We start from the raw sequence: 70,396 nt of genomic DNA, 5'->3' as shown, positions 1-70,396 counted from the left end.
GGTGCTGCTGTTTGTTGTCATCTCTGGCCTGGTCAAAGGAAACCTAAAAAACTGGAACTTGAACCCCCAAGAAATCCTCAATGGCACCAGCAACTCCAGCCTCAAGTAGGAGAAGAGCTTATTCCCAAAATGTTTAATGTGCCTAATGACATGCTCGAGTTGTGTTTGAAATAAGCATTTGTTTTCTGCCTTTTGCTTCCAGTATGTCTGAGTCCTTGCCATCAAGAGAAAGCCTCGGTGAAGGCGGCTTCATGCCTTTTGGTTGGACTGGAGTCCTCTCTGGTGCCGCCACCTGTTTTTATGCTTTTGTAGGGTTTGACTGCATTGCCACTACAGGTGAGAGGAATTAAATGCATTAAATTGATGATCTAATGACTATATGACCCCTTCCTCTCTGACATCTCCGGTTGTGTTTCCCCTCCAGGAGAAGAAGTGAAAAATCCTCAGAGGGCCATCCCTATCGGAATTGTAGCCTCGCTCCTCATCTGTTTTGTGGCATACTTCGGTGTGTCTGCGGCCCTCACTGTGATGATGCCGTACTACATGCTGGACCAGAACAGCCCACTGCCAGTGGCCTTTAAGTATGTGGGCTGGGAAGGAGCTAATTATGCAGTGGCCATTGGCTCATTATGTGCCTTGTCGACCAGGTAAGTGGCTCTGCGACTGCTTCTCAGCATGAAAACTCGTGCATGCTTTTTTAGGAATGACAATTTTTATGTCCAGTAGTTAAGGTGATTAGAAATTATTTGCCAGATGACAAAGCACATTTATTGAGTGAATTTTCTAATTATTTCTTTAAAAGTGGTTGTTATAAAATGCATGCGCAAGACTTAAAGGTGCCCAGTGGAGTTTCTTGTCAACAAAGTTTCTGTTTACATTCAGTGTTACTCACTGCAATGCATTGTGTATATCCTTGAGGGCTAACAAAAGTTTGAATACATTTCCTTCCTCATTAAACATTTGCAAAGCAGATTTTTCTTGAAAGCATCGTTTACACTCATGTTTACACGCTTGCAGTCTTCCCTGCAGCTGTGCTGCATTTTTCAGTGAGTTGCCGCCACCTGTAGATCAGTGGGATAGTGTGAAACTATTGGCAGGAATGCAAATTACATCACCTGCGTGCATTGACTACCTCTCAAAAGCTTCACAGAGTATCTTTAATTTGGCTTCATGTAGTTTGTGGGACAGGTGGAAGGTCTTTTGGCCAAAAGTATGTGGACACCCTTGTCTGGGTTTTACATACTTTTTGGTCTGGGATTGTTTTCATGATTTGCACCTCTTAGTACCAGTTAAAGGAAATCTTAATACTATGGCAAACAACATTCTAGACAAAAGTGTGTTCTAAGCTTTGTGGCACCACTTCCCTTGTTATAATTTCTAATCGTGTTCATTCACTTGCACGGCATGTTGTTTTCTCTCTCTCCCATACTAGTTTACTAGGCTCCATGTTCCCAATGCCCAGAGTGATCTGGGCCATGGCAGAAGATGGCCTGCTCTTCAAATGTTTGGCCAAAATCAGCCCACGAACCAAAACCCCTCTAACAGCTACGGTAACATCAGGTGTTGTGGCAGGTGAGGTGACAATCTTAACCCACTAACTGGTTTGGGTTCCTATCAGAGCGCCCTTGGTGCACATGGCCTCAACACAAGCACTCAACCAAAACCAATATGATCAAACAGCATAAAGATAGTAATATTTTCTTCTCTCAATCACTGCTGTGCACAAAGCAACACAGCTACATCCTGAGGATGTCTGGTAAGAATGGCTACAGTTGAGGCCTTGTGTGAAACCAGAGTTCATGAGGTTTTCTTTAAGGTAAAAATGTCTGCCTCCTCCTCCTTCTTCCTTCATCCTCGGCTTAGTCTCCTTGGCTCCATGTTTCCACTTCCACGCATTATCTTTGCTATGGCTCGCGATGGTCTGCTCTTCTCGTTTCTGGCACGTGTCAGCGAGAGGAAGACGCCCATCATCTCCACCTCGGTGGCAGGGCTTATGTCTGGTAGGTAACTGGGATGAGGCCAAAGGCAACAATGCCCTCTTGTGGAAGGAGGATGGCGGAAAAATCACCTGAAGTTTTACATAAATGGAGCTGTGCAGTAATAGTTTGGAAATGATTGATTTTAGAAATACAATATGTGCATTATATTGTGGTGAATGTGCTGGTTTGAAGAAATCGATCATCTTGGTGATGTTGTTTATTTTTCTCCCATGTGTCCTGCAGCTGTGATGGCTTTCCTGTTTGACTTGAAGGACCTGGTTGACCTCATGTCCATTGGCACTTTGCTGGCCTATACTCTGGTGGCTGCCTGTGTGCTGGTCCTCAGGTAGTCTTCTTGGTTGGTTGACAGGACACTAGAGGATTACCAGGCTGAATAACACCATATTTATACATCCTCTCACTGAGAAGCTAGAGGCTAGTCAACTGTGAGTGTTTGAGACACTCAGTTTCAGTTATGATTTGATACTAGATGACTGATCTGAGTTGCCTCAATAATATCAAACATGCATACTAACATCAAAGGATCGCAGACTGTTTGAGGATGAGAGTTGTCACTCACAGTTAAGTTAAAAATAACAATCAGAGATATAATATTTGAAGGTTCCTGGTTCACTAAACCTACTGACCTACAGCCAAAATATAGTCCCTTTTTTGTATTTAATGTATGTTAGATTACAGTCATGAATCAGCCTATTCATCTGCAGCACATTCACTAGAGAGGAACATCTGTTAAAGGCTTCATAATGGATGTGATGCAGTGTGTCCTCAGTCTTGGTGAACAGCAGGTTTGGGAGTCCCTGAGTTTGCTTGGTTTTAACTGTCTGTCTTGCGGTGTGAAGGTACCAGCCTGAGCAGCTCAGCATGGCCTACGAGATGGCCAACACTCAGGATGAACCTGAAATTGAGTCTTACAATGAGGGGAACATTGACATGTTACCACAACCAGATGATCGCTTCACCATCAAGAATCTACTTTACCCTTCCAACGCAGAGCCGTCCCCTCTGTCTGGGTTCGCCGTCAACATTTGCACCAGTGTAATTGGTGAGACGCGTGCTAAGCCCAGACAAAACTGGTTCATGCCTGAATGATTCACGTGGTTACTGATCCATCATCTGATGGCCTCTCTTCACTGTCTTATGTTTCCCTTCCAGGTGTTTTGGTGTGTGTCTTCAGTGTCATAGCTGTTCATGGAGGGCTGGCAGTCTGGTCGTTGTCTATCCTTGCTATTATCATGGTGATCTGTCTGATTCTCACCGTCATTGTGTGGAGACAGCCGCAGAGCAAGGCCAAGCTTGCCTTCAAGGTAGACAAGAGTTTTCCCACATTATTATGTAGTCACACGGGCAAACATAATGTGAACGTGAATGAACAGAATGTGATAAGTGTAATGTGCAAATCTCAACAACCCAATCTATACACTTGAAGGTTTCATGTATAGGCCTTTTAAAAGACAGCAGTTTTATTACAGTGTCACTGCTGTAATGTTGGTGCTGTAAAATACAGTGTACAGAGCAAACACCAACAAGCAAACAGCGAGTGGGGGCGTTCATTATTGCTCCTAACCTGCGGAACAACGACACATCTTTTAGCCCAACAGCTACAAATTGTGTGTACTTACATTACCATCACCAACTGTTTACAAAGCACACAATACATTTTGTGTTTCTAGCATTCGATTTGATTGTGGTCAGTATTAAAATCAACTTTCCAAGATATGAAATTCCTTAAATTTGATATACCATTCATTTTTAAAGACTCCCGACAACTGCATTAAAACAGTTTGTGCTTTAATTAAATGAATGAAAGGAATGCATACAAAATAAGTTACACCTTAACTACAGAATAGGTATGTGAGAAAACTGTAGAGAAATGCTTCTTTCCCTTCTTTTACTTAAATTGCATTGCCGTTTAAGCTTGACGAACCAAACTTCATAAAACAATGTTAAATATGCAGTGTTTCTTCACACACTCTCCTCTCAGGTTCCCCTGCTGCCCTGTCTCCCAGTCATTAGTTTGTTCATCAACGTCTATCTGATGATGCAGCTCGACAAAGGAACCTGGATGCGCTTTGCCATCTGGATGGTTTTAGGTACTTTATATTTTGGCCAACTATATCAAATATTTCTCTCTTTTGTGCTTATAGTTTGAAAAAGAATTAATGTCTTTGCCACAATGTTTCTACACCATTTGTAGGTTTCATTATCTACTTCAGCTACGGTATTCGCAACAGCGCAGAGGCAGTGCTGACCAGGTCTGACACGCCAGCCTGCACAATAAAGGGAGAGCCCATGGCCACAGAGAAGGAAGCCTTCCTGCACAACACACAAAACGCCACCAGAGATGATGATGACGATTCCTGAGGAAATAGGAGGTTCACTAATCTGTTCTGCATATCAAACATTGACGTGTTGAATTCCTTGAAATAGCTGCAAAGCCAGGAGGCATATGGAGACTTTTACGGACCTCTCCAGTCTGAGCGTTGAGTTGTCTCCTAATTCCAGTCAAAAATGTTGTCTAAATTGGCTGATTGATAAAGTTAAAAAGACTAATTGGATGTAAAGGTGACGTAAAAACTCTGTGCTTCTGAAAACCAGGACTTTATATCAGAAAAATGTTTTTATTTTTTAGCTAAAAAGTAATTTTTGTAAGTTTTGCACATTGATATGATCAGTTCCACTAAACACAACTAACTAAAACTGAGTAGTTTTAAAAAAGTTTTTATCATGAATCATTTGTACATATATACCCTCTGTCAGACTGTTTTTTGGCTCCTTAATCCACAGGTTTTTTAATAGTTTTTGAGAGATCAGCTTTTTTGTCACTACTCTTCAAGCTTGAATTTTTTACTTTTTGGCAGTTGGCATGTGTTTGGCAGATGTCCTGGTAAATGTTTGTCAATCTTGAGTCTCAATGCCGGCTATTGTGCCCAAATCCTGTGGGCAATTATTATCAAATGCTCGCCCCTTTACTTCTTAATTAATTACATTAACCAGGAATTAGCAAATGATTCTCAAACCCAGCTGAGAATTTCACTGTATCTTCGGTGCCTTTTGTGCTCTAAGTTTACCTCAAAGGTACACCTTTGTATGTATTTAGCTTCCGAGACAAGGTACTGTATGGGAAGGTCACCTCCGTGCCTGTTTTTTACATCAGCAGTAGACCTCAGAGAAATGCACAATAGATGTGGTACAGTACATTCTGATCAGTATATCTCTGTGTGAAAGGGTTTTAGTCATGTGGATTTGTCTTGTTGCTGATTAATGGATTCCTCACGGTGCACATTTACCAGAGATCAAATACATCAGTGTTGTCTCCATCAGGGAAGTGCACAACTAGCCAAAGAAAAGAAAAGCTGCTAATGTGAACTGATTTATCAGATACTTCACAGGATGTATCTCACGTGCCCATGTCCCAGATGAATGTTACACATTTTAGAGTTATGATATTTCTCTATCACCAGCTAGAATTGTGAAAGATCTATAAACATCTATCTTGTCTGTATATACAGTAATGCACACATTGCATTTTGAAAAGCCTATATTTATAATCTGAGAGAAATTTCACCTTAAGGGGCCATTTTCACTTTTTAGTTTACATACATCTGAATGGGATGAAGTACAATCAGTTGATTTCCATAGTAATACACTGGAAGTCACTTTTTTTCTATCCACTCTCATTTTGAAAAGCCAAAACTCACACTGTATACTATAAAATACTGCGCCGACAATAACGTAGTACCTCAAGCAGTACTATATGTGAAAGTGTCTCAGCCAGTCAGACATTATTTACTGATTGTGGAAATGAACGCTGGTATGAGTGTGTGCAGGGTAGCTAAAATCTGAATACCACCTTTCGCTGAATGTGTGTTAATTAAATACTGAAAATGCAACTAGGTGAAAAACACTGAATCCATTTTTAAATGAAAGTTATGATGGATTTTTCTTTTTATTTATCTTCAGTCGAAATAAACTATTGACATAACCAGTCTGAAGCCAGTCTGTTACATTTAATTGGATTATGTGTCAAAACAATGTTGCTATTTAACAGCAGAGTGGCTGTAGATTTATTTTTTTTTAAAACTCTGTTGTACAAGTTTAGAATCGTAGATAGCTTTGTAAATAAACGTGGTGTTTGTAACTTTATAGCATTTTAAGAGATCCGCACAGCATCGTCAAATTGTGCTGCACAAAGTTACTGTTTTACATCCTAACTTGTTCTGTAAATACCAGCGACCAGCCTCTATTTAAACTGGGAGATGTTTGAATCAGTGGGACATTATCATATACAGTGTAAGTATTGTTCTTTATCACATGTAATCACTTGGATCATTGCCTGTTTTTAGAAATTCAAATTTTTTGTCTTTTTTTTTTTTTTTTTTTTTTGTAAATACAGTTTTAACTTTTGCTTAGAAGTTACTGTTCATATTGCAACTGTCACCCATCTGTAACCGAATCACATCACAGCTTTGATCTATAACATCTGAAAGCATTATGTGAAGTAAACAATATGCAGCTGCTAACTGACAATAGATGTAATATATTTGTTTTATGTGAGGCTTCATCCTTAATAATGAAACCATAAATGGATTGAGTGTTTGTCCTTGTTTTTTTTTTTTTTTTTGACATTTTATGTATTCCGTGTAAACACTTGCATGCTGCACTATTTTAAAGTTTTAGTCTGTCAAAAATTGGTGAAGCTTGAAAAAAAGGTTTAGATTTTGTAGTACTGGTGAGTTACAAACATGTTTACAGTGTATCAGAGTGGTGAAGGTCAGCTGTTCGGCATGTGTTGTCCTGGTTGTGGTTTGTACAGTTTCTGCTGTAAATAAATAATGCTGAAAGCTCACGGCACAGACTTTGTCTTTTGATTTTTGGAGAAATGAGGTGCACATATAACGCCTGAATGTTACATAAAGCTTGTGTGTATTTTCCTTTATTTTTCAATATGTCTTCAGAATTTCTTTTTATTTCTAAATCATGGAAATCTGTTCCTTTATGACAGGATGTTTGGACATGATTAAAAACATGTACAGTAAGCTGTATAAGCACTCTGGACAAGCAGTCATTTATACACTATACACTATTAATAATGGGATTTAATTTGTGTATCGCTTTTACACTAAAAATACAGCAGCCTGCAGATCTTTTAATGATACGAAGAAACCTCATTTCTACATAACAGTAAAAATTTGGAGGCATGGAACTCCTAGATCTACTTTATTTGTGTTTTTAGTTTTAGTGTTCTCACTGCAGTGATGCTCTGTGTTACTGTGCGGAGCTCTAGATGGAGGAAGCAGCTGATTTCACCTGCAGGGGGCGACCTGAGCTCATAGTGACATGGGCGTTGAGCCTCTCCTCTCCTCTCCTCTCCTCTCCTCTCCTCTCCTCTCTCCTCTCCTCCCTGTTTTCCAGTGATGCTGCAGACCCTGTGTCCTCTTCATCACGGCTCAGCCTGAATGTGTCCCTGCTGCTGCTTCTCCTCCTCCTCCTCCTCCTCCTCCTCACTGTCGAGCTCTTCTCCCGCGGATCACCTGAGTCTCCCCGGTAAGGACCACCATTACACACGGCGGCTGTTTTCTGTCTCTCCCTCTCAACCTCAACCTCAGACCAGCGGCAGTGATCATTGGATTTATTGGCACCGCTGCATCTGCTGGACAGACTGCGGTTCACCCTGTTGTTGCTGGGGTTTGTGCTCCCCCCGTTATTTCCAAAGTCATTGGCTATTTGTTTCCAGAGGTGCAAATGCTGATGCATACAGGTTGGCTGAATAAAAGGTAACCTCGCTATAGGTGGGCTCACAATCACCTCAGTGTGTGTGTGTGTGTGTGTAGGGGGCTCAGACCTTGGATTATATGTTGTTTCACCTCTACTGTATTTCTCTATATGTTTAATTTTTCAGTGTCTTTCATTATAGCCACCAAGCCTCCTGGTTTCTTCCTGCTCATGCACTTTATATTTAGAAACTGTGAAATGAGGAACAAGGCAGCATGAGCTGAGTGAGTAAACATCAGTAATAGTGAAGTGACAGATTCGTGCTGGTGTGCGTTGAGTGACCACAGTTATCCAAAAGGCCTGGTTCTGTTACGTAATGTAAGATGTGACTGTGAAGGACCACCAAGGCCTCGCTCATGTACTGGTGAAAGCTTGGTGATTTTAAGGTGCTGAATTTTGCATATTTGTGCATTTAGATGGGAGAAATATACATTCATATGTCACATTTTGTTTCCCGGCATGGATGTAGCTCCTGCACCCAGTGTGCCTTCGTTTGAAGGACTTAGCGACACAGTTTTGCTGCTGTTCCTGTTTGCTTAAGTCACAACAACAGAAGATCTTCTACTAGCTTTGGTTGGTTACACAAAGAAGTCAAAGCCACTGAAGCATTAAAATGGGAGGGAGTCCTACGCCTCCATTTTCATTCATTCTCAATATTTTATGAGGATTCCAGTTTAAGCATCAAGTGAAGCTTGGTGGACAAATGAAGGCCTGTGAGCCATGCTCTGCTTCAGATATTTCACTGGGAAAAACAAGGTGTTTGAGCACACACACGCACAGGCACTCGCGCAGGGATGCACAGATTTCATAAGAGGCCCCAATGAAGGTCCCGCCATCATGCTGCATATCAGGAGGCAGGTGGCGGGGTGAGTTACTGAACAATGGGGGGATGGGAAAACATGCTCAGGGAAGCATGTTGTTGGGGTGAGCATGAATTTTCTCAATCTGCCTCGAGCCTTGATGGTGTCACCACAGGAACATTATCAGCTGTTGCAGCAGCAGGAACGTAAATTAAAACGAAAAAAGAATAAAGGGATGGAAGCGACAGGGGCAATAAACCGAGCACACCGGCAGCTTGCATGTACAGTAAAACAGTACGCGCCCTGTAGGTGGAAATTGCAATTGGGGGGGGGGGATAAAGGAAGTGAAGAATATCACTTCAGTCACTCAGGGTACATGTGCTTCACTTTTTCAGTCAGTTAGACTTGCAGCATTCTGCCCTTTCATGCCCGGACTGTGACGCTCAGCTCTCCAGAGATTTGCGAAGAGAAAAGAGGTTGAAATAGATTAAAATGTCTAATTATCTCAGCGTGAAGCAGAAAATAATCAAATCCTTAGTAAGAACAGTGCGAACTTAACTCACAAAAGTAGAGCAGGTAGAGAAAAAGAGATTTAGGTGTATTTTTTGTAGATTTCTTAAAGCAAACAATGGAGCTTTTTGCAGTTTTCTTACATGCTAGCATTAGTTAAAGTTCAGTGGTATGTGCAATGTCCCGCAGTTGTTTATTGGCTCTTTTGACGGCACAAAAACTCAGTTTTAGACTTCCAAGCTAGTGATCCATATCCATCATGTCACCCTCTTTCTGGTGAGTGCCATATGGTGCACAGTACTGCTGTGTCTGCATTGCACTGATTTGAAGTTGGAAATCAATTTATGGGTCGAGAAGCAATCATTGCTGCAGCAGAAACAATCTTGTTATAAGATTGCGGCCTCTATCTTGAAACAAGACTTCATTTATTCAATTTGTCATCTGTCGTCATACTCGTCTGGCTGGCAACATGCTACATGTAAGAGTCTATACCTGAACTTCATTGGTTGTTTGAGGGAATTTGTAGCTTTATGTGATTGAACAGCGATACAGTAACTGTACAGTACCATGACAGATCTGTTAGGGAGGCAGGGGAAGAGGCAGGTGTAAGGGTATCTGATTCATTGGTCTCTGTTCTGCAGTGCAGGTGCTGAGACAGCACTTAATGTAGTCCGTGTTAGCCTGTACTTCAAACACACACTCAAAGACACCTCTGTCTTTGGACCGTCTTTGCATTTTGAAATCCAGAGATTCCAAAAGGAAGAAAACACAGTGTCATAGCCAATAGTATTTCTCCTCTGTTTTCTAAACATGCAGCAAACTGTATTATCACACAACAGCAGAGTTTTATTTTCATAAGAAGGGAAATGAGATGCTGGTTCCTGCTGTGTAAGTGAATTTATTAGGACATAGCCGGGGAGCAAAGAGATGAGATGGAACAGTAGTCAGTCAGGTCTGACGTTAATCGGCTGATGAGTCTAATAAGGACAAACAGAGAACAGTTTAGCTTTGCTTTTGCTCCAAAAAGTTTTTGTTTTGCTCTGACCTGATGACGCCCCTTTTAGTGACAAGTACCACTGCACTTACCGTCTGTTGCTGGGACTTGTAAATGAGTATGCGGCCACAAAAACTAGTGCCTTTTTTCTAACAGTCGAGATTAACTGTGTGGAAAAAATTATAATGAGATCTAGTGACAATTTGTGGTACCTAGCACAGCTGAATAATGGTAAATATGTGGTGAGGTAGCAACTTAATTTGCAGGTGCTTTTGTGACAGGGGTCCGCGCAGGAAATAGGTCAACAGCAGATGCGCCTGATTCTGTGCATTTGGCTGAAGACATGAAGGGGAACAGCAGTGATGGAGTACCACTGAGTTCTTCCCATTTACAGTACAGGCCTAAACAGAGACCCTAAATATCAGAACAAACCCATACACCCACTGGCTGCTAATAATCACTGGATTGTCATAACAGTTATTAAATACAGCCCTTTAAACAATAAAGAGGGGCTAGACTGTGGAACCATGTGCACACAAACCTTAAATTCACAGTCTGATGCTTGATAAGTTCCACTGTAACGATCTCAGCAGGGCAAGTCAGTCCCACATGGCACTGATATATTTTTTCCATCCTTGGAGTCCGTATAGTTTTGTCTTTAACAAGTTCCTCATGACTTCTGGTGTGCAGAGATCACTTGATTTGGGTGCGTTCTGTTTGCCGAGGTCCTGTCACATATATTCCTACATGTAAACACCAACAGTGTGAACCCATTCATAGCTAATGTAGGAACAAACAGACTTAGCCGCTACCTGTTTTCCTCACAGCGCAACATGCTGTCATTATGCTACAGCCACACTGCTCCTCTGCAAAAATAACAAAAAGATGCTGCTTCTCATTTCAAATAGTGGAGCGCTGTTGTATCATTATTAACTGTTGCCTATATGTTCTGGGATTGGTAATGTGTCATGCATTTACAGTGTTATAATGGAGCACTAAGCAATGATGCAGAGATAATATGTGAGGAATGACAGAAAATGACAGTTGCTGCAGAATGTAAAGGACCTTGTCACAGTAAAGTTGCTTGTGTTGTCAGTTTTAAGGAGACAATACAGACAAAAGACAAAACTAAATCCAAAAACTTAAGGCTTAATGTAACATCTTCAATGTAACATTGGTTCTCTCCATGTTACTGACAGACATGGGTAGAGACAAATTAATATAATGTCCATGTATTTTGCCTGCAAGAGCAAAATTAATTCTGTTGAGACTATTCTAGCACATTTAATTCAAATATTCATGCTCATCCAACTCTACAAATATTTTTCCTAAATAAGCCAGATCAATGTTGCTGCAAGATAATAAGTCATTCCTGGCTTTATGTTAAACTTTGTAACCTCTTGTTAAAGTCAGTTTAAATGTATATGGAATTTCTTTATGACCCTAGAGACTAACAGTCTCTAGTTTGCAGTCTTTTTATCTTGTCCTCATGGTAAATTATGTTGTTTTTACCAAAATAATATTCTGGTAAAATCGGAGAATCACATTCAGATCGGCGAAAATGTCCTATAATATTTCCAGTGATCTGAAATAGTCTATATAGTATATTATTTTACTAGTTAACAATTCTGTTACATTGTGTAAAATGCACCTCAGATTAGTAAGGAACCATTAAAATTTAATGTCCAGATTAAATTTTCTTTTAAAAATCAATTCAGTTCATTTAGGGCTCCCAAGCAACAAATAAACCTGATCATTGCATATTTCATGCCTGACAGAAAAATCACTTCATCAGTTTCTAGTGATGTACTGTACTAGTGTTTACTTCATTCCAGTGACTTTTATAAGAGCTTACACCTGTCAAGTCATCTGTCATTTTGTTGATCTTTTCATTTGTTGTGTTGTGTTTCTATACAGGTTGAGGACCCCCCAGATGTCATGTAGATGCATCTTCCAAATTAGGCGTGATATTCAGCATTGTGATGACTGTCATACAGGAAAGAAATGTGAAAATCAATTCTAGGCTCCTGCTGTGCCACTAAGACTCTTTGATGGGTAGACAGAGTTTTTCATGATTGATACCATGGATGATTGATTTTTGAGGTGCTCTTGAGGGCGCTGTAAACTCAGAGCTGTTTTCAAAATGTGCGAGCGAGGAGAATCCTTTGGTGAGGGGGAGTTAAGGAATAACAACCAGCCGGGTGGTGTGCTGGCTGATGGTGATGCCAACGCTAATGAAATCCGGACAGAGGATGGAGGGAGGACAGGTGACACCAGCACACTGTCGGGGCTGATGACTGAAACAGCTGACCAGGACAAAGTCATCATCTGGGGTACAGACTCCCAGTGTGATGACCCCGAGCTGGCTGAGTTTGAGATGCTGGAGTGCCAGGAGCTGGAGGCCTACCTGGTTGATGAAGGAGAGGACTTTGTCGGGCTTGCAGACCGAAAGGAGCCTCAAGAACATCCCTCACCGTGCAGCAAAGCCACAGTTGAACGGGCAACGGATAATAAGGGCAGGGAAGAGAGAAAATCCATTGTGCTGGGTGCTAGTGACCAGGAATCCAGTGCCTCTCATGTCTCTGAGAGCAGAGAGGCATCCAGAACTGAGCTAAGCTCAGAAACTGATGTTTTTGTGTCCTGTCTGTCCACCATTTCAAGCATGGACACTGCTATGGACACTGCTGGCAGGACCCAGACGACAGACTCCTGGAACATTGCCTCTGGCCCTTACTCAACCATCTCAGAAGACATGACTCTGGTTTCCCAGACATGCAAAACCGCCAATGACAGAAGCAAGGCCACTCAAAGAGCTGAACATCCTCCCCTCTCCTCTGGAAAAAGCACAATACCCCGGAAAGATGTGGACATGAATTTGAATTCAACAGTTCAATCAGAGGTTGTGGTATCACAGGCACAAGTCAGCAGTGGAGTTGTTTCATGTAAGGATGTCATTGATGAGCACAGGAAGAATAATAACCAGAGCAATAAAGCGGGGAATACCATTTCAGAGCAAGATTGTGATCGAGGGAGAAGTACTGAGCACAAGGGTTTACCCACAACAAACAAATCGCATGAAGAGAGCAAGACTAAAATGGATAAAAGCACACAAGCTGATGACGCCCCTGATGTGAACTGCAGCCCTCAAAAAACAGGTACCAAAGGGACTCAGTCATCAATTGAATCCAAAGCCATAAAGAAAGCAGGATCTTTTGATAACACATTGAAAAAACAAAACTCTTTTGACAAGAGTTTTAAAAAGCAGCCATCGTTTGAGAATACTTTAAAGAAGCAGCTCTCCTTTGATAACACCTTAAAAAAGCAGGGCTCTTTTGAGAACACCATCACCTCCGGCTCTTCAAGCCTGGAGAGGAGGAAGCCATGGGGAAGCCCTGGTCGACCAGCAACTCCCACTTCCCCCAAAACTACCTCCTGTTCACCCAAGAGACGACCGCCTGGTTCTCCAGCCAAGGTCCAGGGCATCAGGGCAGTGAGCTTGGAGCGCAGCGACTTCCCTCAGAGAGGTTTAAGTCAAACGGTCAAACCTCCATGTAAGACAAGTTTGAGCAGTGGCATCCCCAAACCTGTCATGCATCAGCAGAAAGATCCAGAACCCAGGAGGTCCTCTCCTCCCCAGAAGCCTAAAAATGTCCGACCAAAAATTATCACTTATGTTCGAAAGAATCCTCAAGCAAAACCACAAGCAACAGATGCTGCACCTGAAGCCTCTGCACTCCCGCTAAGGTCTTCTTACTCCAGCCCACCAGCTCATAAAGATCTAAAGGTTGGTCCTCAACCTAAATCTGCACCGGTGCTATGTTCCTCCAACCTGCTGTTTGACAAATATCGACAGGAGATGCAGAAGGCGGGGTACTATCCTCCAGGCATGGCTGTGGCTGGAATGAAACCTCCAAGCAGCACCATCCCTCAAAGGCTGAGTGGGAAGTCGGACAGTTTTCATGAGGACGTGCCTGAGAAATATCTCCAAGAGGTGAGAAATTGACTTTTGATTTGATAGATGACACAACTGCATGACACAATCACAACTGTGGTTAGTTGGTTGAAGCTAAATATGTGCAGTAACATGCTATTAATTGACAAAATATCTGAGTGATGCGAATGTTTTAACCCCTCAATGCAAGAGGGGAAATGATCACCTATACTGAAATCTCCATGTTTCAACCCTTGAAACATTAACATAGTTAAATTTTGCTCAGTTTCTGACTGCATGTGCCTTTTTGCAAAGTAAAAATACAAGAAAAACAACACTTCAGTCATGGCCAGCCCAAACAGCAGAAGACTGAAACAGTTGTTTTAAGTTATGTGATGCAGCTTTTGTCTGTGACAGAGTGCTCTTTGCTGTTGCAGCCTCGCTTTGTGATTTAGGATCACAAAAAACGAGTATATCAATATATGAAACTGCAATGCCTGATGTAGTTACAAGTGAAAGGATCTAGTTCATCATTGCACTTCATACCAAAGCTATATTATATCTCATTACCCATCAGTTTGAATATTTGTTGTGATGGCACTGATTGACTGTGTGGGTAATGTCCGTCACCAGCACATTTCCCAAGAAGGAGGCAGTGTCTACCGCTCACCCCGAGCTCTGAGGCCACAGCTGGGGTTAGGGGCAGTCACCAGGCAGCCTGTGGCCAAGACTAGAGTTCAGCAGGCAGGTCAAAGGTCAGCCCCGACCCCAGGCCATCCTGCTCAGGCAGCCGGAGCGTCCACTCAAGGCTACCTGGACCCTGCAGGTGAGATTGCGATCTGCTGGCATAATCTGTTCTTAAGAAGAGGAAAATAAGATGCTATTTGCACATCCCATCTCCTTGTTGTTGAGCTGCAGAGAAGTTATCTTCTTCAGCTTTCTGAATGATTTACCAATTTTGTTTTCCTGAGGCTTGGCTTTTGGAACCCAAACTCTTTGAAGTGCAAAGCATTTGACAGCAATGTAATTCATGCATCCTCCAGCTTGCACTGCATATATTTCTACCTAAGTCATGGTCTAGACAGCTTCCACGTATGTTCTCTTATTCATGTGCACTTCTGTTTTCGTCTAAATGTGTCATCTTTATAGCTGCATGAGATTACTGATGGCGACATGAATCCTCTTTTTTCTAACTTTTACATTATTTATTTGTAAGTTTGGCATTAGAATGTAATATTAAAACAGAGAGTTTGGTCTCTATCTCAATAAGTCTTTGAGAGTCACCCACTGCTACTGTAATATTCCATGTTTTGCTAGGAGAGCAAAAGAGGTCAGGAGAAAGAGGCCCAGATATCGCCCCCAAGAGTCTCCTGCTCAAACCAGGCCAGTCTGGTCTCCGTCCTCCAGGCTTCTCCGCCCTGCCTGCTGCCCGTCTGGCAGCCTTTGGCTTCGTCCGGAGCTCCAGTGTCTCCTCTGTGTCCAGCAGCCAGTCTAACGACAGCAGCCACAGTGATCCCTGCCGACCTTCTCAGCGTGAGTCGTGCCCTCTCCGCACATTTCATATGACTTGAAGGATCACACAGTTTTTACTACTTTAGCTTAAAATGTGTGGCTGGAAAGAGTCGCAGACAAAAGTGTTCTCACCCATCAGACACACAGCACTGTGTCTGATTAAAGGAATATTCCACATTTATGTTTTATCTTATCTACATCCCCTCATTAGTTCACTAGTAGTCGTTGCTGCGCCTGCTATCCTCAGTTACTATAGTAACAGCCACTCACTTCCTTTCATTTTTCATTCATTTATCAGAAGTAGGCACTGAAAGCTGCTGCACTACAGGGGCTTTGATGAAGTCACTCTCTACTACTACTGCAATACTAATACTGCAGCATTTTATCTGGATCGGATCGTGGCGCTGCGTCCAAAGGCTCCCTACAGCCTTCATTCAGTGAAATCAAAGATGTTATAATTAAGTGGACAAGCTGATTATCTCCAAAAGAGATAAAAGAAATGAGTCAGACCAAGCTGAGAAGATGGTGGTGGTGATCATAAGGAAAACATTTCCAGAATATAAACAATGCATATATGTTCTGTTCCAGCATGAAGCTACTGCAGATTAATTTATTCACAGTGCTGACTCAAGCTAACCATTGTCTAAAAATGCTTACATATACTGTAAAAGAAAATTACATTTTTCCCTCCTGCATTTTCACATTCATCCCATGATCCTGTTTGAGTCACTGCACTGAATCAATCTTTGGCAGATTTCACCTTAAGGTACAGGTACAATCATTTCAAAATCAATTATTTTAATGTTGTACATTTTGCTTTTTTGTACTTTGAGATTGGTCTGTATGCACAGGCAAAAGTGTTTCTGTGGCATCTGTACTTGCCGTGCTGATTGGCAGATATGATGATGGGTTAATGCTGTACCCGCTAAAGTGTCACCACATTTGCTGCAGACAGCTGACTGCTGCCGTTCCCTGCGCACCACTTTTACTGTCATATTCCGACCTGCTGGATTGAGATTCCTTAAACTGCTGGTGCAGTCAGGGTCCACGGGCTGGACAGAAAAAAGAAAACAGCTGTTGTCTCATGCAGGGTGCCCCCCTCCCCTCCACAGCCTCAACCGCAGTAACTGCTTCACATGTCAGCAGCAGTCTCTTCTTCCCTATTTATAATCTCTGAGATGAAAAAGTGGCGCCGGAGCCTGCAGTGAGTGTCAGAAAAGAGAGAGTCAGGGTGTGGTATGACAAGATAATATGTGAAGCTGTACCCTGTAGACACCGCTGACCATCTTCCTTCTTGCCTGTGGATCTCATCTTCAAACTTTCATTACAGCCATAATGGTCTTTTCTTAGACTCCTAAAAGGCTCCAATGTACACTTTACTGGGTTATTTTGTACCATTTTTAACATTGATTCTTCAGAAAACAACCACAGCTCAAGATGATAACCTGCAGTCATGTAAGTTTGACCTAGTTCCTCTTTGCCATTGTTGTGTCTGTTTGCGTCTGTGGAGCTGTTGTTAATTTGTAAGATAATTGCGGACTGTGTTCCTTTCAGCAATAAAAAAGTGAATAGATGGGTGTCTACCAGATAGTATGTTTGGGAGTAGCTCAGACAGTATATACTTGATTGGCAGCTTGCATGGCAGTGTTTCACTTCAGGCTGTTGGCTCAGACAGCACTGCTCTATTAGTATGCCACCATATGCCTCAATTACAGCCACATTCACCGGGGATGCACTCCAGCAAAATGTTGTGTCTGGGAGTGAGCACATCCTCTTGGAGAGTGGAGGATCCTGTAATGAACATCAGGACGCTGGTGACACATAGAATTCATCTGTCCAGTTAGCTCAGTGGGAGCCTGTGTGTTTGGAGCTGCACTGTGTTTGTCAGTTGCGTCCAGAGCACCTAGATGTTTAAATCCCCGAAGGCATTTTGAAATATTCTGTGCACTAGTATGTATAAGAAGAAAAGAATAATTTAAGTTTATCAGGCAAAAATATGAATTGTTTCCTGATTCTCAAATTTGAGGATTTTCTGCCTTCTATAATAATAAAATAAATATTTTTGGATTTTGATCAAGCAATTTGAAAATCTCCTTGATCCCTATTTTCTGACATTTTAAAGCGACGGTATAGCGACTAGTTACTATATACTTTATAATCCAACTCTGTACCAGTTTCAAGTGAGAGTTCATAACAGTTGAAGCAGCACAAATCTCTGTGGCATGTTATGAATATTAAGCTTCTTTCCCTGTGGATCACTCCCGTCCCTGTCATGTCCTGCAGGAAAAGCACCAGACTCAAATGTCTTCAAAGTCTGTTTGACACTCTGGTAAATAAATCGGCCCTTTGTTTTTTAGTGTGTCTTTGCAAGAGGAGATCTGAAAACCTGCCTCGTGTTTTTCTTCCCAGACCATTTAAACAGAGCGCACATTGGTATTCTACCACAATCTCATCAAGCATCACAGGTTTATTTCTGTTGTTTCCAACTGGATTATATTTTAAAAAATTGTATCAAACTGATCTGACAAAAAGAAATGTATGTATTTTCAATATTTGCATCACACAGGCCAGACGGCTTAACTGAGAGAGGTAAATTAGACCATTCAGAGAATTATTGATACATAGAAGATATGAGAGTACATTCAGTACATATAATGAAGATAAGAAAGATGCTTGTATGTAATATACCTAACCTGTCTGTTCTCACTTCTTGTGAATTAGTCACCAGCAGAGAGTAGAGTCCTTCCTGCTTCTTGCTAGTGTAACACTGATCAGAGGATGCTTACAGCAGGGGATGGATTTGTACTGTACACGCAGGCTAGAAACAAGCATTTAACAGTGTGAGTCAGCCTCCAGCCGTCTCCCTCAGCCAATCCGCTTCTTGGCTTATGCTCCATTTCAGCAAGATGCCTTTGGAAGGAAAAAAAAAAACAAAAAGAAGAAAAAAAGCATCTGCTGACTCCCAGGTGAATTCAGACTGCAGTGAGGAGAGCTACAGTGATCCCACTGGAGGTTTCACACAGACCCTGGGCATTTGGACAACAAAAGTGACTGAATGTTCTCTCTATAGTCAGAATTTGTCGTGCTATTAACAGTAATTTTGTGAGCTTATTGTTTCATCTGTGATTTGCGGCTCCTTGAACCATCTAACTTACTCATTTTCAAATTAGCATAATGCTATTTTTTAATTCAAGGGCACAAACGTGTCCCTCCTCCCTCTTTGAGAGTGCTGACTTTGCCTGTAGGTGCAGCATGTGTCAGCACCGCTATTGATTGAGGGGCTGAATATTTCATGATTAGTAATTGGAGATATCCGGTTTGCAACACTTGTCTTGCACTGACACAGTAAACCTAAATGCTGAATAGCTAATATATAGTACTGGAATCTAGAGACAGAATTACATCAAACAAAACAACAATGACAACGTATCACAACAGTGAGGATCTTCCCATTTGGAGGGAGGGAATGTTTGTTCTTGGTGATGTTTTTCTGTTGGATTACTTCTACAGCCTCAGTTTGTCTTTGAATCAAAGCCTTTCATAGCCACAGAAAGCTCGAGGCGTAATAACAGCTGTTATGAATAATTAAGATGTTTGCAGTATTCTGCTTTTTTTTTGCTAGTCTTGGTGAATTTCTTCAGCTCAGAAAAAATACCCTCCAAGGAAAGATAGTGCTACTGTTGATACTTGAGCCTAAAAATACAAAAGAAACACAACATGGTATTTCCTCACTGAAGGATCCCACCATCTGTTGAAGCATCCAGTGATCCTTTATGGGTCAGCGATAGATGATTTACAGCAGTTTCAGTGAAAATCGAGTAAGGTGGTGTTTTTACAGTGCATGTTTCAGATCTACGTCCACATTCACAGAAATATATTTATGCGCTGATTGAGCTCTAAATCTCACAAGAAATCCAAAAAAATGTTAAAACATTTACTAATGAAAGCTCTCATCTCTCAGGGTTTGGTTTCTTTTTCCTCACAATACCAAACTAAATTGGAGCTAAATCATCATAAACAAGACAATAAACAAGATCCAATATGAAACCCTGTGATCCCATGTTCGAAAAAGCGTGACAAATATCAAAATTTTTATTCGCAACAGGAAAAAGGACACTTGTTCATACATCCCTGTAAAACGTAACCTTTCAAAAAAAAAAATGTTAACAATCACTGACTGCAATTTTCTGTTCTGTGAAAATCTTCCCGCTCTGTAGATCCCGGCAGCAGCAACGATGACACACTGCTCACCAAAGCCACAGCACCCCCCAGTGAAGCCTCCCATCATGCTCAGAGCCGGTCTCAGCCTCCCAACGCCCCCAGCCTCCAGCGCCGCAGTCTGCCCCCACAGCGCTGCTCCCCGCTCGGTACGTCCCCGAAACACTCAACCGGTGGAAGCAAGCACATGTGTGCATGTGAATGTGGTGTCGGAGCTATCTCCAGAGATAACATACGTACTGTATATCCCAGCTCAAGGTTGCTCTGTCTGGTGATCACATGACCGCTGAGATTGGATGTGTGAGCGTGTTCCAGCAAAAGTGTTAGAGGGAGGTGGCAGCTTAGCGTTGGAATGTGCCTGGACATTGCTGTCAGCACTCAAACTCATGTCAAAGTCACTGTCGCCTTCAATTCGCATGCAGGAATTCATTCCTACGTCAGTGGAAACTTACTGAAGCTGTCATTCTCTCATTGGTTAATGGAGCAGAAAGAGTTACCCAGCAGGGTAGTTTATACTTGCTGGTGTACTGTGTGTAAATAGACCTTTATTCTGTATGAGGCTTTCTAAAAATGTCATACATGATCTAAAATTAGACTCCAACACTGATGGCCAGGCAGAAGTAGGGGTTTTTAGTGCCAGACTTGCTTCAGGTAATTCATGCACATATGGGATGTTTGGGGTTGCATGAGTTTAAATACTTGGATGACATCTCACCTTTCTCACCAGGGTGTAAAATGTAAATTGAAAAAGGAAAGAAAGGTCCCTTAAATGGTAATCTGTGTAAACATTTTGAGATTTCGGTCTCAAAGATTCTGTCAGGGCATTTTTCCATGTTTGTTTGTTTGAGAAGCAGAATCAGAGCCATCAGTGTAACACACAGTTGCCTGTTTTAGGCACCTTCCAACGGAATTAATAGCTCGTCTGCTCCCTCTCTGCATTTATATTTAATAAGTTTGTTTTCTTATGTTGTCCTTCAGCACAGGAAATTACCCTACCAACAAAAACAAATAACAGCTCTGAAACTGAGCAACAATGAGCGTGAAGCTGAGCTGGAAACTATTTTATTATTCTTTCATTTTCTTCTTTTTTTCACAGTTATTTTATTGGTGTAAAGACATCTCTGCACAAAATGCCTTTACAGTGATGAAGACTGTATAGCACTATGATTGAATGTGCCCCTTGACAGTTCCTAAATGTCCACTGTTCATCTCATTCTCCCTGCAGGGGATCTAATTTAGGATTTGAAGAAAAAAGGAATACAGACTGAAAATAATTAAACTCAAAACTGAGTCCTCCTGTAATCTATCAACTATTGCCCAGTATTGCATCACAGCAGGGATACAGCACCACATACTGTATACACTCTTCTCTACTGATGTAGATGTCTTTGTTAGTTGCTGCACCTTGTGGCCTGTATTGGCATCTTTGCAGTGACTGTGGAGAATCAGTGTCGCCTAGTGGCCACAGATTGTACTTGTGACAGAACCTGTGTGAACAAGTGAAGCAGCGACTCCAGCTAGTGGCCAGTGTACCACACTGTATCTGATCGGCTCAGTAAAGTTACAAAACCACAGTGTCTCATCTTGTCCTGTGTCGTTTTAACATTGTGAGGGGAAGCCAAAAACAACTGTCCACGACATCAAAAATAAAATGACTAACTCGCTGACTTTAAATACTCCATCATAAGTAAATGTCGCACACTTAAATATAAGCACCGAAGTATAATCAGCACAATGTATCAAAAAGTACTCATTATACAAAAGGAATCATGTTCTTTTATTATTATATTATTGATAAATGTTGTGGCACGTTGAGATGAAAATAATTGTATCTACTTTGCATACATGTACCATAGGTTATAGAAATAGATCCTAATTTATAATCTCATATATGCTGTATGCAAAGTAGCTTGTTACCCTGATTTTCGAATAAAGTGAATGAGTGAGAAATAACAATATTGTCCTCATGGACACAGTGCAGTAGAAATATAAAGTAAGTGATGTACAAGTACTAATAAGTAATGATAATAAAAATGTTAAGTAATGTTAATGTGAGGGTATTTCCCGTGTTTCAAACGTGTGCATTATAAAACATTTTAGCGTTTTTCTTTTCACACAGCCTCCAGGAGAGAGATGCAGAAGGACGTCATGGAGGCTGTGATTCCACCAAAGGCCTCTCCTAAAAGATTTGCAGTGGTTTCGCCCAAGCCCCAGTCCCCTGGTGAGTCTCACATGCCACATTACAGCCTGTGTGTGTGTGTGTGTGCATACGTGTAAACAGATCCGTTTTACCTCTGATATTGTGTGTTTGGTATGTTCTGGAGTGGCACAAAGAAAGATGGCAGTCAATAGTGCAAAACCTTCAGCTTCTACTGTATCTTTAAAATGCACAGTCTGTCTATCTCCCCCTCTCTCTCTCCCCGCCTCATTACAAGACCCATGGCAGCCTGCCGTTGTCATGGCAACAAGCTACACTAGCTGAAATGCTAGGACGGCTGCTTTGGTAGCAATTCTGCTGGGTCAGATTACCGCAACACGTCAGCATTTTGTCCTTCTCTCAGAGACCAGACAGACAGAATAAGACATAGTTAGAGTTCCAGTACAGGTGAAAAAATGTTGACACTGCACACATGTTTACAGACGAGAGAGGAAATTGATGCTGATTGGTCTGAGCAGGGAGCAACAGTAAGTTGGAGGGACTATTTTTCCATGTGGGTGGATATAAACCACTTAGGTCCCAAACAACCAACAATGTACGTTTATAAGATGAGAGAAAGAACAAATGTAACTAAATGGTCACCAAGGAGTGAAATAGTTTAAATATATTTAATAATTTTAATAATAATTTAATAATTTTCAAGTTGCTGTCAGTCCAAAACATGTCACATTAGTCTTCCTGTTGGTAATGTTTGTGTTTTCTCCTCTCTACTTATTTTTACTGCTTATATACACTTTGTAAATTGTTCACATTCTTATTTGCTGTCGATTTTCACTTCAAAAACATATAATTCAATCTTTTATAGGTGAAAACCTTTCAGTTTATTATGCTCATTCTTCTGCTGTCTGTTTCTGTAGTTCATGGGCGGACAGCAGCTGTTCATGGTGCTGTTAGGACTGACAGGGCCCAGGAGCTGGACCGGGCTCTGATCCAGCAGCTGCGGGAACGCTGTGAGCAGCAGGCCCTGCAGCTACAGAGCCTTCAGACCCAGTTAAAGCAGGCCTCCCTCTGTCTGGACGTTTTCAGCATCACTACCCAGCACTTCTCTGACAAGGTAGGATACAGCAGAGCTCAGGGGCAGCACGCAGCGGGGTTGACTTGGTCTTTCCTCCGAGACTCTTGTGCCTTAAGATTTGTTTAAGGATGCTCTGGTATGTAAGATTGCATTCCTAAGGTGTCAGGAATGAGCCTGAAGGATCTCCTGGCCTTAATTTGTGACTTAGCTCATGGCTGTAATGAATTTGATCTTTTTTTGCATTAAAAGATTGTTTTACAATAAAGTACGTAAGGGCTGCTTTGAAAATGTATTCAATGACATAACTTGATAAGTGAATCTAACATTCACAACGATGGAGTGTGATGGAGCCAGTTGGTTTTCACGCCACACTGAAAGAGAAAGATTTGTCCAATAATGAGAGAGAACGCTTTGAAAATATGTAGAACATAAAAAAACAGCAGTACAGTCTTTATACATAGTTAGAATATACGGTTTATATGTAATTGTCATGCAAACTAGAAGTGGGATAATGGAAGTTGCATCTTTTGCAGAAATCAAAAGCTTGGATTGTGGTTAATCTTGCTATTGATTCATTTTGCAGCCATCCTCTGGGCTAATAAACACAGGCCCGCTGTTAAGAGCTACAAAGGGAAAGCTGTTGCATGTGTCAGAATGCAGCTATAAAGTGCACAAATGACACCTGCAGCATCTGGCTTTTGTTGTCAGCATTTCTTTGTTCACAAAGCCAGTCACTTGCTTTAATATCAGAGTGTTGTGGCTTTTTGAATATGTTTGGAGTAACTCTGAAGCAGCAAGATATGTCTGTAAAACTGTGGGGAAGTACTGAGGATGTTCAAACGTTTTCCTAGTAGTTTAAACAGATGGAATGGTATGTGATGCAGTATGGCTTTTTATATATTCAAGTGACATTCATTAGCTGTGTGGCGTTTCATGTTGAGTCCGTCCTACAACTGCTGGCTGGATTGGTTGGATTCAATGGGATCTAAACACATTTAGTGTTTATTTCAAATAGTTGTATTGATGTGCTTCATGTTCTCTTGTTGTGTAAGATAATCACGGCCAATGGTGTTAAATCTCCTGCATACACCTTCTGATGAAACGCACTGTGTCCTGCATCTTAAACCTGGATTAAGCACTTGTGTCTTGCCCTTTCCTGGTCTTCTGCTTACATTTCATCCATTTCCCAGCCCCACCCATGGGTTCTGCTCTTCAGTGGGAGATGATTAATGAGATTAGAGCTGCCCGCCTCTGCCTGGCTATGCTCTTAGTGAGACTGATTGTCAGACACTGGCAGAATACCCAGTAAGGTCTGATAGGTGGAAAACATAGAAATATATCAGTAGATATAGGTGTAAGTGTAACAAGGTGATAGAAGCCATCTTTTAATATTCCTTAAATTTGGTTTTCAATCACTAATTATGACAAAAAGGCAGTTAAAGTGATTTTCACCTGCGAACTACAGGTGAACTTAATAGCCCGTCTTGTTCGCTCATAAATTCCTGTCCATGTTTATTGGAATACAGCACCAACACAGCACACTGTAATCTAGCACCACTTTGTTGATTAATGGTCAAACATGTGTCTGTTCTGGACTTTAAGATGTATCCGAGCAGTGACAACATGTGCTGATGAGGTTTTTGAAGGTTTAATGTATGTCTGAGACTGGCTGAAGAAAAAGAGAAAAGACTGCTGTTCTTTTGCATAAACACCACCAGATTCAATGTATTCTGATTTTTTTGCATGAAACTTTGCATCCAAAGCTGCAACGTGGACATCATATCCTCAGTCAGAACTATCTAGAATAAATTATTCACTATTATGCATGTGTGTTTTCTGTATGTGTTGAAATGCCTGCATGTTGCTTTTTCCCCTGAGCTCAGTAACAGAGCAAATAATTGGCCACTTATTGATCATCTCCCTCCCCCATCTTCTCCTGCTCCACTCTTTTTTTTTTTTTTTGATGCAAAAGACTGTTCGCGTGTGTTTCTCCCTGCCATGTGTGTCTTACTGTGATACGGGGCGTGTTGGTGGGGGTTTAAGGGGAGGGCAGGCAGGCAGAGCTGGGCTGGGCTGGCAGTCTTTGTTCCAGCAGGGATAGACGCCGGTCGCAAACCAGGAAACGAGGTGAGGCTCCGGTCTTCCCATCTCTCCTCCCCTCTCCTTCCATCGCCTGGTTCCCTCCCCCTCTGTCTCTCTTTCTGTATCTTCCTGGCACTTGCATCTGTCACTGTTGCCTCCCGAGTCGGCTCAGCGATGCTGCTGTCTGCTAGCCTAGTATGGGCCTTTGCTGCTGTAGGCTCCATTTCCTCCCTCTGCGCTGTCTGGACCGAACGGTAAAGGCAGCATCTTCTGCAGGCAGCAGTCTTGTTTCAGCAGTGAGGATTCCTGTATATTTGTGGTTGTGCGCATGTGTGTTTAGTGGGGGAGGGGGTGGGATGGGGTGCACCTGGGGGGGTCTGTTTATATGAACATTAAATTCAGTCGATTCCTAGGTCATAGCTGGTGGAGAGAGTGTAAAGCTGTGCATGATTATGCTGAGTCAAAGCAGGCTTGTCTGTCGCACTGTCCCTCTTTCTGTTCTCTCTCAGATTGCAGGGACATTACATAACATGATATTGCTGCTGTGCTAAACTCTTACCCATGTCTTTCTGTTTTACTGTGTACATGTTTAGTCCTTCAAGCTGGTGTTGAAAGTGCTCCTATGAAGTGAGGCATGTAATCACCCAGATCATGTTCTGTTGCTGAATTTCTCCTCTACAGTAAAATTCATGCTGTCGTTGCAGCCTCATGTATGTTTGAATCTGAATCTCTTGAGGACAAAAAGTCTAAACAGAGCAGCAGCTGCACATTGTTGGAAGGTTTTTATGGTCCCACTGAAACTGGACTGATTACAATGGTGCAGACTTTGGAGAGATTAATGAACTCATTACAGTGTCTTCTGGAGAACGAGCACTCTTACTATAAAAATGATTCTTTTCCAGGAGGTAAAATGTACAGTGCTGAAATGTCAGTCAATTCACAGACAGAGAAAAATAATCCATCAATTGTGATGTTTCAGGGAAAAATACTGAACATTAGCTTTTTCCAGCCACTCTTTTGTCTGTCTTATGTCATTGCAAGTGTAATTGTGGACTGTTGGTCAAACCTGATCTCTGGTTAGATGCGATGACCATTTTTTTTACGTTCACATTCACGACCATGATCATTGAATCACTAAAAATAAGCACCAGTGTAATCGATAGCAGAAACAACCATTAGCTCCAGCCCTAGACATGGATTAAGTTGCCTTGGTGAGGGTTGAATGTCTGATGGGAAAATTAGAATGCATGTCACATAACTCCCCTGGAGATCTAAGTAGGGGGGCGTTAGGCCAGGACAGGGGGAAATGATGTGTAGGAGCAGAGGTGGAGCTGATGAGTGAGGAATGAAAAAAAGCTGCTGCCCATCCTTCATCCTTCATGAGGTCACAGCAGTCTCTCCCTGATGACTGCATGGTCCAAGTATAACCTCTTAGAGGGTGACATCATTACTGTTGAGACATACTGTGTACCGTCTCATGCATATTTCACCTACTGCTCTCTGTCCCTCTCATTCTTTGTTTCTCGTAAGCATTGCTTTGTGGTCCCCGACTTATCTCCGAGCAACAGCGTGCTTAGCTGTCTTACAGCATGTTTAGAGTTGTGATCAATTGTCTTTTAGTTGTCTGGTTTGTCTTCCTCTGTGAGTAAGATTTGCTCTTAGATGGCACATCATGGGGAGTCCCCCGTGGATACCAGAGAGGGCCTTTGGAAATTCTGCACAGGATGACTTACTCATTGCACAATTTATCACAAATGTAATAGTTGATTCTGACAGGCTGCCATCACGCATTTGCTGCAGCTCAATGTAGGACCTTCAGCTATTATTATCCATATTGAACTAGATGATACACAGATGTCAAATAGTAATGCTGCAGAGAAAGTAATGCGTATGTTTGTCTATGAAGAACAAAGATGATACAGACTACGTTGCTCCTCGTGTTTCTTGATCAGTGGTTCCACAGTAGTTAATGGTCTAATAAGTTGTCGCTAGAGTTTTAATTATCATGTTTATCAGTGAATTGTTGCCTCAGCCAGTCTCATGCCGGTGTGCCGCAACATGAGAAGTTTTATCGAAAATAGCGGTGTTTAGTTTGGTAAAGATACAAAATGGTTTGTGGTCGTTCAAAACACATTATAACTGTGCTGTTCACAGTCAGAATGAAAGGTTGTCAGGCTGCTTTATTGCATGTCATCAAACATTTTGATCTATAATCGTCTAATAGGTATGTGCCTGCTAACATTTCTAAACCTTTCAAAACATCTACAGTATAATCTTCTCTCCTCTTCATCTTTCTCTGGTTTTTCCTATAATTGATCGTTAAAATACATGGATTAGTGTGCAGCAGTGTTACCTAAAAAACTTAAACTCAGAAAAGCATTTTCCTCCTTGATATAAATAGTGTAGACAAACTATTAGAAACACCTGTCAGAATAATGGAATACAGTCAACAGCACCCCAAACTACAGCCTCCAAAACAACTCTAAAGTTGAATCAACACCTTTCTTAAATGGCATTATGAGGTTATAGCTGTTGTATTAGACTGGCAACTGACTGTACACATCAATATAAAAAGTGCTCTTATTAATTTTGTCATTAATTTTAATCCTATCACCCAGTCCTGTGTCAATTCGACTCTTCGGCAGCTTAAGGTGCCAAAACTGTCTCGTTCATTGCAAGGCTTACAGGTGCTGTGGGTGTTTCAAAACCATTTGTACATTTCAGAGGTGTTCACTGCTGTGTGTTTGCATTTCAGAGTGAGAGTGCCATTGTGAAGGAGAGGGAACTGTCCCTGGAGCTCGCCAGAATCAGGGATGAAGTGGGTAAGTGGGATACAGCGTGACAGACATGGCACTCCAGGGAAGAGAGAGCAGTGAGTCACCCGCTGCTTACTGCATATCATGTATTATACAGCGTATAGACTCTGCAAAACTGCTGCTCACCTAGTAGACATGTATTAAGGCTCAGTCCTTATTACAGGGCCTGGGTTCAAATCCAGCCCAGCCCTTTGCTGTACGTCATACCTTCTCTCTTCCCCCCTATTTTCTTGTCTCTCTACTGTCCTATCCAAAAATGCAGAAATGCAAAGTAAATCTTAAAAATTCTTTTTTTTTCAAACAATGAATACTGTTGAAAGTTTTTTATCAGTAATGGGCAAAAAAAAACACAGTAAAAACATATAAAGTTGCTCAATTTACAGTCCAGCACTGTTTATTGTATTGTTTATGTATTGTTTTATTATTTAACAAAAAGAGCTTTAACACCCAGACTTGTACAATATCAACAAAAAATAGGTTCTTTTTGAAACAAAGTTGCCTCTTTGGTATTTAGTACCTGAGCTAAATTTGAATTTAGTGAAACAAACTACAGCCCTAATGTTGTGTCCCAGCTTTCAGTGTTGCACACTGGGAGAAACTGCAGCAGGAGAAGGAGGAACTGGCGCGTCGCTTTGAGGCTGAGCTGCAGGGATTGCGGGCTCAGCAGCAGAGGGAGCTGGGAGCGCTGGAGGAGCGGCTGAAGGCGCGGCACGTGGCTGAGGCAAAGAGCCTGAGAGCCCAACAGCAAGGCGAGCTGGAGGAGCTCCGACTCGAACAGCAACAGCAGGTGTGGATATAAGCTTGGACTTTTGTTTGTGGTTCTCTACGCATTTTAAAATTGCATTTAAATATTTCAACGGTAAAAAGTTCTTTTTGTGCCTGGCCCCAGATTGAGGAGATGAGTGAGAGCCACGAGGCTTCCTTGATGGAGATGGAGACGGCTCACAATGACACACTGGCCACTCTGCAGGAGGAGCATGCCAGAACCGTGAAGAGTAAGCACCCCATTTAAAACCTGTTGCTCTCCTGTACTGACTCACTGTACCGCAGGTCAACAACAATTATAATATGTTATTTCTTGTGCCAGATCTGAAGATGGCCCATGAACAGCAGACAAAGTCCCTGGAGGAAGAGTTTGAAAAGATCAGACTCTCGCTGCAGGTGAAAGGTTTTTACATTTTTAAGATACATGATACCATACATGTTGTAGTTATTGTCAGTGTTTAAAACATGAATGCCTGTCTGGTCACCAGGATCAGGTGGACACGCTGACGTTTCAGAATCGTAGCCTCAGAGACAGAGCCAAGCGTTTTGAAGAAGCCCTGCGCAGGAGCACGGATGAGCAGATAGTGGTAACAGCTACACAACACACTACAGGACATTTAGTTGACTGCTTTGGTGACAGTAGCTGGATATAACCTGAGACTTTGCTCATTGGTTTTCACTAATGTTATCTGCTGTTGACCAGGATGCTTTGGCCCCATATAAACACATTGAGGAGGATCTGAAGAGTCTGAAAGACGTTCTGGAGATGAAGAATCAACAAATTCATCAACAGGATCTGAAAATCTCAGAACTGGAGAAAATAGTAGGCTTCAAATTTCTGCTTCTGATTAGGAACAAAGGAAAAGTGGTGCTTGTTTCAAGCTGATTTGTGATTTTGGGTAAGCTAATGTCAGCATAAGATGGAGGACCCACGCACCCCCAGTGACAAATGTCCCCTTGTAAACCCATATCATTTATCATATTACCCGTTTAACTTAAAAAAATTTTTTTTTTTTTTTATATATATATATATACATCATTTGAAGAATTTAATGTTGTGCACATTTTCTCCTGTGTTTTTGAGCAGGCTGAAAAGAACGTGTACCTGGAGGAGAGAGTGCAAGTGTTACAGCAGCAGAACGAGGACCTGAAGGAAAGAATAGACAAGAATCTGGCTGTTTCCAGGTCAGAGAAGTTTCAGTGCATGTTAGTGCATGTAGATTTAAAACCTAGGGACATGGGTAACATTAGAAGAAGATGATGACATATTTAATTCTGTGGGCAAAATTCATCATCTTATTATAAAAATATATGCCTGTATAGTATAGTATAGTATAGTATAGTCCCAATATCAACGGTCAAGGGTTACACTGGTTGTGTACAGGGAGAACAACTGGAACATATCCAACTGTTTAATCTAAGGAATAAGGAATAAGAATAGGAATTAGGAATTATAGCAACGACCTTGCAGCTGGACTTTTCAGACCTCTGCCTTTGAAAGGAATGCAGCACTAGTACATGATATTTATGTTTTGACTGTCGCTCTTCTTTCAGGCAACTCTCCGAGGAGAATGCCAACCTGCAAGTGAACGTGGAGAAAGAGAGCAATGAGAAGAAGCGTCTGAGTCGCACTAATGAGGAACTGCTGTGGCGTCTTCAGACCGGCGAGCTTAGCCCTCGCATGTCCCCCAGCTGCTCCCCCATCCATCGACCCTCCTCCGGACCAGGCTCCCCCGCCCGTCCGCACTCCTACCATCAATGACACTCTCAACTGAAGCTCTTTTATCAAACGCTTTCTTTTATCTAGCGTCGGAAGCCCTAGTTTTTTTTAGTCTTTGAATGTTCCGCTCAATTAAAAGGGTAGGATTTTAAACCATGTAGATGGACAGACACAGATTTGTCCCTTGGGATGTCACCCATGTGATGCATTTCCAAAGGCCAATTCCTGGAATTTTAATCTCTGACCTAACGAATTGTATTGATGATCGTTCCTCTTATTGTTCAAAGGGGAATTCTCTGCCGTCCTCTTTTTCTATTCTACCTGAACGCCCCACAAACCAGACGTGCTGTGATTCTGCAGTAGATGAAAGACCTGGTCGTTGTAGACTTCAGAGAGCAGGATCAGAGTCACATGCCTCATTTCCATGTTCTCGCCTCCATCTACATCACCACCTTCTCATCCAGCGCTCTCAGGACGATGGATGTACGAGACATAGCAAGCATCAAAAGTGCAACAGCGAACCCAAGAAGCGCCTTTGTCGTCCATTCTCTCCCACCAGCAACGTCTATCAAGGCACAGGCACTACTTTAAAGCAAAATCAAAGCCTACCTACAGTAAGTTACTCTCAAAGTGTGGATTCCTCTCTGGGGCATGTTTACCTTTTCATGCTGAAATCTTTCATATATCAGGTGTGTATGAATGACTACTTAGCCATCTAACCTCAGCCATCCATCTTACTTTCTCGTTAAAGAACAATCAACATTGACCCGTACTGATTCACATCTCAACTCATGAATCCATTGAACTGCCAACACAGTGTAACTATACTATATTGATTATATTTGTAAGAAAACTGTACATGTATTGCTCTCTTTAAAGCATGTTCTGTCTTCCAGTTATGATGAATTTTATTTTAGGATTACCTACAGTGTTACCATATGGAGCAGAAGGGTGAAGGGGCAACACCTCTTAAAAAATGAAAAACAGAGGAGGATTTATTCAAACGAAACCAAGAAATAAATCACCGTGCTATACATTTAAAACTAATTTCATTAACTTTTTTTGTGAGATGATGCCCCTCACCTTCAGTGGGATTAAGAAAATATGAGAATGTCCTACAAGAAAAAGTGTAGGCTCTGTAGGAACCACCAAAGAGGAAATCATGAAACACAACAGTTCATCATGTACTGTAGCTGTCGTATGTCTGAAGTTAAGTGCTGCAGAATCAGCCGTTACCGGTGCGGACATTGCAGTTCTCGTCATAATGTGTTGACCTGAACACATGTCAATCCAACATCTGATTATTATGTTGCATTCGTACAGTTTAGCATACGTTCTCTTTAAGTGTACCTTATCATCGCTACTGCAGCTGACTCGAATTTTTGCAATTTTCTCCATTGCTGATTATTTTCTCTGTGTTTGGAAATTCACAGAAACACAGAAACCCATTGGGAGCAGATGTGATGGAAAAAAACCTATAATGGCTTCCAATATTTCATTCTACATTTGTAGCTCCAATTGACTTTTGGCCAAATGTCTGTTGAGATGAAAAATCCTAAATTTATTAACATTGTCAGAACTTAACAAAAAAACAAAACAAAATTAGCAAGAAAATCATGAAAATCTGCGAGTTGTTACCTCATTTCTCACTTTAGAGAATAATCTCAGGTCTTGAGAAGAATCGAGTCAAAGAGAAGAAACTGCCATAACTTTTTTTTTTGTATTTATTGTTCTTTTTTTTTTTTTTTTTTTAATACTTTTGCTCATGTTTGCATAATCTATCCGCTCAACTGTCTGTCTGTGTTTTGCAAGATACCCTTTGTATGTAATTTGGATGTACAGAATATGTAGAACTATTTTAAAGAGTGTAGTGCAGTCAGCATTGAAGAAATATTGCTTTATTATAATAATATGGCATAATAATCAACTCCTCAAGATACACAAAATGTGGAAATCTGTTCAAACAGGGATGTGGTGGCAGGCGAGTTGCATTTACTGTCAGGACAACATGGTTATGTTGAACTTGGTGGGCTTTATTATGTTGTGAAAGGGCGTGGGAATGATATTTCTCTCCATCAGGTACTCCGATTGCACTGATTGCCTCTGTGTCCTGTGGACATGATCCTGTACTTATTTACTGAATGTTTGTTTGCCTACAGTAAGAGGTTTTGTTTACAGTTTACATCCAATGTCAGAGAGGGCTGGTGTTACACTTGGATGTTGGTTCTTCTGTTGATTGTTTACAGGACTATTGTCGTAAAGATCGTATTCAGTATTTCAGAAATTCATGCTCTGGATTAGGTTATGTGAAAGCATGTCTTTACAAGGTTGCTGTGCATCATTTTTGTTTTACATTGCTTGTGCATTTCATTGGTTGATTCAATTATTTATCTGTCCTCCTCCAGAACTGCAACTGTAGCTTAGCTGGTTAAAATATTGTGGTGAGTGATGAGACACTAATCTCTGTACTGTATATGTTGCACTTTGTATTTAAGTATTAAAACACAATAAGAAAATAAGTGTACAAAAGTGAGATCTGGTGTGGAAACATATGTAATTATTCTACATGTAATAATTCTAGGGGAATGACATAAAGCTTTTTCTTTTAAAAATAGAATACTTAGAATATTTAAGTGGTAATGCAGTGCAGAGTGCAGATCAGCAGTGAACACATAAGGCCTCTTGGACAATACGTTATCTAAAGAAATACCACTGAAACTAACAACAGTAACTATAAATCAATCAATCAATAAATAGCTCAATTTATAACAGCGTCATCTCAAGACACTTTACATATCAATGTCAATGGTTTAATTTAGCTCTCCTGGTAATTACCGGCTATGAGATTTATCACTTACTCTGCACAAAACTCTGCAACAGATCTATGGGCAGAGGGAAGACGATGGTGGAGTTCTTCTCTGCTGCAATGGAGTTGAGGGTCTGCAGATATCGCAGCTGGAGACCAGAGGGCGACTCAGAAATCACCAGAGAGGCTTCTTTCAGAGCCCTGGAAGCCTTCATCTCTCCCTCTGCGGCGATGATCTGAAACACAGACAGTTATTTTGACAGCGGTCCCCTATCAGCATCCCTCCTTTTCCACTGTTAAAGTGTGTCAAGAGGAAATTAAATGAAATCTACAGCACTCCTCACCTTCGCTCTGGCCTCCCGACTGGCTTCTGCCTCTGCCGCCATGGCTCTCTGCAGCTGTTGAGGCAACTTCACATCCTTGATCTCCACACGCTCCACCGTGATACCCCACGGATCAGTGGCCATATCCAGAGATTCCTACAGAGGATTATGCAACAACAAATAAAGTCACACAAAACCAGGTTAGGTCCACTTATCAGTTATGGTTTAATAATCAAATGATTATGAAATGTATCACCCAACTCTTCATCTCTGTGGAGCTTTTTAGCCTTTATTAATTCATTATTTTGGTTTTGTGGCACATTTGTTCTCTGGTCGATATTTTTTGTTGGTTTAGATCACAATAGAGGTATAAGGAGAGTGAATATTGGACTTATGCTCATTGGTTGGTTAGAAGCATGATGGTAATGTTGCTCCATGTCTGCTGAAAAATGTTTGCTATCATGTCAGCCATAATAACTTTTTAAGAAAATTGTATGTTATCAGCTTGTTTTGGAGTTCCTCTGCCAAAACCCCCCCCCAACTAATGCAGCTTTAAAGCTCAATAGCCTATCCATTCAGATAGTCAGGACCATGAAAAGCACAGCCAGTTTGTCTGTGTTCTTTGCTCACAGCTAATGCTTTCCTTCCAAATGTACAAGTTCTGCACCTGATCAAGACACATGGAACATACGGAGGGTAATGAGTTAGATATAAACAACCTGCAGTCTAATTATACAGCAACATGGCATGCTCGGCGAGCTGTTTGGAGAACTCTGATGTTCTACAAATGTTATTCCCCTTGATTAGCTTTTAGAAAAAAGGCACACTGACTGTAGTGTCTGCATGAAAGCTAACATGGAAGTAGTTGGCCTAAAAGTTATGTTTTGTTGCCCCCACAAAGTCAGAAAGACTGCAATGCAAGAAAACATTATCGGATTAGTGATTTAGATTTTATCTTCAATCATTCTTTAAATTTTTTTTAGAGTGGGTAAACTTAACATTCCTACTCCTGTCCTGCTCTCCAGCTCCTCATAAACCTGCACAGTTTGTACTCGCCTGCATATTAAGTGATATGCCCTCTCTGTCAGATAGCAGTTCTGACAGGCTTTTGGTACCAAGTACATTCCTCAGGGTGGTTTGAGCGAGCAGCCTCGTAGATGAGGGTGCGTTGGATACTCGTGTCACAGCTGAGATGGGGCAGTGTACACGGAAGTATAACACACCATCCACAGATACGGTCACCGAGTCTTTGGTTAAGATCTGCAGAATGAAAAGTGCAATTTTGATGCAGCCACTATTTTAAGCAAAAGACAGACAAACTATGGTACAAACTGCTGTTCCCACAGTTGATGGAAACAGTACAAAATAAATACATGAGCAAATTAAATCAATTACCTCTTGTGGAGGAATGTCAAAGGACACAGTTCTCAGATCGACGCCTACCAAGCTATCAATGCAGGGCAGAATAAAGAAAAGTCCTGTAAAGAAGCAAGCTTTTATTTTTCGCACCCATCATTCTCAATAAGTCCTTCAGCAAAGTACTTAGACCATAATATGCTGTAGAAGTTATTGTTGAATAAAATGAATTAAGAGCATCAAACTGGATAAGCAAAATGGCTTGTAGACACAAGTCCTAAACAGCCTCACTAGAACATAACTGTATAGTTTCTTAAGATTGTAGATGAAGCCTAATTGGATCAATGTGTGGCACCAACTTTGTCTCTAGTTTCTGGATTTGTCCCCGCTGTGTGTTTGTGTGTTTGTGTGTAATACATTCAAAGACAAACCTGGCCCTTTAGGTTTGCTGTCCACGATCCTGCCGAGTCTAAATATGACAGCTCGTTCGTACTCCTTCACTATCTGGATGTCAGAGGTAGGCAGCCATACAGAGAACATGAGGAACAAATTAGTGTCAAAGTAAAATGTATCTCATGACATGTTGCCATATCTGTGACATGAATGCAAATGCATTGGTTTAGACCTATAAAGAGTTGGCAAAGTAGTAGTTTCTCTCAGGCCACAGCCACAGTGCGTAACATCTGCACATTTTATTCATTCATTTGATTTGGCAAGTGGAGAAAAAAAAAGGAGGCAACTAAATGATCCTGGTTCTGTGAGTCATATGCCATGCACATCCCCCTAGATAAATAAAAGAATTACATTCTGTATCCTCAAAAAACTAATAAAGCCAGACAGATGGAATTAGTTCAGTACTTTTCTGATCTGCCAAAAACTAATGAGGGAAAACTTGGTTGGAATTTTTTTTTTTTTTCTAAATGTCATAAAATGTCACATTCCAGGGCAGTGAATACTAACATAGAAAATATAGTCCTGGTAAGTCCATTACAAAGATAGTGGCATCTATATCAGCTTTCAGAAGCAAATACTGGTCCAATAAGAAACGTACATTAATGAGAATATACTTTACCCTCAAACACAGAAATATTGTGACCGGGAAGGTTACTATGAGGAAGAGAACGGACAGGAAGACCAACAGCCAACCGAGACATCCCAGTTTCCCTGACCTTTTATCTGCAGAGAGAGTGAAAACCACTTTACATGCTCGTATCAGAGTACAGAGATGCAGTATTTTGCACATTTTTCACCCTCTGTGCTCACTAATGAGCATTTAAATCCAGACGTAAGAATGTAGTGGTCATTTTGTTCACACAGTCATGTGATCCAGTGGGACAGAACCTTTTATTAAAAGCGTTCCTGTAATCAGGCAGTGAGATGTAGCGCATGCACACATCTCATTTGTAATTAATCTCTAAGGCAAGTTACGTGAGTACAAATCCACCTGAGTCACAGGGTGTTGTTTAAAGCTACTGAACTAATGATATATTAACCTCTCTCTCTCCTCCTGTTACAGAGGGGATAATAGGGAAGACAAAACTAATAGTCTAGACTTAGAGCTAACAATTATTTGCATTCTCTATATAATGTACAGATAAAATCTATATTAAATGTGATGATTATTCTTTTTATTAGCTTTTATTAGCACTAAATCTACAAAGTGTGAAAAAAATAGTAAAAAACATAATTTGCAGTAGCTTGTGTGTCCAAAGCACCATTATACTGAACTTGCAAAGATAAAGCATAGAAAAGAGGTGAATGTTTGACTTTTTTGCTCGATAGGTGACTTAAATTTTTTTTTTTTTTAAATGTATCAACAGAACTTTTCAGCAATCAATTAACTGCTCAGCAATATTTAAGTGCTGGCAAATGAAGATGCTGAGACATTTGAGTGCTTTCATTGGGAGGTGGGGGAGGGGGGGACATATTCATTATCAAATTTCCTGAGTATCATTATTACTTACATACAATCTCTTAAGAGAATGAAATACAAATCGAAAAATGCAAAAATCAATAAAACAAATTCAAATTAATGGTCAGAGTCAGGTTTAGTTTGTACAGTCAGTCAGCCAATTGGTGGAACATTTAAGCCACACTTTTTAAGAGATCATAAAAAGGTATTTACCTTCGACATTCTCCACGGAGCTTATCCGAAGTTTACCTTGTGTGACCATCTCGGCCGTGCTGGACGCTGTTGAGATCATTAGTCAGTGTGATGGAGCAAATGAAGCAACACTGTGCTTTTTTATCTGTTGTCCCAGTGGGAGGTGGCCGGCCTGCCTCCCTTACCACACACACACACACACACACACACATACATACACAAAAACTCATACTTCCAGCTGGTGTTGTGACTCTTGGATTCACCTAGTGTGAGCCAACAAGTAACACGAACCACGGAGCCGAACCAGCCTCTATATGGCTTCTATATAGGGATGCCTAAAGCTCAGATCAGCTTTTCTGTTATACTCTTATATTGATGAACAGGAGTCTGACACCTGTTGAGAGCAGGTTATGAATAAATAATAGGCGGCATCCAAGACATGAAACGTGAGACAGCTGGTAAAGGCATTAGACAATGTGATCATGTCTCTCCTCCCTTGTAATGGAATTTTACCCACAAGGAAAACGTGCAGAAGGGAAAGAGATTTTAGCTTTGTCCTTGAATTGGGTTTTTGTTGTATGAAATCCAAAATGTTTTAACATTTACCAAAGAAAATATGCTTAATATATTTTATATCTGTTGCAAATTTAGAAAAAAACAGTGGTGTTGTACAACGGAGAATAATGTAGATCCATAATTACAGTGTGTAAGACAGCCTGACTACACAGTGAAGTCCCTTATTTGATGAGAAGCATTACAGTGCGTAGTTTGTGTGAACTAGTTGACATGCGAGCAGCTTTCTGCCATCATTTTTTAGCGAGATCCCTTTAATCGGCTGTCACGTGAGACACTACATGATGAGCATGTGTGAATCGGCAGATTCAGTTGTTCCCAGCATTACAAACACAACAGGCTAATTTTGTTCTTTGGTTGATTTAAGTGAAGCCGATTGAAGTTTTAAATGAACCACAAAAGAAATCTACAGTACGTGTGTACCGTTTTTTGGGAGGAACAATTCTATTTCGTATTCCAGCAAAAATATACAAGAAACTTCTCTTCCTTCTACTTTTCTAATCAGTATGTGCAAAATAAAAACTCCATCACAGACCTCGCTCTCTTTAAAGATGAGTTTTTTATTTAATTCCAAACTTTAAACTTCAACTTTTCTAATAGCATTTATTCTCGTTTATCATTTTTGTCCATGTGCAAATGTTCTTTTTTTTTTTTTTTTTTTTTTTAACAGAGTGTGGTTTTTACTTTTACTCTCTCTCTTTTACTCCTGTGCATCAGAAAATTGTTCTCTTTTGTGTTGCAAGAGGTCACCACAGGCTAGCGTGAAAAGGATCCTCTTGGGTGGGGCAGGCAGCTTACAGAAAATGGGGAACAAAACAGGAAAACAAAGAAGATGCTGGAGATTGCCACTGTTAAAATCACAGTCACAAAATAACTAGTTGTACGGCACGTTTTTATGACCCATTTTGACAGCTTTATTTGTTTTGTCCAACGTTTACATTGAATTTATACTTTTCTTTCTTAGCCTGAGGTGAAAAGTGATGAGCGCTCAGTCGGATAAGCAGAATTCTTCTTAAAGATGAAAGGTTGGTGTAGTTGAGCAGAAGGAGCTGAACTGCTTCTCATGTTCTGCCCTTTGAGTTTTTGTTGTGATTTGACTGGAAAAACACTTATGCCAATCCTCAAAGAAAATTGTGTGGTGAGGTCCAGCCATCATCTCTCATGCTGAACCATATTCACAGGTAAAAGTTTTATTTTAAATTACTGTGGCCAGCACAGTCCAGAAACCATTTTCATGTTTTTCACAAGACAATCGATTACAGTGTACCAATAGCAGCAATATTTGCATGACGTTTTAGGTCACATTAAATCTAAAATATTAAGACAATAAAACAGGGCAGCGTTTCAGCAGGATACCTGCTTCAAAAGTAACAATCATCCGCATCAGGCGCCAACTGTCTCCATCATAAACTTGCGACTGAACTCGTAAGCCAGGAAGAGAGCTCCGTTGGCAGGGAAGGTGCGTATCATGGTGGGAGTCAAGCCAGAGTACAGAGCAGTGAATCCTGTGGGACAGGAAAGAGTCAAACACCCCACAGGTTATTCCCCACAGATGAGCCGGACCTCCAGCTTGGCTCAATTAGCCACAAAAGGCATCTACAAACTTCATCAAAGTCACATAAATGCAAGCAAGCTGATGCATTTAGCGCATTTTATAGTCTAAAAACTTCAGCTCCCCTATTAAATGTACAATACACAAGCTCGTATTAAAATCCTGACACTAGATTATAGCGAACTCACAAGTTCAATCAGTGTTCGATTTGTGATTTGTCATGTCCACAAACATTTACACTGTCAAGCTTATCAAAGTCATATCAAACATCCTTTCATTCCTCATCTAAACCAGATTTATGTACTTCTGAAGAAATTCTACAAGTATTAGTCCTGTTCCATGCACTCAGAGTTACTCTGTGTATCTCCCCATCATGCCAACAGATGGTGCAGATGGTTTGGCATGTGGCTGTGACTCAGTACATTAAGCATGCAGACAGAGAAGAGACATGTACAGTTATATTCAACTAAATGTGCAAAACAGCTCAGACTGTACTTTTTCCACACACTACAGTGTCTGCGGTTTCCAGAGAACACTGGAGTAAAAATGTCCCTTTAGTGGCTGCTCTGTTGAGATATTTGGTTGTCATCATAATCTGAGCACCACAGCCATACATGAACAGTGTCACTGTATTACCGACTTGCTGCTTACTATAGGGCCACAAAGAATTCATGGGCCCGATTTTTACACATTTTTGAGGTGAAATTGACTGGTAGGTACAAAATGTTTTGGAATTGGTCCCATAAATTGCCTCAGCTGGTAGCCACAAACAGGCTACAAGGGCTGTAATTAGGACAACCTTGTCCGTCAAAATACTTCTGTTAATAGTGCTTGTTTTTTTGTCACTGAAAGGCTCAGATTGTTATTCAAAGTGTGTGACTACATTAGGACAAGGATCCATATAGGCGTAGACCTGTAAGATCCTTTTTGTTAAACCAGAAACAGCTTGCTAGTCTGCATTTACAACAATAGTAATTTTACCTTGCAGAACACAGCACATGCTAGTTCAGTTGCTGTAACTTTTTTTTAGCGTTTTGACACATTAGTTCGCATTCAAACTAACTCTTTAAAACAAGTCACACAATAACACAAACAAACTAAGCGCTGGAGGCTGTCGTAGACCAGAAACTCACATGTTCTGCAAGGTATAATTACTGTTTTTGTCAATGGAGTCTGGTGGCTTTGAAACGAGCCGTGTTTGCTGGTTAAACAAAAAGGATCAATCAAATAATTAAAACACCTTACCCTCAGTGCGTATGACACCCATGAAGGTCTTCATGAAGCCCTCTTGCCTGCCAGCTAAAGAGTACACCTGGATCCTAGACTTCACACAGTCTATGGGATAGACCGCCAGCCAGAGACAAGCTCCTCCAAATCCACCGCTGAACATGAGCGGAAGAATACCTGCAAAGACCAAGAATATTTTGCGGAAGCAAATCAAAGAAACAAGTGCACACCTGCAGAAATGCCTCAACATATATAAATGGAAACAAACATACTATAAGCTCACCTATACCCTCCTTGTCCGTGCCCATGTACTGTGCAAATTTGGACCGGCACAGTTCATAGGCCCCAAAGAAGCAGAAGTAACCTGGTATCTCTCTCACCATGGTGGATGTCAGTCCTTCGTAGAAACCCAGGGGCCCGTTTGTCTTCAACACTGTCTTCACTACTGTCCACGCTGTGCTGAAGTCGCAACAGAAGACACAATCAAAAGTGCATCAACTGAAACTAAACGTGTGAGTGACTCCAGCGCCTCTTTTTGGTCACACCGACCTTCTCTGCCCTCTTGCAATTTTGCCAGACGCTTCCATTTCATGCATGGCCTGCAGGCGACATTTCACCAGCTCCGTGGGGCACAGTGCCATGGCAGAGAAGATGGAGGCTAAAGACCCCGCGGAAGCCTTCTGAATGTCACTGATGAGCAATGTGAAGGAGTGCAATAGAACAAATAGACAATACAGGTTTTTAGGGTGCATACAGATTACTCACAAAAACATATCACATCCCATCATAACCATAAATAAGAGGTCTGTTCCTTTGCTGCAGTCTTTTGACACACAAATAACTCTCATGCCTTTGAAAATTAAGTGCACTTAGTGGAGAAGTACCCTATCCTATCCTATGAATGTACCCAAATTGATTTTCTGAGAGTATGGTTACATTTCCTGGCCCAGATCTGATAGAGTTGTTTCTATCTCAAAGACCTCAAACAAAAAGCCCTCAGAACACAAAGTCACCTTCGAATTAAATGCCAGGGGACTGGCTCCTGGCTGTACACCTGAAATCTCACTGAATAAAGCGTTTCCAAGTCATTTTCATCTGAGATTTTTACATCCAATTTCAAGAAGAATGTCATCAATTTCCAGCTTGGTTCATGTTAACATTTGTTATGTCATACATTACTGACTTACTCCTCATCACAGGCATTTGTGGAGCTTATCATGGATACACGAATAAATAGAGAGAAATGTCAGAGTCAGACCTGAGATCGGCCCCTTTATCCACCTTGGACACAAAGCGGACCACATCCTGGCAGACACCATAACTCAAGAAGAGCACAGCGTTCTCACTAATGTTGGCTACAAGGGCAGGACTCGTGCCTTTGTAGAGACCACGCAGTCCCACCTGCCTGAAGGTGGACACGAAGCAGTGGATGAAGCCGCGGTACATGCTGGGGAACGTCTGCATCTTCACCTTTGCGGTGTCAAACGGCTGACCGCTCAGCACACAGGCCGTGCCACCTGAGCAGGGAGTTCAACAGACGACCGTGGTGATTCCTGGTTCATCTTTTTTACAACTTATCAAGAAAGGATTCTCCCTGGTGTGTGTTTCAGTGGTTATCTTCAGCACACCATAATCTAAACTGTCTAATAATAAGAACACATTTTAAACAAATCTCAGATTGAACACTAAAGTCTCTTTTTAAGATAAGGTTCTGTGAGACAGACAGACAGACAGACAGATCACCTATTGCACCAGCTGAGAAGTCAATGAGTGCCTGGATTACGGGATGTGGGGCCATGATGATTCAAAAGATGCATGAACCTGTAAATAATTAAACATGCAACATGTTGAACAGTCTTGGCATCATCTCGTTGCAAACAGACTCAAAAACATCAGCGACGTTCTGCTTAGATAGAAAACTACAACATGGACCGAAGAGTGCAGACAGGGGACAGGAAAGTAAAATCTGTCTGAGAAGAATCACGTTTCACGCTCACCTGGAGGCTCGTTCCCTCCGCTGTGGTTGATCACGTGGTGAGTTTCCTTCACAGAGAGCAGCTCTGATGATAAAGTATCATTCAGCGTGTCGCTCCGTCAGGGCGTAAGATGAGCGTGACTCCGACACGTAGTAGGTTTCCAAATAAGCATCTCAGCTCGAAGGATGGAATTTAGACAATTTTGGAAGCTTGTCTTAGTTTAACCATGACAGTGTTGACACTGGGAGTTCAACGCCTTGCTGTACTTCCGTCTTGTGGGACGCGCTTGACGCACACCGAGCGCACAACGAGTTTGGTATCAGACCATCCAGAGGAAGTCACAACAATACAGGAAACTATTTGTTTTAAAAGCCAAATTAAAACATGATCATTTTTTTGGGTTGTCATCGATATACTATGTGAAGTTGTTCTCAAGGTATGTTGGCTTTGAAGCGTCATTTGATTATTTTATTATTTACAGCTCTGCACTGTTTTTATTTTTAACTGGCCTGATGTGGAGGTTGGACCAGGAAGGAGTCTAAAGTATGTGTTGACTTCTTATTTCACAGCTGATTAGTTAAGGCACAGAGTAGCAGACAGGAAAATGGAGCAAAAAAAAAAAAAAAAAAGATCAACAAGGTCTATTAGGTTTATCCAAACTTTTGTCAGTATGGAGTGGAGAGAAATGAACACAACATATTATGACAATTTAGAGGGCTTTAATTTTGAAATTCTACACCAGAGCGCCTGCAGTGAGTGTGAAGTAAAACTGGACGTTTCCTAAATAAAATAATGAAATTAAATAAACGCGAAGCACAAATTAAAGAAAAAAATAAAATAAAATAAACCTGGGGGCTAGTTTTCAATCTAATCCAACTTTATTTCTAAAGCACATCTACAATCAGAACAGTAAAAACCATAAAAGACAAAGTAGAAACAGAACAAGTCAAACTATTTAAAAAGGGACAAAACAGCAGGAAAATAAGAATGAAAAGCTCCATAGTGATCTAAAAGCCAAGGAATAAAATGTGTTTTTAGGCATGGTTTTAAAGCAGGCAGTGCAGGAGCCTGCCAAACACACAGAGGTAACTCTTTCCAGACTTTATTTAAAAAGATTCTCATATATAATCTCCGTGTCTCAGCCATGAACTTGGACGACCAGCAGCAGATCTGGGTGGCCTTGGTGGGATGTGGAGTTGTAAGAGGTCAGATGGAAAGGTGGCAGCATGCAGGCACATTTAGTGATTTGTAGGCGAACAGTAAAATGTAGTTTGGTGGTGTTTTGGGAGGTGTGCAGGCAGCGTGTCTCCACAGTGGTGCTGGCTTTCAGGCTGACTGAACGCGGAAGAGGTGGGAGGCTGCTGTGCCTGGCTGTAATAACCAGCAGTGGCCACAAGGTGTCGATAAAGTCCGCAGTTGTGTGAGGACACCAGGAGCAGCGCACACGTTCAGCTCAGGACAGGAGACATACATCTGACTCCGAGGAGCCTCTTTCTTAGTGTCATTCAATCATTTTTTTTCTCTTAAAATTCTCTCTTTGTCCTTTTATTTTCATAAATAATGCAGGGGTTATCTTTTTTTTTTTTAATGTAATCCAATTTATCTCTGTACGTGTTGTTTTTCAGGTTCTGTAAACTTTGTCCTTGAAATTATAACAGGCAATTCATAAGTAGAATTTATTTGTGGATCAATTTGGGTGGATGGTTGACTTGTAGAACTACCAGGCCTGTAGCCTGAGGAGGACATGATGACAAAATGTCTTGCCATCATCTGCCATAACTATCAGATGTCAGATGAATTATCCTAAACATTTCATAACTACATGATTAACGGTTTAGGCTCTGAGTTGAGACGATAGTTTGACATGAACTTTATCAGTTATTTATTCTAAGCATTCAAACGTCAGTTTTAAAGATGTAGGGTAGAATGATATATTAATAATAGATTCAAATAAAAAAAAATTGCTCCCTGGATGTAATAAAATGATTTCGAAATCAATTCCTGGTGAGGTGAGGGGCACAGCTGACAGAGAAAAGGGTGCCCAGATAAGATGTTTACTAGAGGAGAGAATGAAAACACGGACCGTTTTTTTTTTCTTCCAACTCTTTCGGCGCCTCTTATTGGCGCTGCGCTGGTGTCAGTCACATGTGGGCGGTGTCAGCTGACAAATGATACTTCCAGTAAGTCCTCACATGCTGTACAACACGGAGAGTCAACAGGCTGTACGGGGCGCAGACGGAACATCACTACGACTGGACAACAAAAACAAACCAGCCAGCACACTTCGGACCCTCAGAGAACTCTTTCTCCCATGAAAGGCCTTTTCAGAGACGCACTTTTTATTGTTGTTAGCACAGATTAGTACCTGCTTGGGATGTGACTGTCAGTGTAGACTTTGCGCGCAGGCGGAGCACTACTTCCCCGGACAGATTTATCTCGTGCTGGCTCGCATTTCAAAGGCGAACTTGCTACTTTTGAAGGACGACAGGTTCGTCACTTTTACATGACATTGTAACACTTGGCTCCGTCACCTCTCGACCATGGCGGAAGCGGCCCAGCAACCACACATGGTGGAAATCGACCCGGATTTTGAGCCCCTATCGCGGCCCCGGTCGTGCACTTGGCCCTTGCCCCGGCCGGAGTTCATCAACCCGGGCGACTCCAACACGTCCTCGCCGGTGCCTTCTGTGAAGCAGGAGCCCGCCGGCAACGCCGAGTTCATCAACAACCTGAGCCTGCTGGAGGAGACCGAGGACTTCACGGAGCAGAAGCCGGTCATCCTGTGCGCTGATTTCCAGTGTCAGGAGAACTGCGTCCACCAGCAACCTCCACAGCAGCAGCAGCAGCAGCAGCAGCAACATCATCAGCAGCAGCAGCAGCAGCACCCGAACCCGCAACTCCCGCATCATCACCATCACCATCAGCAGCAGCAGCAGCAGCAGCAGCAGCAGCAGCAGCAGGTGCCTCTGCTCTCCTCACCGGTCGGCTCTTCGTCCACGGCGGCCGCAGCTGCCGCCGCAGCCCAGAGAAAGAGCAGCTCCTCCCGGCGGAACGCATGGGGGAATATGTCATATGCAGACCTCATAACCAAAGCGATCGAAAGTTCTCCTGAGAACCGACTAACTCTGTCTCAGATTTATGACTGGATGGTGAAGAGTGTGCCTTATTTCAAGGACAAAGGGGACAGCAATAGCTCTGCAGGCTGGAAGGTATGTGGGTGTTTTTCTTTCTCTTTTGGTACTTTTAGCCAGAGTGTGTGTGTGTGTGTGCGTGCGTGCGTGTGTGCGTGTGTGTGTGTGTGTGTGTGTGTGTGGTGGGAGTTCACTGCATGAATTGCTTATGGTGGTGGCCCATGCCTGATAAAGCAGCCGCCTGTGCCAGTTGTTGTACAAAGTTTTCCAGTGGGGCGTTTTTTGGTGCGTCTGTGGTAGTTAACAGTGGGCTCCACAGGGACTTCATTGTGCTTTATGCTATGTTTGTATCTCTTGTGGTATCACTGTCACACCCCTCCAGGGATTTCTGGCTTTTCTGTGGCGTTTAATAGTCAGTTTATTGTGACTTTGTAATAGTTTTTGGTCAGAGTTGTTTATTTATTTATTCATTTTGTCTCCATCATTTATGGCAATTACTGTTCCAGTGCCTGCAGGGACTTCTGCTAATATCTGCATGGGATCTTTACATTGACAGAGGGACACGCATGAAGAGCTGGCTATAACTGGTTATTCACAAGACCATTCCTGGTCTTGTGAATAACCATGTATCCCCTCATTATCATCCACCCAGTTTACGGCACTTCAGTAAACTGACCAATTGCTACCATGACCTTAGACAGTCATCTGACTTCTCCCTGCATTATGTGATTTATATGAGTCTGCTGACTCAACAGGGTTTTTTTTTTTCTTTCTTTGCCTTATTGCTTCCCTCACTGTGCAATTTGGAAATCCTGTGAGATCTGGCTTGATGTGTTGGTGACTGCTCTCCTCTCTCTCTCTCTCTCTCTCTCTCTCTCTCTCTCTTTCTTTCTCTCTCTCTGCTGTTACTGTCAAATTTACGACACATTTCAAGGCTGTAGAAGTCTGTGCCTTTGAATGGAGCTGTGTTTGGTCAGCGTCGTAAGGAGATACCAGAAGCATTCATGTGTCCTGGAAACTGTCCAAAACATTACACAAGAGGGGACTTAAAATTTCTGATGTGGTGTGACAGGCCCTCCCACTGAACGCTATTGAAGGGCGTAAACCTCACTTTGGAGACACATAGTTTCAGTGGTGTCTGACAATAAATTGATGACAGTCTACTCACCCAGCGGGAAATCATATTGAGCCTGTATTCACACACAGAGAGATTTATTACGGCTTCCCTCTGTTATAGGCTGTCTGGGTTGTCGTCGAAATTTAAAGCAGTCGTGAAGTGTTTTTTGTCTCCCCCGTCAGAGCAGGCTCCCGTGTTTGAGTCATGTGCTGGGAGATGACACACTCATGTCAGTCACAAATTGCGGCGAGAATTTGTTGGTTAGTTCCCACTGAATCACAGACAGTTATATGTAAAGCAGTCACATCTTTCATTATTTTGCTTTTGGAACCTTTTCATAAAAGCTGACTGAGCACAAATGCAGTTTTCAGCAACGCCCAGCTCCATTTTTATCCATTTGACCTCACCGTTTACAAAAAGCTCAGGACTCATGTTGAGCTGTCAAACGTAGTCCCGTCAGTCAAATTATATGAGGGTGGAAAAATCCCTTCAGTGCAGTGAAACACACACTGTAAACAAAGCAGGCACTGGGCAGATGTATTGCGAGGGTGGTGATATTGTTCAAGAGGGTTTGGTGGAAAAAGCAACATTTCCCTTTGTTTATTCATCATATGCATTGGTACCTGGAAAGATCCAGCATCCGTCCTGCTCTACGGCTTTGTGTGTGTGCGTATCAATATATAATAACATTTTTCCTTGAAAAACGCAACGAGCAGTGGCTAACGTTCGCCCCACATACTTGTGATTAACTGTAGTTAAAGCTGAATACGTCTACGAGGATCCTGTTTAAATAGAGATCCGGATAAAGAATCTATAGGCATCATGTGGTAAGGTGACACCTCAAAACATGAACACCGACAGAGTGTTAGTCACGTAGAGACTGAGGTTGCAGAGTATCAACAGAGAAAAAAGTAGGACCGGTGTTGACTTTAAAAGAAAGATAGATAAGATCTTTCCCATTGTTGTTTTTGCTTTAAAACGATGTAATAAGCATTTTTGATGCATGTCAGCAGTAGTACCAGCACCTCAGTGATCATGAAACACAGCTGTGGTCAACACTTTGTCAGTGATGCTCCCTGGTTACAGTGTAATTAGGAAGTTATTATATAGCTGAGTGTAGCTCAGACAAGTGACTGTGGGTTAACTGTCTTCAGCATCATTACCTACACTAGTAGATCATTTACATTTTGTAAAGCATGCAGCAGAGTGGCGCTGACAAAGTCCCAACACGTCTTTGTGTCTTCATTAATCCACCTAAATAAACAGTGAAGTTTCCTCAGTGGTGTTCCCGTCCATTTAACAGTTGCTGTGTGATTGGCAGCTTGGTGAGGGGCGCTCAGCCACCGCCTGGGCTTGCTGCTTATCCTGCCATGTTGGGGGTGTAGACTGAGTAATACTGTGGGAAAGCAAAGTGCCATTCACTGCTGCGAGGGGAGTTATTCATAGAGCTCCCCTCGGTTCCACACAGGGGGGCTATCGCACATTGTCTCTCCAGAGCGGGCTTACTTATGAGCCGGGGCGAGGGCCAGCGAGGAGCTGAGGAAAGATGACAATGTAAAATGGTAATTTGGTGGCCAGCAATGTTTTTTTTTTTCAGTATGTTCAATCGCCTTTTGATTTAAAAAGTGTCTTCCAAACTCCGTCCATTTAGAATTTAAGTTTTTTTTTTTCCAGCTTTTATTTTGTCTTTATAGCTTTTTGATCTTCGACTCCCTTGTTATATTCTGTCTCGACTGGGGCGACATGACTGATTGGAAACATGAAAATATGTAAATTGTGTGGCAGACCTCATTCCAAAGACACCAGCTTTGCAAAATGACTCTAGACATTCAAACCAAAGCAGTCAAAACAAATAACCTTCAGTTTTAACTCTGTGAACATCCGAGAGAGAATAAAACACAATCAGAATGAGAATTATTCATGTTCTGTTTGTTGTGGAAAGTTTGGGCAGATTCAATGGTGGAACGTTACATCATGTAGAGGCTGAAGTTTGTGGTGGCACCTTTTGTGCTAGAAGAGCAGTGACCACGACGACAGAAGTTACAACACAAATGCTTTATTTTAAGGCAATACACTCACTAACCAGCCATCGTTTCCTGATGTGACCGATTTCTCTGAGCAGACGAGGCTCACCTGAGGTGAACGAAGCTGAAGCACATGAAGTTTTCATTAATCTACGATTAAGGCTGTCTGCTCTGCGATCGTTTGAGGCTGAGCTCGTTCCTCAGCGCTGCCGATCCTCCACAGTCGGTCGTGTCTGAACTGAGTCATGACAGCCTCCACACTTCTCAGGCCGTCTGCGACAGTGTGAGTTTTGAGGACAGTTGTGCCAGGTGGGACCAGTTTGGAGAGGCTCTCCGAGCGGACTGGACACTGGCCCTGGCACAGGACGCCATCCAACAGGAAGAAGAACAGATGGCACAAATTATTTATCACCAAACCTCTCTGCAGAGCTGGATATTTATTTCTAATGTGGCCCATTCCCCAGCAGACTGCTTGTTTTTTTCTCTTTATCTCACTCAAAATGTTATTAATGTATATATCCCAAGAATTACAAACAGTGTCTCAGGCTGGAGCACACCCGCAAATTGTACACATGCATTAATACGGCACAATATATACAGTACTCACACATACTTGCATACCTGCCAAAAATCTGTTCTTTTTTGTAGTTCTCTACTATACGTACGTCACCACAGGATAAATATTTGGTTTCAGCCAGTGGAGCTGGATGGCTCAGGTGCTCTTTGATGTCAGTATCGAGATCAATTCGGTCACAGGTTTTCTCTGTACACGCCGCTCTCTTGACCTGAAATTCCTCAGCCTACGCTGGTAAACACTCCCACGGATCTCAAAACAAACTGGCGGAGCAGCCAAACACGTAGGTCAGAGCAGATTGTACAGCAAGTGACACTAGGGTCATTGACATGTAAATGCACCCATTGACTCCAGTCTCTCTTAGTCTTATGGTAAACACTGTAGATATCACCGAGAGGAGAGGCTCTGTAGGTCAAAGTCTGTGCGCTTTTGGAACACAGGACGAGCACCCCTAATCCCACTTAACAACCAGGTCATCGAGCCCAGACACCTTGCCAGGTGATTCAGGTTCTGAATGCACGATGGGATGAAATCATCACAGTTTAGTTACACTGACGAGAGATAGTCCACCTGAATACGTGAAGCATCTCATAACCTTCAAGCTTCACTCTGGCACTGGCTTTGATATTTGTGTGTTTAAAAAAGCTTTTAGTCATTTTTCAGCATACGCTCGTAACAAAAACAAGCAATATTGATACATGCCACTCAGACTTCTTTTAAATGTATGCCTCGGCATTGACGGAAATATGCAACATTAGAGCAATGCTCCATTACATTATGCAACAGTCGTTCAGCTAAGATTACTCAGACTTGAACTATAGCAAGATTTTAAATATTATTGATAAAATGAGGCAATATAGATGAAATATTGTTTTCAATTTTCAGTTTCATATATAGAATAACCAGATGCCGTTGTGTGTGTTTGGCTATTCTGGTGAGTAGCTCACAAATTCTTATCAAATTGATGAAAAAAAAGTAAAATCAAAGCTTAATTTAAAGCAGTCTGGCTTATTGATTTGCAACATTGTGCAAAAGGTCTAATATAATCAGTCATCCAGCAGGGGACCACGTAGTATGTCGACTGGTTGGCAGACTTCTGTTGTCCAGCGGTTGGTTGTCCCCAAGTTGAACTTGAACATCACGTTATCATCACATAGTTCTAACTGCTTTAAGTTTAATTGATTGATAACTATGGGTTTGAGTCACACTGTTCCCATTTTTGTTTTGCTAGTGATAATTTAAGATGGTTTAACTTTCCCGATAAGTTCTTCTTGAGTGAAGTCACAGAGTTGCATGTAAGTGCCGTGTGTTATCTAAAATGCACGATGGTGTCCCAAAGCACAAAGATGGTTATACTGCACCAATCGCAATCTGCTTGTTTCTCTGGGTTTGAATGTGTATTAGTAGGACAGGGAGCTGGATAGAACAGCAGTCCTCCTGTTTCTACTGGTTCAGCACACACACACAGACACACACCTCTCACCCCCCTGAGGCAGTCGAGGAGTCCAACCTTGGCATTGCCCCAAGACATGAGGGGCAGCTGTGTTTCTCAAGCAAAGAGCTGGAGGAGCTCTCCTCGCCCTCCTCCCCATTTCCTGCCTGCGCCGCCTGCCTCTCCATTCCTGGTTTTCTGCCTCGGCACAAAGCAGGGCACACTTAGTGTTTTGAAGGGTTAGTGGACCCTTCAAACCCGCCCCCCCCCCTCGGTCAAACCCCAAAGGAGCTAACCGCTTAATGTCATCAGCGAAAAATTAAGAGATAAAGAGAGGGAAGGGGAGAGAGCAGCAGAGACCCAGAATGCTCCAAGTTCAGACTGGGTGACACTTGTTAGGAGTTGCATAACAAGACATTTACTGGAATCAGGGAGCCGCAGGCCAAAGTCTGGTGCCACTGGTTAGTCAGCGGAACTGTGAGCCACTGTGTTAGAGATATGTGGGACGCTAGTCTCTGGTGTGTGTGTGTGTGTGTGTGTGTGTGTGCGCGCGCACATAACCTGGGCCTCATAATTAAAGCCCTGCTGCTGGCAGATGCACAGACACGATGGCAGACAGACAGACAGGCTGACACAGGGAACATTCCAGCACAGGCTTTTATATCTTTTTTATTATGGTGCGATATTCTGACTTTCCTTTTCTCCCCAGCTGATTTTAATCCTGTATCTCCTTACAAACCCCCCCCCCCCCTTCGCTTTTCATGCCACTTAGTGCTTTGATGTGCTGAATCACTGTAGCTGGCACACCACAGGTGTTAAAAAGCAGCTGTGGGTATTGATGAACACTACCTGTTAGCTTTGATCTGCTCTGTGTAAAACCCCAGGAGATACTAGGACTGTAATAATGATCATTTTCATTGTCGATCAACATACACAGTATTTATTCCATTAGTTGAGTCTTTATTATGCCAAAGAGTAGAGTAGAAATGTCCATCACAAGCTCCAAAAACCCAAAGTGACATCTTTAAAGTTCAAAACCGAAACACTATTTAATCTCTAATGATACAAGAGAAAGAAATGGGAAGGAAGCAATGAATGCTTCTTTTCCTCTTATTATATTAAGTATAAGTTATATTAAGTATTCTGCTGATAGTTTCATTGACTACCTGCAGAAGCAGATCCACTTGTTTAGATTTATTTGGCTCGGTCTGCTATGCAAATGTGATGCAGATAAGTGAAAAATATTGCCATGTTCAAAGTGATGTAACTGTGTCCATCAACACACTGATTTGATTGAGCAACACAGTGAATCTAGTAGCCCTACAGATTATTTCACATCCTCATGTTTTCCTTCTGTCCTGCTCCACATTTGTTTACCCCTCAGCCCCGGCAATAGTACCATTACTGTCTGTCTCTCATTCCCTCTACCAAGAAATATTGTGAGATATTACTCACTGACTCAAACCTCAACAGACTGGAATGAAAGAGGCAGGAAAGCAGGTCAGTGTGGCGCAGCAGGGATATCAAATGATGTTTATGTCAGTGTGTGGCACACATATGATTTTTTATTATTGATCCAGCCATTCTGTAGCCACAAAGTCATGTCACTTAACCCTCAAACGAGTGTTGACAATTGATTCCATGTGCCGGTGCTGTCTGGGTATTTGTTTCACAGTAAAACCTTTGACAGCATGTCCAGAATGCTGAGGGGGGGAAGCCAGTGGGCAAGGACAGAAGCTATGAGCCACACACCACACAGAGAATCATGTCTGTCTGTGTGGTTGTCTGTCTGAGTCGGAGTGGCTTTACAGTTTGTCACTCTGTCTCAAAAAATACTGTACGCATACTGTACAGACGCACTGATTTTCTTCAGTCAGAAGTCCACAACACACGCAGAATCTATGTAACATGCAAATAAGTTTTGCTTTAAAGATGCAATAATGAACTTTTGGATGTTCCAGATGCTCTGCAAAGTATTATTCATGAGATTAATCATGAGCTGTCTGGCTGCACCAAAGAAAGAAATCTTAGACAGCTGAGGAAATACATCTGTCCAATCATTTCTTAACACATTTTATGGTTGTTCGAAATGTTTGTCATAGTAGAAAAAGAAAAATTTGGTTCTGAATTTGATTCATGGAGATTTTAAGAGTATTTCACAACAAACACATGATTTTAGTTAGATTGCGTTATTCTACACTATTGTTGTTTTCTGTAAATAAAGATATAAATATTTGTTAGATTCAGAGCTTAATGAATGCAGATACTTGGAACCAAATCCAAAACCTACTACACAATTTCCTGTGAAGAAACAAAAACAGATAGAAATGAAGTTAAATATACTTAATTTGAGTAAAACTATATGTTTACTGAGCTGAGGAGTATTGGTAACAATGTTAGGGGACACAGCTGGTAGCTTCACACCTACAGAGACTTTATCTAACTGGAAAAGACCCAGGAAAATCCCCATGAAGTGCCCCTTTCATTTAGTGAATTCAAACAAATCATGTTGAATGTGTGGGTGTTTCCACCCACCTCAGACACTGGCATCACACAGCCCCGCAGTAGTCCTGTCCGTGTTTTGTTTTGTCAGGTCTTTTTCTGGCTGCGGACCAGTGGACAGATCATTCAGCGAGTTTAGCATCCCCTAACTGAGAGTGTAAGAGTGCAAGTGATGATACATAAAGATACAAGCAGAGAGTAGAGCTTCATTCAGTAGGATAGAGCCCAAAGGTGCCCACGCAAGGCTGCTCACTCTGGAGCAGAGTTGGCCTCCAGCGCCGTGGTCAGGTAAACAGTCATTTAGGATGAGTCACGTTGTTTTGTTTTTCTCAGTGCGGTTTTGGTAGTAGAAGGCCGAGAGCACGTGATCGTCTGTTTTGGCAGAGGGTTTTGCCAGGCATGGCAGAATATGCTGTTACTCTGTCTGCCATCACAACTTTTCGTCAGTCAGAAAATTTTGGGAAATGTTCTATGGGGTTAACAGGAAGACCTCGGCATTGTTTTACGGCATGAGAAGAGGAACTGGTATGGATTTTGAATAATTTCACCATTCAAATGAGAAGTGAAAGCCCTCAACGCTTCTTCACACCAAAAATATGTGTCCTGTCAATTTCCCATGGCTTATGCGTTCATGTGAGCTGGCTGCAGACACACAGGGAGCGAGTAGAGCAACACTTTTACGGGACCGCTCACTGCCGAGGGCCCCAAACCACAGGCATTACCCAGACCCACATTGTTGTGCAATTCCCGCCCTAAAGCGATTATGCACGGTGCCTGTCAGACTGGCCCGGCATTATCACACAATCACACATGCATTCGGGCATGTGTGATTGTATTCACATACATGAAAGCTCACTGGAGCTCTGTAGCCGGCTGGCATGGGTGGACATTTGACATTTGCACACTTTAATCAGAAGTGCCGTTATGACTGTGCGTCAGACTGTAGGTTCCCTGCTTCTGTTGTCACGGGAACTACTTGTGTCTTTCAAGGTCAAAGTGCATAACAGCGTAACTGCACCACCCTCGGGCATGTTCAGTTTGGGTTTGTATTAGCAACATTGTAAGTGCTATTGTCTGTGTTGTATGGCGAGGCTCTTGACTGACGTAGTTTTTAGGAAAGAAACGCCTCTCAGGGAGGGGACACATTAACAGCAGTTAGGTTTCACTTGACATTACCTTCTACTGGCACACAGTGCATGGACTTAAACTGGTTTTTTTTTTATAGTTTAAAGCCCAAAATAGATTTCTGTTAGCAATCTATGAAGCTGAAAAATTGAATCTCTGCTTGATATAAACATTGATGTGAAGTTTTTGAGGGTAGATGCACTGCACGGTTTGAAGGTGGCCTCCTTCATTTCCAGTCTGGCTCCCCATTCAGGATTCCTGTGTGTAATTGTGGGAGATGCATCAGTGCCAGTCGGGCAGATTAGACGCTACATTTGGACTAATTTTCCTCTTAATGAATCCATGTCCTGGTTGAACTAATTGAGAGGAGAGATGCCAAAGAGCCCACTGTCTTGATTTGCTCATGACACTTGGCTTTGTGTCTTCATGTTAAGAATTAGAAATGATTATTTTGATTGTTTTAAGACACTGTCTTTTGGAATTTCAGTCAGATTCATCTTTATGTGTAATACTTATTTTACTGGCTCTTAGAGAACGATGAGAAATATTAGAAAGTTGGAATATGGCAAAATGAGTAAAGTGAACTTTCCTTCTTTTACTGGTGCCATTTTTCCATCTGTGTGTGTATTTATCCCACATCTCTCATTCTGCACTGATATTCATATTCATATTCACTGATATGATCTCTGATACAGTGATTTATTTCATGTTGCACGTAGTGAATGTTATTAACAAGTGGCCCTTTGCCGTTACTGCAATTACCATCATCTGTCTAATATATTTGTTATGATAATTTTCTCTGTCGGGACATGTAGTTGGCTGCTGTAGCTCAGTGAATGATCTCTTTTGGAGAACCGATCACCTCTCTGCTCCTCCACCTGCTCCTCTACCTTTTAAGAGATGTAACATTTCAGCCCTTGTCTGACAGGAAGTGGGTGCTTTGAGAGTGGCAGCATCAGGGTAGTGATATCATCAGGGGAGGAGGCAACACTGAGCGTGACGCCAGCTTGTGTGGCTTCTTCCTCTTCCAGTGTCCCGTCCCCCCCCCATTTTTCATTTTAGCTCCGCTCAGAGCTGGGAGATGAATCGGTGTTATTGCTCATTATTCTTCTAAAGAATCATTTAAAATAGATACTGAGAGACTGTGGTTCACTCTCGACACAAGTTAAGTTACTTCAGCTAGAGCCAAAGTAAATGCTGGAGTGAGGCTTTGGTTTACTCATGTGCAGACCCTGTTCTGACCTGCACTGGTGCCAGCTTGATAATGGGCCCTTTGACTCGGATGCCAAGTCCAGGCCGCGGTGGTCCGGTTTAATGTCACACTCGCTGTCCTCTGTCCCCACTATGACTGATGAGTTTTGTTTTTTTTCCACTGGATGTGATTGAAATGTTTGGCAACATTCCTGTAGTCATACATATTGATCTGCTAGTTCCAGACTCCTTCTTCAGCTAATTTTCTGCGAAATCACACACTATAGCACAATGCAGCACTCCTCATGAGATTTTTATTTAGTATAGCACTCACACACTCACAATATATGATGCTTTATATTGTTTTAAACAAACTGTTTTGCATTTCAAAGCACATAAAGATATAATTTTAACATGACGAAAAATGGAGATGAATCTCCATCTAATCATCCCTCTCTGTTGAAACACTAGTTTACTTTAATAAAGTCCGCCAGCGCTCCTTCTGTGAGACTCACATATATTAATTTATTTTGTGATGTGTCACTGCTTTTCCTATTTCCTTTTCATAATGAGCCCATGAAAAAAAAAAAACTACTTTGTGATAAAAGCACAAAAATGGCTCCATAAGTATTGTAAGGTTGTTTTTTTTAGCTTGAGTCTGTAAATCTAAAACTGGCAAACAGCTAAGTGCACTACAGCCCAAAGTACAGACTGTTTCATGGACAGTATGCAAATCTAGGGACAGTTGAAAGCATCAGGAACAGCAAGAATTTAAAACACAATCATTTTACCCCATCATTAAACGGCAGTCCCTCACCCTGTCACTTACAATTGACCTCCCTAAAGGAAAACAGCCAAGAAACAGTCTTTTCAGTTTTTTCTTTCTCTTGAAAAACAACACCACAGTTATTGGTATCTTCAGACTCATGCCATCTATCTAGATTTTTATATGATATTAATATTAGTTTCCCGTTTGGAAACATTGACATGTGACCCCTAACACTTTGCCAACTGCTAACTTGCAAGTGATGTTGATGAAGTTTTAGAAAAGGGTTCATTTTCAAACAATGTTTTGAAACAGTTTAAACAATGTGAGCATTGTTGGTGTACAGCCTTTTCCCATGATCACAGTTTATAAATGTACATATTTATGTCAGTGCTTTACAGTGTGATAAAACAACAGAGAAAAGTGTCCCACTGAGAAATCCTCCCAACTCTGTAAGCTCTGGAGATTTATTGTTGGAATCAGCATCGAGCCATAAAAAGTGCTCGGGGATATCCCCGTGTTTACCAGGTTGAACTGGGGTAACAAGCGTATAAATATAACCCCCCAAACACACCCCCCGCCCTCCCTCTCTCCCGTGGTAGGTCAGCTCTATGGACGCAGGCCGCCTCACAGGCACCCGGCAGTGTCCACACACTGCATCTTTATCCAGGCAGAGCAGGCAGCAGCCCAGCCCAGCCGCTCTGCTGATCAGAGGCGAAAAATATCCCTGCTCCACAGACACAGCTCTGTGCATTTACAGACTCACATTGTGTTGCACATAGCAACACATGCACATATTTTAGCATGGTAAGCTTAGCCAGCACAACCCGGTCCCTGTCTGTACACATGAGCTGCGTGCTGCTTAAGTCTGAGTCAGGAAATCAGCGAGCACAAGAGAGAGCTCAGCATGTAAACACTAAGCTGGGACTGCTGTGAACATGCTGCTGGGACATTATTTTAAAATGATGTGTGGCAGCTGTCATAACCTACATACAAATACTTTAAGTTGGATTTTTAACAGAAATGTGTTAAATGATCATATCATTACAATCCAATGACTCTGAAAGTCAATAGTTTAAGTTCTTTATTTGTCATGTGCTCAGCAATTACAGTGAAGCCATCATTGGCAATGGATTTCCTTAAATCTCAGGCTCCCTGCAACAATAAATGATAAAATTGAGTTATCGCCTCTCATCCTTTTCTTATTGGCCTGGTGGCATGAAAATAAGAGGAGTTAAAACCAGATTGGATTTTAAAGTTTATAGCCGACAAACACCAAAGGTCTGACTATGTAGTTTAAAGTTTGAATGGACGGTTTGTCGCTTGCTCGTTCAGGAAGGCTGTCTTTAGGAGCGATTTGTCCAAACGTCAGGCCTGAAAAATCAGAGGAAATAGCAGATGATTTATCGCTCTCTCACCAAGTTCTGTTTGTTTGGATCCATAATGAGGGCAAATCATAAGTGGGGAACTGTTTCTAAAATGTACGGTAAGAGCTTTATCCGCCATTGTAATCCAGCTGGAAAAGCCTACCTGGAAAAGGGCCCCCTCTCTCTTTTTCCTCTTGTTTTGCCAGTCTGACTACAGAGTTTTGATTAGGAAGCAGCTCTTGAACCCGCTGTTTTCTTCAGCTAGTCCCTTGCATTGCACCTACCAGGGCCTCATTCTGCAGTGTTATGCATAGAAACCAGAGGCATCGGTGGGATCAGTATCAGGACTGGCCAGCTCTTCCTGTGCGGATACAATGCAGCAGGAAGTTCGCTAATAGCCACTCCACTCCGCCACTCGTCTCACACTATCATATGGCGTTGAAAGATCCTGGAGTGTCAGTGGCTTTGCTGTTTCTCACCGTATGCACAAAACCACTCACAGACTATTTATCATTTGTGTGCAGCGTCTGTGAGACCAATCAATCTTAAGCTTAACCAATCATCATCCGCTCAGGCCTCCAAGTTCAGTTGTGTGTGTGTGTGTGTGTAAGTATGTGTGTGTGTGTGTGTGTGTGTTTGGGGGGAGGGCCATTGGTTTCACTCAGATTCCTTGCAGAGGATTGTGAAAAGGAGATCCTGCCAAGAGGCTGTCAGTAAATACATTTGCAGACAGATTTGCTTCTGCATGACTTGCGATTTCTGCCTTTCCATCTGCGCTTTACGATGGTCGTATAACTCAGCATCTGACAATGACCATTTTGAAGAGGCATTTTCCTGGAAGTCATGGGCTGCTTCTCGGGCTCATAGAACATTGAAATGAATTTAAGGAGCTCCACACTGAGCGCCCTGTGTCCGGGGCTCCTCTCTCCCCACTCTTGGCCAAATTGAATAATTGGAAGTTGACATCAGCGGGTGAGAAAGGGACCCTTTTTGCTGCAGCACGAGCGTGCGATCAGCTGTGGCCAGAAGTGTGCGTGCATGATGTCCCAGAAGAACATGTGAAAAAGACAAGTGAGGAATAGAAGACTAGGCGGTGGGTGGGATGGAGGGAGAGATTACCTATTTCTGGTTCAAGCCATGTCCTAGGGTCAGATTCCATTTTTAATCTGAGACTTTTTTAAAAACAGAAATTGTGGCTGAACAGATTTCTTTTTATATATCGCTGCGAACAATGACACATTTGTGCGTTCCTGCCCGGTCAAACCTGAGGCGCTGTACTGTGTTGCTCGCTGCTACGCAACATTAATGACAACAATCATTTCCAGTTCTACGGACTATTTTAATGAAACCGTTGGTATAAATAATACAAAAGGCCCGAGGCTTTACATTTCCTGTGCACTGCTTGTTGCATCCACTGCCTTTTATGATCATTGCTATATTGACTTTAGTAAATAGGTCAGTGATTATCGCTGGTCGGTTCAATATTGGTGCTGATGATAACCTATCAAACTGCAAACACATGAAGTCATCACGGTCTATTCTGATTGCTTTGTGAATGTGGTGTGTGAATGTGAAAGTGTATTGCTTTATTTTTTATAGTGTGTGTGTGTGTGTGTGTGTGAAAGAGAGAGAGAGAGAGAGAGAGAGAGAGAGAGAGAGATCGTAGTGGAGCATGAGTGAAGATCATTACAAATCAGTTTCCTTTAATTTCTAATAAAACGTGACATTAAAATGGTCACCCTGTAGATAAACACTGTAAAGCTACAATATACCACTTTAGACTGTAAATATACTATAGCTCAGCAAATTAAAGCTAAATGTAGGTGCAGACACTTTGGTGCAGACAATTACAGACAATGTTGTCATCTTGTCCTTGTGGACCACCAACGCCCAATAAATCAGAAATCCCCTCATTAAACAAGCAGGGAGAAATCTCTCCCAAAAAACAAAAAAAACCCAAATCAAATTAAGTTTGACTTGTGGCTATTTGATGTAATTTGGTCTAAAGCCCTTGTTAGGGTTGTGCATTGTTGAAATTCTTTGATATTGTTGCCAATATCTGAGATACTTTTTGCGAAGCCTCACTTTGAGGGATATAAGTTTGTTAACAGTCTGTTAAAAGAACAAGCTCACAGAGGAGTACAGCTCTGATCAGACTTCTTCTTCAGCCATTGGTACTTGGTAGTTTTTGGTGCTCCTCGACAGCCAGTTTACCACAGTGCCGCACCTTTAGCAAACCTGCTGTCGTAATTAAATGGAAACAGTCGTAATTGGCCTCTGGATCACAGAATACTAAGGGCGTCTGACATTAAGGGAGGAATCTTTTGATGGCTTGTGCCTGCCATCTCACCTGGAGCTGTGTGCTCAGCTCCATGCTGTTGTTAAGTAGGCACTATGCAGACCTGCTGAGCTGGTGTTAGGCTAATAACTGGTTTACACGTTTTCTGTCTTAACCACATTGCTCTTACTCAGACAGACTCAGCACAAAGCTCCAGACGTGACCAAGCTACAGCTTTAGGGCTACTTACTTTAGCGGTTAGAAATGGCGTGCTACATACACCTGTAGGTTGTCCTCTACACAGCTGCAGACATTACACAGAAAATAACTAGTTACTGTGCAAGAACACAACCACTGTTAAGACTGAAGCATGGGGAACGAAAGGTGAAAAAGTCTATTCAGGACAGCACCGTTCTTATGAGTTCAGTGGAAATAGTGCAGGGAAACCACACTTTTTCACTCTCATCGGTTCCATATCTCTGGTAAATGTGTGTGAAACTGTTCAGAGAGCTGCATGCATGTGAGTTCGAACCTGCTGCATGCTTTCAGTCAGTGAGGAGGGAGCATTGCTGCAGACACTTCATACCTGTATCTGTATGGGCTTTGCAGCTGAGGTTTCACTTGTGGCTTCACTTGATTCAAAGCAGCCCTGCAAGTAGGTGGTGCAGCGCTCTTCTGGGGATTTTTTCATTAGACGAGTTGACATTTGAGCAGCTCTGAGAGCGTCAGCACCTCGGTCAGTGTGCCAGCATCAGTCTGGCACACCGTTTTCCATTATTATGCAGGTACTTGCAGATACTGTCTGCAAGAGAAAGTAGGGGAGGAGAGGATAGGAAAGAGGATAAGGAAGCAAAACAGAGGAGGGGAGGTGGGGTGAGAAGGAAAGAGAGGATAAAGAAGGATGAGGAGGAGCAAGATGAGAAGGACAGAAAACAGAGGAGAGGAGGTGAGAAGGAAGGAAGCTAGATGAGGAATGTAGAGGGGAAATGGATAAACTAAGTTGAGGTGAGGAGACGACCAGAAAGGGAACGCGATGAGGAGAGAAGAGGAGGAGGAAAGAAGAGTGGGAAAAGAGAGGAGAGGAGGTGTGAAGAGCAGAGATGTAGGTGTTGGAACGAGGCGACAGGAGACAAGGAAAGAAGGAGAGAAGAATATAGGGAAGGAAACAAGATGAGGACAGGAGAGGACAAACAAAGAATGAAATGAGAAGTTGAAAGAACAGAGGACAGGAAGTGGAAGAAGTAGAAAAAAGGTGAGAGAAGACAAGACAAGACGGAAGGAGATTATAAGAGAAGAGGAGACGAGAAATGAAGAGAAGGAGAGAAAGAAGGAGAGTTGTAGCAAACACTGTGGCCTTTCAGTAGTGCTGCCAGTGAGGGAGTTTAAACCAGCACAGTGTGTTCTTTACTGATCCATGCCTACTCTGTCACACACAACCCCTCTTTCTCTATTTCTTAAATAGCTTTCACTCAAAACACATTCTCCTGCTTTCTCTCTCTCTCTCTCTCTCTCTCTCTCTCTCTCTCTCTCTCTCACACACACACACTCACACCACCCAGACGCTCATACTGCAGCCACTTGTTGAGTCATGACGTATCCAGTCATGTAATTCAGTTTCAGCAGTCACACGGCAAAGTGAACATTGCTTTCATTTAATGAATATAGTGTGACATCAGGGACTAGTGTCTGTTGCTAAACATAAACTCTCCGGCGGCGTGGGGGGGTTGGGGGTTTGGAGGAGCTAAATTTGCGGTGTCCACTTGGCTCACGACACTGCGGCTTCGCATTCCATGCCTTTTTCTCTGCCTCACGACCGCCGTGTTTCCTGCAAGGCAGGAAGTCAGCTCTGTTTCCTGTCACAGTCCTCTTTCATGTGGTCACTTCCTCGTGTTTTGCCAGTGCCGCTGTGTTCTGTTGACTCAGAGAACAGAGGTGGTGCTCCTAGCGGTGGGCTCAGGCAGAACAGAGAAATGCCTTCTTTATTATCTCTGGCCACACGAAATAGCCTTCGGAGATATAGTAATATCAAGTTACTGCCTGCTTTCACAACATTTGTTATGATTGCATTCCTCAGTGCGAAAAAGGTCAATTTGCAAGCATCATTTCATGTGCTGATACCATTCTGAGGTCAGGTTGTCTCAACGTCTTTTGTTATTTTTCCAAAACTGTCTCAATCATTTTGTTGCATTTTTTTGTGGAAAGGGACAAAAAAACCTCTACTTTTGAGATGGGACGGTGTTAACATCCTATTTTTATACAACACAAGACAGGACCGCCCCCAAGCAACGGTAACCAGAGATCACTTCTGCGAAATCGTGCGTTTTGCAACCTTGCAGGAGAATGTTGATTGTGATGGCTGCCTGGCTGGGAATCCTGCCTTTACTGTTTCCTAAGAGATACTAGCGTGTTGGCTCTGATTACGATTGAACTTTGCACACAATGATTAGCTGGAATGTTAAGATTCCTGTGTACTTCAGCCAGAGATAAATCAGTGTCACATACAGTCACAGGGTCCAAACGAAACACACACTTAATGATCTTAAAAAAAATTGCATGTGTATGTAAAAGGAAAGTTTTTAACAAATGCAATGTCGTACTTTTCATTCATATATGCATGTCAGTGTGTATGTGTGCGTTTGTGTCTCTCAAATTGTGTGTGTTTTTTTTAGACCACGGTATTGCTGGCTGCAGTGAGGGTGAGCAACAAAATCAAAACCATACTGCGCTGCTGTTTGTCGCACTGCCATTCCCCTAAAAACATGAGCACACACACACACACACACACACAGTGGGAGACGAGGCTTTTCCATTGGCCCCACCAAACACCCTCAGCCACACTCCCCACACGGCACTCTGAGTTCTGCCGAGTTCTGGTATTTCCCATCAGAGCGGCTTTTATGACCCTTCACTCCTTACCCCCTCTCTTGCATCAAGGCTTTTAAACTGGTTTTAAATCGCTCTCTATCATCACAACACCCAGGGTACTGACTGTGACATAAGCCAAAATAGAAACCAGAGCCTCCAAAGTGGAGACTTTAGCAGCGAGTTTCTCCTTCCTGTCATCAGGATGATATAGGGCTGTAACAGGACATCCCGGCGTCTGCGCTCACATTGCAGTCATTCCTTGTTGCAGCACAGCTGAAATTACCAGCACTCTTAGCGGTCATGGGAAAGAGAGGCTCATGACCAGACTTTACTCCTTGCCTTTTGCCATAGCTACCGATGCGCAGGAGGAGGGGGGAGAAAAGCATTCGCTAGGCTGATCAGGGAAGGGCTGTCACGTCCTTCAGATCATGCAAACTAGCCGAGACTACTGGCTGAGGCAGTCAGGTCATTTGATACAGAATTTCATTCATTTGTGAAGGGCCACTGTTCAGGCGGGCACCCATGTGCCCTAGAGCCTGAGGTCTTGGACTGAGGTCTAGCTGTTACTTGATTAAAGGGGAACTCCATTTTATATATATAGGTCAGTTTATTTATCATGAGGAGTTCCCCTCAGCCTGTGAAAACAGGCTTTGTAGGGAGCTCACCAGAGATTGACTAAAGAACCCTCATGATGTCTTAGTGATGTCATCAGGCTTATCTCAGCTTCGGCATGACACCTGACTTCTTTAATAGAAAAGCTCAGTTACAGATTGATGTTGAAGTTTGGTATTTAACAGTCAGGGAGGGTCTAATAAAACCCCATCAAGTTGCGTTATGGGAAATGTAGGAGCTAATACTTTAAGCTGAGCTTGACCTTTACCGGGGAATTTTAAAGTCAGGATATTTTAGCTTCTTCTGCTTCAAGTGTGACCATTTTTTTCATTATTGTTAAATTTGCCTGGCTGGAGTACCCCTTTAATCTGTGAGGTAATTTACTGTCAGACATTTCTACCTTTTCAAAGACTGTGCTCCTTTTCTCTGTTCTATGTTACTATATTTGATGTTACTATAAATTGAATATCTTTGGGTTTTGGACTGTTGGATAAAACAAGCAGAAGACATCAACTTGGGCCACTGAAAATTACAATGAGGGGATTTTCTGACATTTTGTAGACTAAACAGATTATTGATTACTGAAATTAGTCAACACTGAAAATAGTAACTGCACCGTAGGATGGAGTGGGATACGATTTCAGAGTTAAGAATGAGGAGAGATGGTTGAGATGAGGAGAGGCAGAGGTGAAGGCAGAGCAGAGGGTAGACTGTGAACCAGATGTGAAGCAATGACTCACAGCAAGAACAGGCTTGATGACGTTAGCCACTATGCACGCTAAGCTCTGCATGTGTGTGTGTGTGTGTGTGTGTGTGTGTGTGTGCCGGGAGTTCCAGCCTTTCTTCCAAAACAACAAGCTCCACGCATGCACAGTAATGTCTGGCCAAGGCTCATTACTTCATGTTATGGCCCAGACACAAAACAATACAAAGCCAGAATGTAAGTTATTCTCTGAGGGTAAATGGTCACTTAAACAACAGTTTGGGCTGATTTAGGGTTTGAAAATCATAACAGTCTAAAAAAACAAATGAAGTTTGAGATGCTGAGGAAGCCAAGTGTCCCAGTACAGTAGTAGTTCAAGTAAAGTAGGACAGAAATGGTCTCTCAGTTTCAGTGCTTTGCTCAGCAGACAGTTTGCCCAATATTCTCGCTCTTGTTTGCAGTGTTTTAACAATGCTTCACTAGCTTCCTGCACAAAAATTAGTTTTTCCACTGGGGATGTTACTAAGCAACGTTAGAGCGCGCTATTAATGTGTCTGTAAGGAGGAAAGATTAGTCTGTTTCCGCCCTTTGATTCTGTGCTGGTTTAGACAAGACACGTAGTCAGGTGGAATGTGAGTGTTGGTTTAATGGTGTTTTACAATGGGCCCCTCTGTTTTTGTGAAGGAAATAAAGGCCCACATGTACAGTATTTTTGGAGATAAGCGTGTCTACAGTTCTAATCCTTGCTCTCTTCAGGATGTGTTGCTCATAGAGTAAACTTATTGGCACCTATTGTGCGTGTGTTTTTGCACATGCGTTTCTTTGAATTGTAAATGGCAGTCGATTGTTGAGTGACCTTAAAATCTCCCCTTTCTCCTCTGTGTGTCTGCTGTCAAGCCGTTTTTTTAAAAGAGAGCCACCTGTACAGACGGATTTGCACTTGTATCCTAAAACAGATCTGAAATGTTGTGGGAAAAGGGCAAACGCAAATCTCTCTCCGTTTGTCTGCACCTAATCCAGTTTTTTCTCTCTCCCCCTCTCTTCCAGAACTCAATTAGACACAACCTGTCGCTGCACAGCCGCTTTATTCGCGTCCAGAATGAGGGGACGGGGAAGAGCTCGTGGTGGATGCTAAACCCAGAGGGCGGGAAGAGCGGCAAGTCCCCGCGACGCAGGGCGGCCTCCATGGACAACAACAGCAAGTTCACCAAGAGCAGAGGAAGGGCGGCTAAGAAAAAGGCAAATAAATTAAAAATCTATGTGATACTTTTGTGCTCAGCGATAGCTAATATTTCATTTGTGAACTATATCGAGACTTTCTTTTATCTCAACTGTGTCTGTACTGTCTGATATCAAATAAGACGAATGTCTGGCCCAAGAACAAAACAAATTAGTATTAGTATTTTGATGATTATTACTCAAGTTGTGTTCTAAAAAAGCTGGTTGGCATATCAGCATAATGTATCATAATAAAGACCAGACAACATATGAGATGTTGGTAATATTCTGAGCCTAAATTAGTCTTTTCTTGGGCTTATTGGCTACATTTAAATGAACAAATGCAATTATCTGGATTTATTAGCCTGGCAGAGGAGAAGAAAATGACATCTTTACACCCTTTAAATAACCACTCTCAAGATACACATCACATTATTTAGATAATTTAGCAAGAGTACTTTTGTGTTTAATTTGTTTAGTATTATTCAAACCTGGGTTTTATTGCCAATAGTTTCTGCCCAAAACATATGTTACACTGCCTGTTTTTGGCACAAAAACGCTGTACAATACAATATGTCTGTTGGTACACTGAGAATCTCCTTGTCTCCTCACAGCTGTCCCTGCAGGGCGGCTCTGACGGAGGTGCAGACAGCCCAGGCTCCTACTCCAAGTGGCCTGGCAGCCCCAACTCCCACAGCAACGACGACTTTGATGCATGGAACAACTTCCGGTCTCGGGCCAGCTCCAACGCCAGCACTCTGAGTGGCCGTCTCTCACCCTTCATGCCAGAGGATGACCTCGGGGAGGCAGACGTACATATGGGCTACCCAGGAGCCTCGGGGGCCAAGATGACAGCCACGCTGCCCAGTCTCACAGAGATGACGGGCTCTCTGGGACACAGTTCTGAGAACGTCATGGAGAACCTTCTGGACAACCTGAACTTGCTCTCGCCCAACAACTCTCAGGTTGGAGGAGGGGCGACGACCCCTGGCTCCTCCCAGTCCTCCCCCTCTCCTATGATGCAGCCGAGCCCTGGGTACCCCGCCTACAGCTCCCCCAGCATGGCCTCGCAGCCTCAGCAGGAATACCGCAAGTGTGTGTACGGCCAAGCAGGAATGAACACCCTGTCGTCGATGTCGCTGCAAACACTGCCAGAGAGTAAGCCCGGCTTCGGGCCCAGTATGGGCCAGTACAGCTGCCCTGCAGGGCTTCTGAAGGAGCTGCTGACGACAGATACAGACCAACATGGAGAGCTCATGCCATCAGTGGACACTGTGGTGTCTCAGTCCAGTGGAAGCTGCATGCTGCCGCCGTACAGCAGCAGCCCGCACGCAGCCAAACTGATGGGAGGAGGGAACGGTCACCCGCATGGCCTCTCACACACACACCCACACAATGTGCACAGCCAAGCCCCGGCCACGTCACCGGCTATGAATGGCCGCTTGCTCATGCCCTTGAGCCACAGCGGGGGCACCACGCGTTTGCCCACAGCCAAAACCCCTATGCAGATGCCTTATGGCCTCTCCAGCCACCTCACTGGCGGGGGCATGCCCGGCGGCTTCTGCCCTCTCAACACCAACGGATACGGCCGACCAGGCCTGCCACAGCCATTGCACCCAGAGAAGCTGCCCAGCGACCTGGACGACATGTCCATTGAGAAGTTTGAGTTTGATATGGAGACAGTCCTCCATGACACTCTCATGGACGGAGACTCTCTGGACTTCAACTTTGAGCCAATGGTGACCCAACAAGGTTTCCCCCACGGAGTGAAGACCACCACACACAGCTGGGTGTCAGGCTAGAAACTGTAGTGTGAAAAAAAAAAAGGCTCTGTTCAACTGACTCGTTGTTGTTGTTTGGTAAAAGACACAATCAGAACTCATTTAAGACAAAAAGTGTAATTTAGGATTGTTAATCCTCATCCCAGCTTCACCTGCAGTTTCTGTACCGTCAACATTTCTATTTCAAAAATACTTTTCAGATCACTTCAGGGGACTGAGACTGCATAGAACGCATCTCCATTGGTGCCCCTGAACTGGTGAAGATGAAATCAGAGTTATTTTTGAAATATCAAATATTCTTTACAAACTAAGTGCCAAACATTTTGCCTTAACATAAGAGCCAAACAGAAACACACCTCTCTGGTTTACTCATCAAGGTTACAGATAGCAGCAGCACAATCTGTAGAAGTGCTCAGACTCATAACATGCTGTTTACTGTGTTTCCACAATCAAATGTTTTGTATGTACAGTGTAGTGATAATAGATTACCACTAAAGAGGAATTATGAAGGTAATCTGGCTCGTGGGTTTGTGGACTGACACGATGTAAAGTGAGAGACTTCTCAAGGGAACCTCGGACGATGTTACATTATAGCTCACTTTGTATTGCCCGATTGTACATAATGTCATCATACAGTTTGTAAAATCAGGTCTCGTAGTGTATTTTCTAAGACTGTAAATAGTGTTTACAGAGCGGAAGCAAAAATCAAGGCAGCAAAAATGAGCTCACAGAGAAAACTGGATCAGACTATTTCAAACACACGCTGAGTGGACAGATCTGTGCCTGAGGAGTCTTCTCAGTCAGGCTGTAAAATGGTAAGACAGATGTCAGATTCAGATGTCTTGTACATACGTTAAGAATGTATATTAAAATGATGTAGTAGATGTTTACTAGATTTAGTATATATTTGAGACCTAAATTATTTGTGGTTGATATAGATTTATGCTGGTGCATAACCTGCACTCAGACATCAGAATTGTTCTGAGACACACGTCACTCTGAACCTTAATACCACAGGGGCCTATTTACTGTGCCTAACAAAGTAGATATCGACTGCAGGCTTGAAGTTTTATATTGTAAATGTCTATGGTCCAGAAGATACTCAAATCCAGCAGTCTTGAAGAAAAGTACAGTGAATTCTTTATTTTCAGCACTCTGCTTTCACTTTATTTAGAAGTCAAGAAGAGACGAGTGACAATAGATTTTTTTTGTTAGGGTTTTCTGAACGCTTTGCAGCGCTGTGAATGTTAGGAGGGTAAGGCGGGTTGGTGGACTAAAGATATTCTCAGTGCTACTGTTGTTTTCACACCAAGGCTGAGTCCAAGACCTGCCAGAGATTGTCATTTAAGACACTGTGAGTAACCAGCCTGTCCCCTGTTCAGTTTCAGTACTTTTTTTTTTTTTTTTATCATCTTCTTTGTCTCAGAAGGTCAGTATGACTGATTTAAATTAGTACAGTGTGATTCCATTATGTCCAAAAGAGCCCTCTGATGCTGTCAGTAGGATACTGCTTTTAATGAGACTCCACTTTCACTCGGCCCCTCCTACCTCTACCTATCTCCATGTCTTTTTAAACATTTGATATAAAGGTAACGTGTGACTTGATAGCTCTAACCATCTTTTCAATAACAAGTCTACTTTCATTATGTTTTTAAAGCTGCCCCTTGAAAAGCGCCACTAAGTGTTAAGTATCACATCTAGCTTGTATATTTGCATTTTCTGACTTGCTTCACCCACTTATTGCTGTACTAACAATGAGCTTGTCAGCCTGTCAGTGACTTATTATGCAGAGTCACAAATAGTGTGGAAGACTGTGGCGAACCTTTGTGAAGATGGTGTCTGTAAGCACGACTGCTTCTCACGAAGTCGACTGGTTCGGTGGCTGAAAGACCGCGTGGCTTAGAGATAACAAACTAATACTGAAAACTGAAAACTGCCTATTCGACATCAATGCTTATTGTGCGATCTATCCAGACACCACACGTGTCAGAGGGTGTCTGATCATGTGTCGTCAAGAGCTCTGAGTACGCAGGTTTTTATTTGAGTCGTACCACTAATGAGTTCACCCCCGACCAGAGGGGAAAGCTCTTGCATTAGTTCAGGTGTTTGGTTTGAAATGAAAACGTACATACTCCAGACCTCTAATGGCACAAGATCTGACACACTGACACTGAATTTTAAGAAAGCCCGTGAGCGGAGCAGATTTACTGTAAGAAGAGTAAAATGAAATTCAAAAAAAAAAAAAAAAAGCCCTGCAGAGAAGCTGTTAAAGAAGCTGCTGTTTGGCTTTGGTGCCAGGTGTTGCCTTTTCTTACCCAAACATGCCATAGTGTACTATAGCCAAATTTGCCTTTGAAGTCAGTGATATATTTCGCATTTTTATCATGTGTTATGTTCAGAATTATATATATTTGTGCCGGTCACTCAAGTCAGGATAAACTGTAATGAATCCATGTAGTCAGTGTCACAGGGCTCACTCTAAAAGTAAAAGAGCTGTTCTAAGTAAATTATATCTCTACATTTTGAAATGATTGAATCTATGCATTGTATTCCTTAATTTTATGTTGCTATTGTTATTTTCTTTTTCTTTGAACTTATGACAGAGATATTTTATTGTAACATAGCGCTGTGAGATATTATGGTGTTGTTGTTGTCTATGTTCCAGATAGTTATATGGGGAAAAAAATGAAGTTTATTTAGAAAATAGATGATGCAGTGATTAATATGCTAAGCTTTTGTAAACTGACAATGTTGTATTTCTTGTATTTAGCTACAGTTTTTAGAAAATAGCGTCAAATAGCAAATCACTGAAAAAAACGTAAAGATATATTGCATTTTTAAAATGAAAAACACAATATTTAGTCCTGCTCAGAGTGCAGATTCTGGACCAATTTTTTGTAATTTTATGAGTAGAACGATATTGCACTTTTACTTACATTTTATAACAAAGTGCTCCTTGTAACAAGAGGAAGAGTTCCCATTGCATCATTGCATTAAAATCTGTTACATTTAACTTATATAAAGAAATAAATTGGACTTGTGCTGTGTGATTTGCAATCAATAAGAATATATAACTCGTTCAATATTAATGTATTAAGTCCTGAATAAATGTACTTCTGTGTTAAAATGTGTCAGATTTGTCATTCGACTATTAGAGAGATATCAGCAGGTTGGAGAATTGGTTTGGTACAAACCTACAGTACATGTAAGACATAATTTGACATATGCTGAAGAAGACTGGGACATGAGGGTGAAAGTTCAGAAAGCTGGTAAGTGGACCATTAAGCTTACATTGTTTTGTTACATAGGAATAATGTAGTTTGTTGTCTAAAACATTAGTATGTGGGAACACACAACTTGCTTTTCAGAGTAGAACTAAGCCAGCTGAGAAACTTCAAAAGCAACTGATTGAAATACCTCATTGCAAAATTACTTTTTCC

At 42.1% G+C, this 70,396-nt stretch overlaps 5 protein-coding genes across 5 annotated transcripts in view; 3 read left to right on the top strand and 2 right to left on the bottom strand.

Moving 5' to 3' along the window:
* The window catches only part of LOC139199671 (high affinity cationic amino acid transporter 1-like), an 11,560-nt gene extending 6,809 nt beyond the window's left edge, over positions 1–4,751 (top strand). The window contains exons 4-12 of the mRNA XM_070828766.1: positions 1–105; positions 203–336; positions 425–647; positions 1,433–1,572; positions 2,223–2,325; positions 2,840–3,042; positions 3,153–3,304; positions 3,982–4,090; positions 4,195–4,751. The exon at positions 1–105 is cut by the window's left edge and continues 67 nt beyond it. Of these exons, the coding sequence (XP_070684867.1) occupies positions 1–105; positions 203–336; positions 425–647; positions 1,433–1,572; positions 2,223–2,325; positions 2,840–3,042; positions 3,153–3,304; positions 3,982–4,090; positions 4,195–4,361 (1,336 nt within the window). The 3' untranslated portion in view covers positions 4,362–4,751. The remainder of the gene's footprint in view (positions 106–202; positions 337–424; positions 648–1,432; positions 1,573–2,222; positions 2,326–2,839; positions 3,043–3,152; positions 3,305–3,981; positions 4,091–4,194) is intronic.
* A 7,468-nt stretch (positions 4,752–12,219) lies between these two features.
* On the top strand, positions 12,220–30,395 carry mtus2b (microtubule associated tumor suppressor candidate 2b). The gene is made up of 14 exons (XM_070829341.1): positions 12,220–14,067; positions 14,641–14,833; positions 15,325–15,540; positions 19,737–19,886; positions 21,857–21,958; positions 22,813–23,009; positions 27,808–27,874; positions 28,441–28,655; positions 28,758–28,863; positions 28,956–29,029; positions 29,122–29,220; positions 29,337–29,456; positions 29,718–29,818; positions 30,188–30,395. The coding sequence occupies exons 1-14, from the start codon at positions 12,220–12,222 to the stop codon at positions 30,393–30,395; spliced, it is 3,696 nt and encodes a 1,231-aa protein (XP_070685442.1).
* Positions 30,396–33,203: 2,808 nt separating this feature from the next.
* Positions 33,204–37,042, bottom strand: stoml3a (stomatin (EPB72)-like 3a). The gene is made up of 7 exons (XM_070829511.1): positions 36,964–37,042; positions 35,911–36,014; positions 35,270–35,342; positions 34,878–34,960; positions 34,539–34,742; positions 33,504–33,638; positions 33,204–33,395 (listed from the first exon to the last, which is right to left on the bottom strand). The coding sequence occupies exons 1-7, from the start codon at positions 37,040–37,042 to the stop codon at positions 33,204–33,206; spliced, it is 870 nt and encodes a 289-aa protein (XP_070685612.1).
* Positions 37,043–38,129: 1,087 nt separating this feature from the next.
* On the bottom strand, positions 38,130–42,370 carry slc25a15a (solute carrier family 25 member 15a). Its single transcript, XM_070829198.1, has 7 exons — positions 42,292–42,370; positions 42,038–42,115; positions 41,553–41,811; positions 40,844–40,984; positions 40,578–40,753; positions 40,313–40,471; positions 38,130–39,020 (listed from the first exon to the last, which is right to left on the bottom strand). The coding sequence occupies exons 2-7, from the start codon at positions 42,090–42,092 to the stop codon at positions 38,899–38,901; spliced, it is 912 nt and encodes a 303-aa protein (XP_070685299.1). The 5' UTR covers positions 42,093–42,115; positions 42,292–42,370; the 3' UTR covers positions 38,130–38,898.
* A 2,207-nt stretch (positions 42,371–44,577) lies between these two features.
* foxo1a (forkhead box O1 a) lies at positions 44,578–70,071 on the top strand. The gene is made up of 3 exons (XM_070828883.1): positions 44,578–45,479; positions 65,005–65,196; positions 65,790–70,071. The coding sequence occupies exons 1-3, from the start codon at positions 44,811–44,813 to the stop codon at positions 66,975–66,977; spliced, it is 2,049 nt and encodes a 682-aa protein (XP_070684984.1). The 5' UTR covers positions 44,578–44,810; the 3' UTR covers positions 66,978–70,071.
* Positions 70,072–70,396: the final 325 nt, after the last annotated feature.

Source organism: Pempheris klunzingeri, chromosome 4 (genome assembly GCF_042242105.1).
Source record: "Pempheris klunzingeri isolate RE-2024b chromosome 4, fPemKlu1.hap1, whole genome shotgun sequence".
Lineage (NCBI taxonomy): Eukaryota > Metazoa > Chordata > Actinopteri > Acropomatiformes > Pempheridae > Pempheris > Pempheris klunzingeri.
The sequence above is the reverse complement of the archived record's forward strand: the minus strand, read 5'-3'. Positions and strand labels throughout refer to the sequence as shown.

What these genes read in the sequence shown, in the direction of transcription:
- mtus2b (XM_070829341.1), top strand. Translation starts at nt 12,220, where the DNA reads ATGTGCGAGCGAGGAGAATCCTTTGGTGAGGGGGAGTTAAGGAATAAC. An exon ending in TCCCTGCCGACCTTCTCAGC is followed by an intron (nt 15,541 to 19,736) that starts GTGAGTCGTGCC and finishes CCCGCTCTGTAG; the next exon opens with ATCCCGGCAGCAGCAACGAT. An exon ending in AAGAATCTGGCTGTTTCCAG is followed by an intron (nt 29,819 to 30,187) that starts GTCAGAGAAGTT and finishes CTCTTCTTTCAG; the next exon opens with GCAACTCTCCGAGGAGAATG.
- slc25a15a (XM_070829198.1), bottom strand. Translation starts at nt 42,092, where the DNA reads ATGGCCCCACATCCCGTAATCCAGGCACTCATTGACTTCTCAGCTGGT. An exon ending in GATAAAGGGGCCGATCTCAG is followed by an intron (nt 40,985 to 41,552) that starts GTCTGACTCTGA and finishes ATTGCTCATCAG; the next exon opens with TGACATTCAGAAGGCTTCCG. An exon ending in GGGTGTCATACGCACTGAGG is followed by an intron (nt 39,021 to 40,312) that starts GTAAGGTGTTTT and finishes CCTGTCCCACAG; the next exon opens with GATTCACTGCTCTGTACTCT.
- stoml3a (XM_070829511.1), bottom strand. Translation starts at nt 37,042, where the DNA reads ATGATCTCAACAGCGTCCAGCACGGCCGAGATGGTCACACAAGGTAAA. An exon ending in CAGCAAACCTAAAGGGCCAG is followed by an intron (nt 34,961 to 35,269) that starts GTTTGTCTTTGA and finishes GCTTCTTTACAG; the next exon opens with GACTTTTCTTTATTCTGCCC. An exon ending in GTCGGGAGGCCAGAGCGAAG is followed by an intron (nt 33,396 to 33,503) that starts GTGAGGAGTGCT and finishes TCTGTGTTTCAG; the next exon opens with ATCATCGCCGCAGAGGGAGA.
- foxo1a (XM_070828883.1), top strand. Translation starts at nt 44,811, where the DNA reads ATGGCGGAAGCGGCCCAGCAACCACACATGGTGGAAATCGACCCGGAT. An exon ending in ATAGCTCTGCAGGCTGGAAG is followed by an intron (nt 45,480 to 65,004) that starts GTATGTGGGTGT and finishes CCTCTCTTCCAG; the next exon opens with AACTCAATTAGACACAACCT. An exon ending in GAAGGGCGGCTAAGAAAAAG is followed by an intron (nt 65,197 to 65,789) that starts GCAAATAAATTA and finishes GTCTCCTCACAG; the next exon opens with CTGTCCCTGCAGGGCGGCTC.